Source organism: Erithacus rubecula, assembly GCF_903797595.1.
Source record: "Erithacus rubecula genome assembly, chromosome: 3".
Lineage (NCBI taxonomy): Eukaryota > Metazoa > Chordata > Aves > Passeriformes > Muscicapidae > Erithacus > Erithacus rubecula.
The window spans coordinates 7,185,408-7,257,283 of NC_136689.1; the positions used below are offsets into that span (position 1 = coordinate 7,185,408).

The following is a 71,876-nucleotide window of genomic DNA, read 5'->3' on the forward strand; positions in this document are numbered from 1 at the left end:
TCATTGCAATGCAAAACTGTTGACTTAATAATTCCTTTTACTGTTACCTTTCTTCCCAAGAAGCAGGTTTGAATTATGGGTTGGAGCCATTGTTAAACCCAGCTCCATTTGCTTCATCAGTTGATTTTGGAATGGATCCTTTCCTCCTGTGAGGAATCAGGAAATCACCTCCAGCAGCCTCTGTGCACTTCCTGACTTATCAGAGTGACCTGTACCAAATCCAGCCTATCCTTTGAGTACTAAACTACTACTTCAGTTAATAAAAAACAATTCTGGATGACTGAAAACAGAAGAGTCTCTCTTCTCTACCAATAAGATAACTGATAAGGGACAAGATACTTGCAGACAATATTTAAAATTTTCTTTTTCTAGGCTGAATGTGTACAATAAGCTTTTTAATTTATTTTCATATTGAGAAGTCAGATGAGCCTGGATTCAGATAGCCAGAAGTTTTATGGAACCCAGACTGTCTCTGAATCCTAAAAGCAGACCATTGTAGTGACCCAGATTCTGATGTTCCTCAGAAGTGCTGGGATCACTTAGAGATTCCAGATGTGAAGTGATGCTCTGCAAAGATGCTTTTTATCCCAAGCAGGATGAATCCACGGCTTTCTTAAGTCACAAGTGCCACCTATTTCCACCAGTCCTGGAATGATTCCTTCATTGTGATGTTTGTGAAAGTTGATCTTGTTGCTTGACTAAGCCTAATTTATGGCATTAGCTGTAAATTGCAACTCCCTTTATTTTCATTTTCTTCTCCCCCATTTTCATTCCATGGATACATTTTTTTAGGAGACACTGCTCTTGTTCCCAGCATCCTCACAGCTACAAAGCTGATTCTTGAATAATCAACTCCTTAAAGTTATGAAAACATAGTTTAAGGAAACCATGATGTGACCTGCAGCATCTTCATAAAAGACTAAGAGCAACATGTGAAGCCCATGAGCAACACATTTGTATGGATAAAATTACATATGAATATGTTTTTAATGTTTTATTCATAGCTGCATCACACTGATAGATTATAGGGTACAAACTGTGTGACAAGACATGATTAGGAGCACTATTTATTTTAATTAAGGTGCATTATTAGATATAGTATTCCAGCTCCCCAGAGGTGCAGCAATAGCTCTCTGAAGGGATGTATGCAAAACATCCTCTCATCATACAAGAAATCTGCTTCATGTGCTGCAATTCCTGTGCAAAGCAGGGGAAAGAAACTGCCTCTGTAAGAGCTCAGGAAACCCTGCTTTGCTGGTGAACATGAGAAACAGACTTTCAAGGGGAAAGTAGTGCTGCAACTCAGGGATTGAACAAGTGGCAAAGAGGCTCTCAGCTTCTGACAAGATCCACAGGGATGGTGAAAAATTTTGCTGCTTATTGTTGTGGGGACGTCCCATTCTGGCTGCAAATGTTTGGTCTGGGCTGGCATCAGGCTCCCTTTGACTGGACATTCCCTCTAGATGAACAGGGGAGTTCTCCAGTGTTTCTTTTGCATGTTTAGAGGACAAAGTTGTGTCTGTTCATCTTTTACAGGTGTCAGACAGAACTGCTGCCCAACACAGGCTGAGCTCACCTGGGGAGGGCAGACACTCTGAGTGGTGCTTTTGTTTCCTGTTGTTGAACAGCTAAAGAAGCAGGTAAAGGAATAATTTCACGCTCAAAAGGCTTTCCAGACACACATGTCTGGCTGTCTGCCTGCCCTGGGTGCTGCTCCCTGCATCCTTGTCTGGATGGCAGCAGCATCCCTGGGGTTGGCAGCAGCATCCCTGGGGTTGGCAGCTGCAGCCCTGCCTTCACACCAGCCCCAAGCTGCCTCCCCATGCCCAGCTGCTCCTGGGACAAGGAGCCACCCAGCACTGGGCATTCCCTCAGGCAGCACCCCTTTCATATGAAATGATACCAGGCCAGCTTAGGTAAAACATTTGTCATTTAAAAAATGTCATTTACAGGGAGAGGGAATAGCTAAAAACAGAGCAGTGACACCAAATGCTGAACTGGGACAACCTCTCTCCCCTCAACACAGATTGCTAAATCCATATCTAGAAATCCTAAAGCCACAAAATGGGTCTTGGAAGCAAGGATTGAGAGGAGCTTGGCACTGGCAAACAGGCTGAATCAGGACCCTGACAGGCAGCACCCTCCTGCTGTTTCTGCAGAAGAGCTGGATCTCATCCTGGTTTCTGCCCATCATCATTTGACTTTGAGATGTCACACTGGGATGATGAGACTTCTCCTGGAGTGAGTGGCCAAGGACTTAGGGGACAATATTTCAAACAGCTTGTCATTTTAAGCCACTTTGGGGAAGTTGCAGGAGTTAATCACCATTTCCATGAGTGGAAAAAAGATGACAAGAACTATCTCTAGAGAAAGCTTCCATCCCTGAAGGCCAGAAACACTGATTCCTCTCTCTTTGCAAGAAACATCAGAAGGAAGGTGGTCTCTGAATTTCAATGCATGTGTCTGTATGTGATTAAGCCCATGTGAGAAGATGGCAGCAGTGCCTGTATGGACCATTGAAAATTCGTGTTGGCAGGGGAAGGAGAGGGCAGACAAAGGTCACAGCAACATCCAGGATGTCCTTTATCAAATCTGCTTTGCTCTCAGCACACACAGAAGCAGAACTGCCTGAGCCCCATTCTGGGTTATTGCAGCAACACAGCCAGTGCAATCCCACCCCAGCAGTGCTCCAGCCTCTTTGCCATGATTTTTGGGGTTGATTTATGAGTGGGGGAGTGGGAGTGCCAAGAGTAGTTCTCATCTTTGTTCCACTTTCATGTCTGTAGTTACTGTTCTCTTACAAGTGTGGGTACTGAGGGGCCAGGCTGACCCTGTGTGTGAAGGCTCCCCACACCAGACACATGATCTCATATTATCTCTGCTCCTCACCTTTAAAACTGCTCTGAGCCATTAGGCTCAAAAACACAGATATCTGCCAGGTAAGTGCTGGTACCTGGGAGGGAGCCTTGGCTGGATGGAGGTTGAGGCAGGGTGATCTGTGGAGTTCTTCTTGAGTGAAATAAACAGCAAAAAAGGGGTGGGGGTGGCTGAGTTGTACTCCAGGTGTGCAGCCACAGCACAGCCTGGGCAGTGTCTGACTGTGTGACAGCTGCAAAGGGTCAGCACCAAACAGAACCAGGGCACAGGCAGGTGGGAGCAGGGATTCATCCCTTGGACCATCTGAAGGTAGCAATCAGGCCTAAAGAAAAGTGCTCTGGTAAACAGGAATAATTTTCTGTGCTCTGCTGACACCACATCTACTCCAACTTTCAGCTCATTCCAGTTCTAATAACACTAAACCAGGGGTAAATGTGTGCAAATGGCTTCCACAAGGTGCCTCCAAGAATATTAAGGTCAGAGCTCTACAGTGTGAGAATCTGTCCCTGTTTTTACCCTGAGGGTTCCTCCAGGGCAAGGGGAATCCCACAGATCCATGAGAGGATGCTCAGCTCCCACAGCTCTGGTGGGAGCACTGGCCTTCCCTGGCTCCATCATCTCCTTTAACAAAGGGACTGGAATCGATGGCATTGGAAAAGGGAAGCCAAATGAAGGCAGTCCATGTTAATGTGCTGCTTATTAAATGGAGAGGAAAGGCTTTTCACAGCCACCTACGCAGATGCACACATCCACAATTATCTTTATAAATTCTAAATCAAAGCAAATTAGCAGCCTGGCGCCGGGAAATAAACATGATTTGATTAGGTATTCCATACCCAGGGCACAAGAGGATTTCTTTTTTTTTTATAAGTACTCAATTACCATCATGATCCTATGTTGTCTGTGTTATAAAGAGCTCACTGCTCTGTGACAGCTCAGGGGCAGTTTTCAAAGCTCTGCTTTTGCCCTGGAACACTGAGTAGATCACAGGAGCTGGCAGCTCTGCAGCTCACTGTGCTTTGGGTGGCACTGTCACTGTGCTTTGGGTGGCACTGCCATTGTGGCACTGCCATTGTCAGCTCTGCAGCTCCTGGAGTCACCAAGGGCCAGGTCCTGCTCCTGAGGCTTGGAAACCCCCAGAACCAGCACAAAACCAATGAAGGGATTTGGAGCAGTTCTGCCAAGAAAAGGACCTGGGGACAAGGGGAGATGAAAAATTGGGCATGACCTGGCAATGTGCACTGGCAGCCCAGAAAAATCAACATATCCTGGGCTACATCACAAGCAGCATGGCCAGCACATTGAGGGAGGGATTCTCCCTCTCTGCTCTGTCCTCATAAGATCCCACCTGCTGCATCCTGCTCTGGGGCTCCCAGCACAACACCTGGACCTGTTGGGACTCTCCTACCCATCCTTGGGAGTGTTCAACATCAGGTTGGATGCAGTTTGGAGCAACCTGGTCCCTTCCAACTCAAACCATTCTATGATTTACAAAATGCTTAGTTCTCCATTCCTTATATGAAAACATGTTTTTATACCTGTGGCTGATGAGAAAAGCTTGAAAATATGATTAAAGCTTAAGCCCTTCAAAATTAGATGGCAAAAATATGTTTTAAATGTCCTAAATTTCAATCACACTGGACCCCAAGCTTTCTGGGGTGGCAACAGCAAGTGCTGGGGCTCACATTGCTCAAATGATTCATGTAATTTCAGAGGTCTTTGTACAGACAATCTGTCCTCTGTGATGCTGCCAGATCAACAGAGAGGACAAAGGGTCCAGAGGAACTTTTGCTGTTATTTTCTCTGTTACTAAGAACTTGGCTTTGTGCTCAAAAGCTGTATAACTAATGAAATCAAATATGAGAGACAAGGATGTCTATTTGGGAGACTCAGTACACAAATGCCTCAACAGTTAAACATGCAGCATTAGATAACTGCTTAATGACCATCAGTATTAAATAAAATATTCTTACAGGAGGGACATTGTATCAAGAAAACATCACACACCTAAAGCTGTTGTGATGGTGGATTTTTAAACAATACATCTGTTTAATCTCACCAGCTTTCAATTCACTGCAAAAATGATGCAGGAGGTGAACAGCAAGAACCCAGGGTTCTGCCAGGCTGCAGAGCCCAAGAAAATCAACAACCAAAACAAACCAGCATTAGCAGACTCATTACAGCCATGCCAGAGCAATTCCATGACACAATCCAGTCCCCCCAAGCACTTTTTAACACGATGTCCTAAAGAAAACCTTCTTGTCTCAGTGCTGCCTTTAACAGTGTTTGGTCACACTTGTGCATGAGGAGCACCAACCCAAACACATGAGCACAGCTGGGAGGAGAGGTGGGCTGCAGACACAACAGATGTGCTGCAATTCCCACCCTCATTCCAGAAGGTCCTTGCCAGGACCACAAAGCACAAATTATCCTGTTCTCCCTGTTAGGAGCCACAGGACCCTGAGACTGGAACCCATTTTGCTGAGAAAGCAGCACTCTGGTGTGCCTGTGACAGGTACCTAGCGACACTTTCTTGCCTCTGCTTATTGTCATCTGTTTTTAAAAGGGTCCATCAGTGCCTATTTATCTAAGAGGAGCTGCAAGTAATGATTATATGGAAATCTCTGCCACATGTGTGCTGACTGGTACTTTATCCCTCCCAGAAGCAGCAGCTGCAGGTGATGGAGGTGCCCTTTTCAAATCCCAGGAATGTGTTTTGGAAGGAACAGGTGGCACTCATTCAGGACTTGCAGAGCAGCAACAGGCCACACTGATAAGGCTGTATTTCCTTCTTCCTTTCTTCAGTATTTGTTTCTATGCAGACAGTAAGTGGCACTGTCACACAGATTCTCTGTCACGCTAAAACAGTTGCATGACCTGTGCATTTTAGAGGCAGATGTTGTTAAGTTACTAGGACAAGTTTTCATCTTTGCTGAAACCAGGACTCACTGCAAACTGGCAGAGCATGGAATTGCAAGAGAAGCCAGCAATGAAAACAGAGACCTGGCTCTGTGCACTTGCAGCACAAAACACACATTTTGGAAGAAAATTGCCATGATGGGTAAAAATTAACTGTGAGTGGAGTTAATGCAGGAGACTGGAGCAGGTGGCTGTGACCCTGCCTGGGTTGTTCGTTTCCAGGCTGTGTCTGGTCCGGGTAACCCCAGCCCTGGTGCTTTAGGGCTGGGTGTAAATTTGGTGATAATCACCAGAGGTCGGTACAGCTACTCCCATGCTTCACATTAAACACGTGTTTTCATTCCCCAGGCAAAATCTGTTACCTGGACTTTCTTCACTGGATTCAGCAGCTAAAGGGCAGAAACCAGAGAGAGCAACTCAGTTTTCCTGATGTAATAAATTCTCCCCATAGGGCACAAACATGTTATTGTTTTCCAAAAAATCCAGGGAGCTGTACTCACCACAGCAAAGGAAACCAGACTTTCTACAGAAAAAAGTAAAGCAAAGTGGCACTGGCTGCAACAGCTCCTTCAACCTTGTCATTTTCCAATTTGAAAAGCAGAGAAGCCCAGGAATCATGTTTTTCCCCTGTGAAATATAACCCTGTGCCAGCTGGTGTTTGGTACAGTTCCTTCTCAAAGGAGAAGAAATTTATTTAAATTTTTATAGGTAAAAAAGAGATGTTTCTGCCCTTATATTTCCTGTGCTGAGCTTAAAAAATTTATGGGATGGTGCTATCAAATCTGTAATTTTCCTGACAGTCCTCTGAAGGACATACTTCTCCTTCCACTTCTGCCCCTCTTTTTTCTTACCCCTTAGAGGATGCTTAGGACAGAAACTTCACCTGTGCTCAGAAAGGGCTCCATGGCTGTGTGCAGCTTGTTTGTGGAGGGAGGGTGATGAATTCTGAAGGTCTGTGCAACTGCAGGTTAAACAATTAATAACAGGTCAGCTAAATAAATGACTGAACCACCCTGAAGTGCTGCATGATGTGCTGCTGTTGTCAAGAGGTGCCACAAGGAGGAGGTGGTAAGTTAGCATTTATGCCTAGTGTGGTGCTTGAGGAAAAGATAAACTCCAAAAGTTTCTTTCATTGTTTTGTTCAGAGTTTGGATAAACTGCACGACTTAGTGTTTCAGCAGTTACAAGTGTTGCTGCTGCAAAACTGGAAAGGAGAATTCCCAGTTTTCAGTTTCCCCACACTGAGCATGTTTGATTATAGTGGTTTTGTTTCTGCTTAATTTTCTCAATTAGTTTCATATGAGTTACTTTATTATTTGATACTTTAATAATTCATTTTGCCTTCTTAGTAAAAAACCCCCAAACTAGTTTCATTAAAACTGAGTTTCTTGCAATGTACTTCAATTCAAATGGAATAATTTACTAATTTTTCAGTTCCCAGAGGCTCCTATCCTTACAAAATTACACACAACCCCATTTTTGGGCAGGGTACATTTTCTGTCATTGTTCAGAGGCACTAACATGAAGTTTCCACTCTTGCTTGTTATTATCCCTGCATCTTTCAAAGCAAGACCATGCCCACATGGGATGCTCAGCTCCCATCACATCTCCTGCCTTCCCTTGCCATTGAGTCCAGCATTTCATTTAGCTCTTATAACTTTCTAGGTTCTCAGAAAGCCCCATCCATGTGAGAATGGGCTCTGTGAATAGTTCATCATTCAAAATGATCTGCAGAGAGGCACAGCTCAGCCCCCAGGCTGGTTTGTTCTCTTGCTGTATTGCTGATGGGTGGCTGCTGCTCTCAGGGCTTCACACAGCCCCCAGCTCACCCTGTGCTGAGAGGGATAGTGTCACTTAATCAGATGATGTCACCAGATAAAACTGACCAGCTTCCAATCACAAAACCTTTCCTCCAGGTGCACACATCACTAAGAGCTTGAAGGCCACTCTGATCAACTCTTCTAGGAATATATTCTCTCTTCTTGTAAAGCATTTTGCAAACATTCTTCTACCAAGATGAAGAGAGGGACTTCTTTAATAACTGTTCTTTATTATATTGTCTGCTCCTTGGAAGTAGAAATGCAATTCACAATACAGAACTTCTTGTGATGGTAAGAGAGGAAATTAAGCTGTATCAGTCACTGTGGACCAAGAGGAAAAGGCTCTATAAAACCAACATGTTGAGATATTAATTGCAAAGAAACTGGAGAATCTGTGAGCAAACTGCTCCCTTTCCCCTCCAGAGCCCTGCTGTGACCCCATGTTCACGTGAGGAACAGCCAAGTTGAAGAGCACAGATGGAAATGAGAGCTGCTGCTCATGCTGCAGACAGCAGCCTGGGGGGGGTTAGGCTGTTCAGAGGCTAAGGACACAAAATACTTTTACAAAATTGCTTTTAATGCCCTAAGTAGCACTTCCAATATGCTGGATAGCTTTTATACTGTGCTGGGTGCTCTGTCACAAAGCTGGCACTGGGGAGGCCAGGTGAAGAAGTCTAGAGCCCAGCAGCAGCTAGAGAGTCTGGAAAGTTAAATTTATGGGTACTGCAGACTTCTCTAGGCAAAGAGGAAATAGGAGCAAGGAGCAAAAGCAGTGTGAAATGTGGGAGTAGGAAGAACAGATTGACCCACACACTCAGTGCATGAGAAGCAAGGCACTGATTTTGGTAGGGATGTGGGAGTCTCACTCTGTCCAGGTAGAGCTGCATGGGTTTGTTGTGTTTGAAACATTGCTGGAGAGGTGATTTAAATACACCTGGGACCACAGCTCCTCTGAGCTCTCCCCTTAGGTGGTGTGAGCTGCAACTGTGCAGCCCCCCAGCCAAAGGATGCTGGAAGAGGAAGAACGTGCCTGTGTTTTGGTCCTTCCCTTTTCTTCCAGTGCATGTCAGGCACATCTCCACAAACCTGCAGCTGTCTGCAGGATCAGTGTAGCTACAGCAGCATCCAGGTTTGAGTGCTGGTGAGTCACCACGGAAGGGCTCTGGAAGCACTTTCCCAGGTGAGCAGCAGAACGTCACTGCAGACTGAAGCTGCTCTATGTCACATCTGTCACCGCCCTGCAGCTCCCAGCCCAGACACAGCTCGGTAACTTTTTAACCCCTCCTGACTCATCTGCAATTCAGATTTCTCAGGCTGGCCTGGTGGCTCATCTGCCTCTCTCCATGCTGGGCTGGAAGCCACAACTGTCACATGAAAAATCACACTTTTCTCTCCCTTCTTCCTTTGAAAATATTTGATTGCTTTAACAGAACATAGAAAATTCTGAGCTGCTTTGAGGTATCTACTTTTTTTCAGAGGGCCCCTCTAGGGAAGATTGACTTTGCCTGCTCTTATCACTGAGCTCCTCTTCCTTCCCTCTGCTCCAGCCTGGCCTCTGGAAAGCTGGTGGGCTCCATTCTTTTGGGTTCCAGGGGTTGATCCAGCCTTCACAAATACAGTTCAAATACTTTTTTTTTTCAGGAAGTGACTGTATGGCATAGTTATTGTCAATAAAATGCTGTGAGTTTATCAAGTTTAAGTTTCAAATCCCAAAAGCCATGAAAATAGTGAGGATGTCTATTTGCTTATTAAGATGCTTGCAGTATCTGCAGCAGAAAATTCCTGTCACCAGAAAGGGCTGTGTAATTGCCCACACACTCCAAGTTAATGGAATTAAATGAGGATTTGTCCTATAAAGACACAAAAAGCAGGGAGGGAAACTTTAGTTCCATCTCTTTGATAGAGCTGCCTCATTTAAAAGTCCTTTGGTTGACATACTAATAAAATTTGGCCTCTTGAGCTTAAAATACTGTTTTTCTTTTTGGTGTAGCTTGCTACAAGGACAAACCACTCAAAGCTGTGTCTGATCTGGAGTGCTCCCTGTTACTGATGCTTCCTCTGTGCCAGACACAGCCTGGTCTCTTTGTGACAAAACACTGCACAAGGATTTACCCAAATCAAGAAAAATTTACCCTCTTAGTGAAGGTGGGAGTATTTTCCCTCAGTCTTCACACTTGTCTGGATACAGATTATGCAGGTAACAATTCCCTCTGAAGAGCTCATCTCCTGAGGGCTCAGTTCTCCAGGGAAAGCTCCTCTATCCCACTGAGGAAGCTTCTCAACCATACCTGTCCCTTGGGAGGAGCCTCTTGTGGCTCACAAAAAGAGCCAGACTCTGCTGGAAGTGTATGGGATGAAATGAACATCACCAACCCCTTGTGGAAAAATGGATTTTCTGACTAAATACAAAGATGATTTCTTTATTTTCTTGAGGGCAGCAAAATGCAGGAACAAAATGCCCACATAGGCTGCCTTTGAGATACTGAGCACTTAACCTCCAGAGTCTTCCAGATGTATTTCTGCAAATCTGTTCCACAGTTCTACTTGATGACTCCCAGTGAAGAAAGCTGCACAGGAACAGGTGGGGACCATGTGTGCTTGACTTCCAACACATCCCTAACTGATGGAATGCTTCTGCTGTTAGACATATTCTACATTTACCTTTAAATAATTTCTTTATCAGAACAGGTTTTCTACAAAACACAAGTTTTGTACTTTGTATTATGGATCTTTTGTGACAATACGAAAAGGTACTTTTTTCCCCCTGATACAGAGCACAGGATCAAATGGACATAAGTATTACAACCTTCTACTAAGGCAAGAGCATGTTCATAACAGCAATGCTGTACCAGAATACTCCATCAAACCCCTTCTCTATCACTAATCACACACACAGGAACATCTGTGCAAGCCAGTTGGCTCTGGACAGCTCCTGTGGCTCTTGAAAGACTATTTCTTGGCAGGTTGTGTTTTTCACTCTAATTGAAAGGTTAATCAAATCAGTCATTCTTGTATGTTAGCTAAATAAACACACTGTCTTTACTGATGATGAAACAGATGCATTATCACTCATGTTTCCCACGGGGTTCATTTGTTCCATGATCACATTTGATTTTCTTTGAGCTTCTCTATGCAGTATCTGACAACATTTTGGATAGTTTTTGTAAGGAAATTTACCTTGCAGATGCTACTGCATTCACATGTCTTAACTCTTAACAGTTTTTGGCAAAGGTATTACAAATCCTCAACATTGCTCCATTGTGGAAAATGTGGAGGAAGCCAATCTAACAAAAGGCAGAGAACTCCTTGTGAGTATAAATGATTATGGAGTGGAGCAGTCTACGCTGCTGAGGGTGAAACTGCCAACACATCCAAACCTGTTTGCCCTCTGCCTCTCCCTCAGCGAGGCTCTCACCTTTACCAAGCTGCTGTACCAGGTCTCTTCAGCTTCTAGGACCCAGTGGGGGCAATGCCATGTGTCTTGAGTCTGATTTTGTGCACAGCTGAGCTGACTCCTTATGTGTGTGTCTCTCTGAAAGCAGAATTTACACTTGGTAGGACAACACATCATTGGGAAGGCAGGCAGAAGACTTGAAGGCACAACAGGTACAAAATATGCATTCAAGCTAAGTTCTGTGTAACACAAAAGCATTCACAAGCTGCAACAGCTGATAATTGTTTTAAAGAGAAAGGCACTCAAAAACCTTCCTGCCACTTGGTAACAAGTACAATGAAGGAAGTCTCAAGCCATACAAAGGTTAACACAGTTTTAGATCATTTCAGTATTACATTCTTAAGTGGGGAAAAAGGTGCATTTATTTCTTCAGTAAAAAATAATATTCATGCAAGGTATTACAACATTCTTTAGGGTGGGATTAACTTTATTAATTTTCTACATTCTGAAAGATTTAAATAACTAAATTACTTTGTTGAACTGTTGAGAGTTGTGTCTCTGCAAGGCTCTTGAAGTCAGATTTCAGAGATGTTCTCTCCCTCTTAATAGGGAGACCAGACTTGCCAGGTCCACGTTTGAACAATTTAAGTCATTGGTACCACACTCATTGACCAAAATTAACTCCCACTGCAGTGTCTCCTCCTTTTTTTACTATTTTTAAAAGTTAAAGTATAAAATCATATCATTAATTTCCAGCCTTAGGTCTACATATCACAGACTTTTCCTTCATCTGTCTCATAATGAAAAGCAAGCTGCACCTCAGAAAGCTGAACATCACACTAAGAATAAACACAGAACCCTGACACTAGTAAATGGCATTTGTGAAAAATACCATTTCCTCCCATCCTTGCCACACCTTTCCAACCTTTCATTCACTTAAAAATTCGTGACCAAAGTACAACATTCTCATTTATCCCACTTTGCCACCTTACCAAAAGCCACACTGGCAGAAATGTTCCCATTCCTGTGCTCCTCACATGGCCCCCTATTGCTCCCAAAAGAAAAGCCAAGCAGAGCAGCAAGTCAGGACATGGATACAGCTGAGGAACCAGAGCCAGAAATAAAAGGCAACAGGCACACCATGACCTCTGTGGGACCCCACTCATCTCAACATTTACTACCACTGTGTCCTCACAGCAGCAATTTGTCATTCACTTAAGTACTTTGTTCAACTAAGGTATTGGGAAAAAGGCAACAGAATCAGTAAATCCAAGCACCAGCTGGATTTACACTTTAAGCCACAGCACAAGAGAGATTTGAAATCAGTAATTTCCTTGATGGGGGAGAGTGCAGATACTCACTTGTCTGTACAGCATCTGAGCTGAATTGTCTTGCTGATCAGAAAGAAAATAAATGCTTTTAGGATCCCTTTTTCATCTACTGCAATCTAAACTGATAAAAATGTTCAAATCAGATTATTAGAACTGTGTGTGTTTTAGGAAATACAACTAAATATAGATTCAGGAGACTGGTTTTTTAACATTTATTTAGTAAAACTCACTATACAAACAAAAAGTTATCACAACAGTGGAATATGCAGGGTTATAATTTCTCCTTCAAGCTGCTTCTCTGCTTCAGTAAAAACACATATATACATTTACAACAATTTCCCTTTAAAGCACTGGGATTCATATATTAAAACATACCTGGTAAAATAAGCTTAAAATAATTTCACATTGCTTGGAAAAAGATTTGAGTAATTTACTCTTACCAGAGTGCCATTGTTGCACAGTATTCAAAAAAATGAACGACCACTAAAATATAGAGTAAAACATTTAAAAGTACATTTATTTCAAATATGGGCAAAGTATCAATATAAAAGAAAATAGAGTATAAGAAATAAAAATAAAGTACAAAACATTTTCATCTTCAACATCCATAATTTAATAGATAGCAAGCCCTTTTATTTTTACATCCAAATTACACTTTTGGCTGAAGTACCATAATTTATTTTAAAATGCTTAAAAATGGGCTCATCATGATACCTAAAGTGGGCTCTTTTAAAATGGTAGTATAATACAAAACATAGTAAATTATGTTTCAGCATAATAAAATTACACATCCTAAAAAAGATGCAGTTTATTTTCGCTTTCCTGCTTTAAACTGCTCATCATCTCTAGGAAAACAGCTGGAAAACAGCATCCACAGGAAGTTCTAGTTGCTTTGTACAATGGCTGAACAGCTAGATATAATGCTCCAAGGATTCTGGAGCAGTAAGGCATTTTACTATCCATCAAGTAAATTTATATGTGAGCTTGTTAAGAAAGAACAACTGTAAGAAATGACAGAAAATACAAGTTCTATAAAAAACATGCATACAGACACAGAGCTCTTACTGCATTTATCAAACAGGGTCTGTAATCTTAATTAAAAAGCTGCTTTTCTCATCTGAAATCAACTTGTGCCAAATACTTCCCTTAGTGCAAGTTCTTTTTCCATTGCTTAATTTACTAATTTATTCTAGTATTTACTAATATTTACTAGTCCTTGTGACCACCCTGCCTTCTTCCTCCCTTGAAGTATTCCCCATTAAAAAGTAGTTCCATGTTGAGTTTAAGCTACCTTCTTGGGTGTTAAACTACCCTCCTACCAAGCACACATTACATACACTAAAAAATTACAAATAATTAGTTTCTAATTAAGAAAAACTTTTAGTAAACCATACTTCCCTAAGCAGCAGAATGTCTTTTCACAAAAAGGATATGATTCATAATCCAGTGTTTGAGTCAGCACTCCGGTCAGGACAAACTCAGCATTGTGGACATCTGGAAATATCAAAATTCATACAGTTCACTCCCTCCACAGAAATTCTGCCTCATGCTGCAGCTCTCAGGAGGGGCTGTTCTGGACCTTGGTGGTCCCACTACCACAGCCCTACCATCAGCCCTCACACCTGACACTGTTACTAAATACAGCACTGCCTGGGGCTCCACACTAAAGGAAAAACAACTAAATTGAAAACCCAATTGATGAATACTTCAATAGTACCCTAGTTCCAGTTAATTTTCTTCTTAGGAGCTGGTACAGGGCTGTGCTTTGAACTTAGGATGAGAATAATGTTGGGAACACACTGATGTTTCAGTTGTTGCTAAATTCAAAAATTTATGGTGATCTGCCTATAAAATAACTACGAGATATATCCAGCAAACAGCTGGCTGGGATTTCTCCATGGTTTGCAGGACAGTCCATGTACTCCTCTATTAGTATCTGAAAGCTTCAAAAGATCTCTCTTTTGAATAATAATAATAATAATAATAATAATAATAATAATGATAATAAGGAAATAGAAAAAAGAAATCAAGGTAACAGTTACACTGTTCAATCACAACAAAAGCTTATACATACCTATGCCTCGTGCGAAATACTCTCGACATAAATGAAGGTCATTTTCACAGGAAATCAAGATTATTTCTGGCAAACTCTAAAGGAAAGAAAGTAATGGTAAGCTCAGAAAAACATGATAAGGTATTGTAATTAAATTTTAGAAAACAACACTCAACACACTTTATTCTGCTTATGCTCCATGAGTTTTCGAAAAGAAGGTTGTTTAGATAATACTTTTCCTCCTGCACACTCCACAATAGCTTTCATGGTGGAAAGACTGGGGCAAATTCCAGGTGTAATGTAAAAATACTTTCCCTAAAAAGAGAAAAGGAAGAACAAGAAAAAGCATTATTATATTAACTGATTTCTGCAACACATGAAGTTTTAATGTCATGTGACACTTCTTTTATACAACAGGGCAGAGATTAATGAGTTGATGAGTTGTCCTTAATTACTGCTGATGTTTCCCATCGAGGGGCAAATGTTCAATTTTGATAAATTTGAACAGTTCAGGTGTGCCTACTTCCACACCTGTAAAGTAACAACTGCAGCTTGGTAAAATACATAAGAACAATGCTGCTCACTTCTTTGAGCACAGGGACATCTCAAATGTTACAAAAGAATTGTTACCTTGTAATGAACAGCAAATTTATTATTTCCTGACAAAAATTATGCTACTACTTGACTGAGATAGGTGATCAGATCACAAAGTATATTATCTCTGTTTATCATCTAGGAATAAAAATATCCAGAAAACACTTTGCTATTTAATCTGCAAAACTGAGAGAAAAAGTAGCATTTAGATGTAACAGAAGACACAGATTCTTATTCATTACAGGTCAAAAAACACCCGTTCTAGATGGTTTACCTCCATCAACAGTCTGTAATTCAGTTAGGCTGAAGAATCTTTAGCAACTCAGATCTCCAGATACCTCTCTGGACTGTAATGTCATTTTAACCAGAGGCATGAAAACATTTTGCACCATCCTAGCAAACAGCCTGGTGGAAAGTGCAGTCTCCAAAGAGACTCACACTAGAACTCCTTCAGCCTGAAGGGCAAACTCACTCTCAGACTCCCATTTTTATGGGCAAGTGCTCTGACTATGAGGCTGACATAAAAAAGAGAAAAGAAATAAAATAAAGTCCCTTCCATTAGTTCTTTTCTTTTTACAAGTAACAGAGCAATGTTCTAGATTTTCGAAGGGAACAAATCACTGGACTGTCTGGTTAACATCTACAGGATCCAGTCATTCAGAGGGTTTAGAGTCACCCCAATGATGCTTAGGCAGAAAACAGGCATAAAAACAAAACAAAAATTTGTAACAAATGTCTCATGTTATATGCCAGCCTGCTCTATTGCTTTCAGCTATAAAATCTGTGATCCCAATGCTGATAAAATTAAGCTGAAAACCTCCCAAGTATTTAAAGTAAAGTATTTATGTGGCAAACTGCATACCTTGAACAGTGGAGCTACTTGTGCTCTCTTTAGAGACTCCTCTAAACTAAAGCAGAAAAGCACCTCAGCTTCAGCATCTCTGAGCACAAAGTTCTGCTCATCTGTAAAAGAAACACTGATGATGTGGCACACAAAACACAAACATCACCATGGCCCAGGATGGAATCTGAGCAGAACATCTTGGTGGCAGAGTGGCTCTGAACAGCAGACACCTACTAGAATTAAACATGATTCAAATGTCCTCCTTCATTAGGCTTCTTACAAAGATGACAACCAAATCCTTGGAGAATTAAACTGTTTCACATTTGTATACCTAACAAAAGTCACAGTCCTATCAAGTCCCTTTTTCTAACTTATTGGAGGTACTTGCAAATTTTTATTTTTTTGCTTCTCTGCAAAAGAGAATGATCAAGCAGAAGGATTAAGTTTAAATTCAAATTACTGTGACCACCTATAAGAGCCCAGAAACTGTCTTAACAGAAAGAACTGTTTCACTTGTCCTCCTATTCACCCAATTTTTTATTATGAATGGAATTTCAGTCTTTATCTTTCCACAAAAGCCATGTCAAACACATTTCTAAATCCAATTTAATCCAAAACCCTAAGTCTAAAAACAAAACAAAAAAAATTATACAGATAACCAATGGGTATTTCCAAGGACAATCCTGACAACTTGGAAGAGACAGTGTTAATACTCTTCCAAAAGACAAAATAAACAATTCAGACAATTTTTGTAAACAATTGCCATATTTTCCATCATTATAGCAGGTACAAAACTGGAACCAGCCCATTAGCTACAAATCAACCTAATTTCAGTAAATAACTACAGTACTTCAAATATTAGATCACAACAGTCATCCTAAATCCCCTGACTTTCTTCATATTCTAAGTTTTCAAATTATTCAGTTTCTCAGTTCACTGATGCTGAAGTGAGCAAATTGTCCCCTTGAGATTTATAGAAATGTTTGCTGGTTTATCAGCTAATTATCCATAGATACAAGTAGTTACAGTGGTTAGCCAGCAATGTTATACATTTTCTTCTTACAAATCAATTATATAAAAAGCACAAAACAATCATAAACCAAATAATTACCCTTTCAGAAAGGGTGAATTAAAAAATAATGAAGCTACAGATAAAAATCTACAAAATGGCTACACAAGAAAGAAATACAATACTTAACAATATCCAATCATTTAATCACCCTAAAGCAAACTTTTCAAGTGTGTTTTTCTTTCATTTAAGGGGAAGAAACTGTATTAGAACAAATGAAAACTAAATGAAACAAAATGTTCTGCTGAAAGAGAACTTGATTTTTAAAAAAATAAACACATAATTCTTGTGACAGCTTAGCTTAACCATACTAAGACAATCTAACTCAAGTGGAATACAAACTAGCTGCTAATATCATTATTTAAGAACTTTGCAAATAATTCTTCAAGAGGTGTGAACAATTACAATCAGACTTGCTACAGAATTAAAATTTCTGCTTTCAAAAGCTGAACTCTTTAGAAAACTGGTGAGAAACACTGAAGTCAGAAGACAAAACAATTAATTGTATTTAAACATGCTTGTCAATGAAACTTTCTTTTCCTATAGGAATTAATACTAATTTAACTTACCAACAAATTTCTGGCATTTGAAACACTCTTCTAACCACTCTGGAGTTACTATGTGCTTAACTACAGAAATTGCTGTCAGGAACTTGACAGTTCGGGTCACTTTACTGGCAATTAGATGGGTACACTTCTGGGCAGAGTCTGCTACTTCACCTCCAAGGATATACAGTTTCTGAAAGTTGTATAAAACACAAATCAGAATGGAAGAGTTGGTAAAAAACCAGAGGAAAAGAAGAAATTAAATATCCCCACATCAAATAAAACTAAGCTCCTAATGAAACAGTAAATGTAGATTTCTGTGTTACAGTGATTCCTTTACTCAAGCTGATTAATTTTGACAGAATTTACAGCCTCTGAAAATCCACGCATTTCCAGACATAAATATCACCTGGCAAGATTGAAAACCATTTCCCACTTCTGCAGTTTTTTTCATTTTGGGTTGTGATTTTTTTAAGCAAGGAACTAACTACAAAATACATATTAAAATATTTTTCAGTGAAACAGGATATTAAATTTTAAGTAAGCAATAGTAAGAATATATAATATCTTTTCTCTTTTCTAGGGAAGGTGCAGTACATACTGTAGCTACAAACTTAATTTTGCCAGGCTTTCCTTTAAAGAGAAAAGCACCTCATGAAAAACACATATGCCACATGCATTTTTGATGATACTGAGCAACTATTCCCTTTTCCTTGGTTTAAGCCACCAAACTCAAGCTCCTTACAGTTGCTATCTTATCAATTAAGCCAGTCTGAATGAATGAATGAATGATTAACACAATGAATGAGCTGGTGAGGCACATCAGATTACCACAGATGTTAAAGAGTGCTCCCCTCATAAAAATGTCAAGGATGAAAAAAGATTTGGACATCTTCAGTAACTATGCACCCTGAATTTTTAATTAAGACAAACATTTTGCACAAATAAATAAACCCCACACCAATATCTCTAAGCATAAATATTTAACAGACTAGGGTTTTTATTACATGAATTCTTGGAGTCCCAAAGCAGGAAAGCCTGAGGGTTAGGTTAGAAGGCCTAGGAGGTTTCTGGCAGCCCTGTGCACTCTGCTGCTCTGATAATGGTGAGCACATGGGACAGAACAGTGCCTTTAGCTCTTCTATACCATGCTCTGATTGCATAAAGATGACTCACATTATTCAATGGCACTGAACCTCTCCACTATTTACCTCCTTCCTGGTAATAAACACCCTGTGAACAGTACATTGCACCCCTCTGAAAGGCAAAGGCTGCTTTTCTATGTTCACCTCAAGCATTTCTACCTGTGTGTGCAGACCTTGCAAAATCTCCACTCTGATATGGAAGGGACCCTTTGGCCATACAGGTACAAAGATTACCCCTCCATCTCAAGAAGATGAGGAGCATCCAGCCCCAGTTAGGTATCCAAACTCTGCAGAATTTTGTTAGCATCAGTGCTGCAAGATTTACATTCAACTTCACAAGCTTTGAGACTGAAGTTAATTTTTTAAATTTGTGAGCCATAGCTGTTACCAAAACAGATTCTCTATATAATTAACCTGGTATCAACATGACAAAAAATGAGAAGTTCATACTGGAACTTTATAGGATGCCCTGAAAAACATTTTATGTCCCAAAATATTTAATATCAAGCTTCAAATGCATACACTGCAAGGAAAAAACAAAAAACTTCACAAACAAGTATAAAATATTTTCTTTATTGAACCTATATTTTTGAGGATACCAAAGCGCCTATTTCTAAAAAAAGCAGTAGACTCAAACTAGGCCTCATTTACTTCTCATTATCTGAATGTTATAAATTATTTACAGTTAAGCTTTAGTACAGCTTTCCTAGGGAACAGAACAAAACCACAGGAACTTCTCACACCTGCCATAAGCTTTGTCATCAGCTGTCTTTGAAGCATTTGGCACTACAGACAGCAACCCCACTAAAATAATCTTGGGTCTAATCCAGTACAACCATCACTATTTTTCTCACCTAAATTTGATGAAATTTGCTGATTTAAAAACAAATGCCTTTTAAAGCAGTCCTACAGAAAGAAAAACCAAGTGGAATAGTAGTGTAAAGTAGTTAACTAAAGGAGAACAGCTACTAAATAAAACTCATTTCACATAAACATACTCCAACCTCAGGGCCAGTAAGTACTGGTTTTATCCACCAGATATAATGCTAATCAAGTCTTAGCAAAAATCCAACATCCATAAAAAAGTTGCTAGATGTTTCAATGTAGGTCACAAGAGATAAGCCTGAAAGTCACCTTAATGTACTGTTGCACTTGCATAGGTTCAAATCCTGTGAAGAGCACCATTGGTGTCAGCTCAGGGGTGAGTTTTTTAGTAGGTGGCGGCAGGTCTTCAATCCTACAAGAATATGGGAAAAACAGCAGAATGTGACTTTGGGCCTAAGGCTGTAGAACTGCAATTTTGAAATTAGACATGCACACTTCTGCAAGTTTCACCAATGGAATGATCCAAATAAATGAGAATTAGGCACAACTTTTTCTGAAGAAAAAAATCATCATGTAGAGAACATGACATATTCTCCCTTTTCTGCACTCTCCCAACTCTCTTACTACTTCCCTCTCTTAAGTTTTTGTTTTATTCCTGCCAACTGAGTTACTGGCAACATCCAAACCAGTGACAGTTATTTCAGTGAGCAGGGCACAGGATGGTGCAGGCTGCTGGGCAGCTGGCACTTCTGAGAAACACAACTCAATTAAGGACCACAGGCATTGACTGCTCGCTGTTCTTACCTTGCTCTTTTGGAAGACGGCTGAAGACTGGATTCATTTTGCTTTGGTTTCAAAGGCAACCTCACACCCTGAAATAGACCAGTTATATGTTTAGATCTGCATTAAGCAGGGAAACAAATTTCTATCCTGAATTAATCACAAATGAAAATTACACACTGCTGAATATATGAGGCACCTACTACTTACACAATAAACCCAAGAGCAAAGCTGATTATTAGCCAAAGCTTCTCCACAACATTATGCAATCCTGATAGTGCACAACAAATAAAATAATTTGGGACTTTTTTCCTTTAAATAACACTGCTAATTATCAATGGAAAAGCAAATTAATTAAATGAGAAAGAGACTGAAAAGCCTGTCCATTTGCTAAGTACAAAAATACTACAATATTCTTACTGGTACTAAATTTCATGGAATGATAACATCCCAGAAAATACCATTTTAAATCAAGTTCCCTAACTACATAAAAAGAAGCTGGATAGCCACCTCCCCAGTAGGAATGTGCCCAGAGGTGATTAGAAGTAGCTTTTAGGCTCCCCTTGGTCTGAGTAGCACAAAACCACAGCTCCCAGGCTCAGGAGCATGTGACATTTATTTCTTTTTAACCTTCAACTCAATATCTGAAACTTAATGAAGAATACTAGAGGCACATGACCAGAAAGACAGGCAGCATTGTCCCAGCCTTGCTGTGAGACTGCTCCTTTGGGAGGAACAAGCCACAGGGGTTTGTTCCCTGCTCTCAGACCAGACATTTTTATGCTAGACAGCCCATAGTATGAGCAGCTGGAAAGAAAAGTGCACATATTCACATTTTGATAGACATTTCAGCTATGAAAATGCAAGAGGTAGATGGCATCAACAGCATCTGACAAGACAGCTGTCCTCAGAAGAGGACCCCAAACCCCAAGACAAATAGAAATGCCTACTGTGAAGGCAGTGAAGTACCTTGTCTTCCCTGACACTTCCACATGCCCAGCATTTTCTATTACCAAACCATATTCCTGTGTGGGCACCCAGAGGGCAGCTGGGCTAGACTGTCTGTCTCCAGAAGCCCCTTTCAATCTAAGTCACAAAATTCCCACTTCACATGGCAAGAAGGGTCCCCATGTAAATACAGAAGAGAAGGTATTAAATTACCCATCTGGCCCCTGAGGTCTCCATTTGCTACACAAGATAAAACAAGGACAAAAACCTGGAGTGACTGACCCATACCAAGGACATATCCAGTTTTAAGATGAGCTCAATTGCAGTGTGGATGCAAAGGGTGGTGGTAACAAAACCAAAACTGAGTTAGTTAAAAGCTATTTTAAATACTGCATACTGAATCATCTCAAGGATTTTTTATTCTGTAACAGCAGAATATTTTCCTTCTTCAGGAAAATATTATGACCACAAATTTTTAAAAGCATTTAGCTTTTAAAATGCAAGTTTCCTACAGGCCTATGAAACAAATCCACAAGGGTCTATGAAAAGAATGCTCCAAATTTATGGTCAGGAAAACAGTAGTGCCTATTTCTAGAGTTGAAAGGTATTCAAGTGACAGGGCCCTGAATCCCCATTTAAAACATTAAACACCTCATTTCTGAAGAGTTTACAAAGTGACTGAGATATAAGTGATCCAAACACAAGAGATGTGGCACAACTATTTGTGCAATATAAAAAATTATCTGAAAGTCACCTGTAGTACAGATTTACTTCCATCAAGACATACTGTGAAAAATTATCAAGTATAAATCTGAAATGGGACGAAAATTTACAACATTAGATAAGTGTAAGAGCTGACATGGAAACTGTAGCTTAATCTGAATATGCAGAAAACTTATTTTGCATGGTTTGCAGAATACCCTTCATGACAAAAATTTACTTTTCTTGTATGTTTTTCAAGGTACAATTTTTCACTGTTCATTTCTGCTGATATTTCAGGGTTATCAACTACACTTTTTAATGCATGGCATATTTTTACATTCTAAAATACATGGTATATATGCTGTGGTTTTAGCTCTCAGTATATATCAGAGAGATGATATGAAGTAATTCCACCCTTAACTTACATTATGTTAATATAAGTTAAAATTCAGTACTGAAAATTCAGTCAATATTCTAACAAAATTCTCACTGACTTTGGGTGTTCTGTCTTAAAAACCCTTATGTGGTCTAATTTACAGAGTGTTAGGTACTTTAGAAAGTGTTACAGAGTGTGAGGTGATTTTAAAAGTACTAAGCCCTTTCTAAAGGTCTGATGTAGAAATCAAAGAGTGAAACATTTAGCCCAAGGTGCATCAACGGCAACTTCATTCTCTATATCCCACTACAATTCCTTAATTCTTCAAAATATTATTTCTCAGATTCCTCAAAATAAAATAAAACATTAGCCAAAAGTACAACCAGGAGCTTCAGCACAGGCAAGGAGTGGTCTTATTAAAACAGCTGTATATATTGAATAATTCAACATACCATTAGAAGTTCTGGTGACACCTTTAATGGGACTCTCCAAGCATCTAGAGAACAGAACAAAAATGACACCATTGCCGAGTTATTTACAGCAGAGGAAACACCCTCCTGCTGCTGAAACAGCAGACAAAAGGCTTGTGGCTCCTACCCAGCAGGTTGAGCACGAGGTGCTGGCTGGGAGAGAGCGGGTCCTGGAGGTTGAAGGCGGTGTAGCGGCCGTGCTGGATCTGCCGCAGCGCCTCGAAGTTGCCCAGCAGGATGTCGCAGAGCCACTGCGCGTTCACGCACGGGATCCGCCACTCCTTGGCCTTCTCGTACTTCAGCCCGCTGGCCCTGCATGGGCACAGGAGAACAAAGACTGTATTGCAAAGAAATCGGTAAAAATGGCAATTTCTAACAATAAATCTAAAGTATCAGTATATATTTACTGGTCTCTTGTTTGTTTTAACTGTGACAGAGGAGATGCTTCAAAAAATACTTCTGTTATACATGTCGGAACAAGCCAGTCAAGGCAGAATTTCTGCTGTAAATGCATTCTTTAGACCTGGACTTAAATTTTCTCTCCTCCAACAATTAAAAAAAGGTGTTTTATTTATGATTATCTGAGTCAGCATCACTTAAGAATATTATAAAATAGGAACGTTAGAAATTACTTTTGTTTTGCTTGTCTTCAGAAGGCCACATTTATCACTTAATATGTGCTGTAATTTAGTTAAGAAACATCACTAAGTTTATTGTTATCAAACTGCAGAACTGATTGCAATTAACACTCTTATAATGAGCTATAGTTAGCACCTCACATTCAGAGAGGCTTGTGGAGTGCAGCACTTACTCTTTGCAGATGAGAACTGTATTGCTGCGGCACAGGTAGCCCGTGTATTTGGCACCTGCTAGGTAGGCCATGAGCTTGAGGTCATCTCTGTCACTATCAACAAATCCTGTCACAGAGATTATCTGCAGACAGAAAGACACAGTTATAAACAACTGAATATTGATGGCACTTACAAAACACTCCCATGAAAACTGTTTTTCCATGGCTAACTTTTTACATCACAATGAAATGTACAGCATGGTGTATAAGCACTTAATTGAAGTGTGGCTTGTAGGATACAAACAGTACAATTTTAAAGTGATTTGTTTATACATTAAAATTTCAGGTTTCTAGCAGTAGCTCTGACTCAGGAAGAACAATTTTCATTCTTCTGGTCAGCGTTTTTTTTTTTCACAGAGACCACAGCATTTTTATGAAAGAGCTCAGAGCTAATTTGCTTCTCACAGGTCTGCCATCTTCCTTCTGCTGCTATTTACATGGAGGCACACACAGAAAAATGCTTACACCTAATTCCTCTACTCTAAAAATCTGAAAATTGTACTCTACTCTGCCATGAAGCCAAATAAACTGTGACAGCTGATCATAAGTGAACTGTAATTCCATGTCTTCCATTATTCCCTTCAATCCTGACAAGTTTTTGGTTTTGCCATTCTAACCTTTTCTTTATGGAAAGGAAATAGTACTTTTGTTTAAAAGTGTTTATTCCATTGCATATTGCATTTACTACTAACCATTGAGTATGCATGCATGTTGTTATACTCTGGTTTTTCTCAAATCTATATTCCTTTTTCTGTTTGTCAGGACAGGCTATTAGCAAGGCCATCTCCCATATGTCTGCATCCAGCACAAAGAAATCCAGTGCCAAGACAGACTTTGGCATCTTGGTTTATACAGAACAGTACAAACCAAGATACCTCTGAATGAAAATTCCACTTCCATAGCTCCTCATTGCACAGGCAATGCAACTGTGACCTCCTACCCTCTGATCAGCAGCATAGGCTTCCTTTTTAGGTATTTGCTAAGCACTGACTAAGAAAACCCCTCAAAAATCCTCTCAAAATCCTGGGCTATGGTAAGGAAGCACATGCTATTAGATGGGCTGTTGCTCTGCTGCTATAAACTGTGCAACCTGGATTGCTGCTATTTGCTATTTGTGTGTAAGCCAGGAATCTTTGCCCCGCAGTGTCAGAGAGTAACTCACAAAGGCAGGTGTTACTCCCCAGCACTCTGAACTCAGAAAGACTTGCAAAGCATTGAGAAACACCTGGCAGCAGCACCACATCAGCACAGCACCTTAAGATTAAAAAAGCTTTTCTTCCAAGGCAAAAGAAATGTGTATTTTGCTCCAAGCAAGCACTTTCCAGCTCTGTTTTAATACTGCTCATGGAATGAAGCAAGCATTCTTTTCAAGTAAGTTTTTCCTTCTTACATGTTGAGAGCATGGCTTTCCTCCTGGTGGAAATGCCACTGGAAAATGAAGGGCTCGATGAGGTGGGACCATCTTCTTCTTTTTCAATATTGCATTCAGCCAGTGTGCTGTAATACATCTCTTCCTTTCTCTTAAAGCCTATGAATACAGAAACAAACTGCTTTTAAAACCCAAAACACACATTTATTTTATTTTACACTTTTTCTACAAATCAAACCTTTGATTTTAATTGTTTTCCTCTACTTTTTAGACTTCTCTTTCTCATAGTATCTTCCTTAGTGCTCTCTGGAACAAGTCTACTACATACACTACTACAGTTTGTACCCCAAAAAACCACAAATCATAAAAAAACATGTAATGAGAAACTTTGCATTTGCTACCTGAGCATGAAGCCCAGGGTGCAAAGCTCTGCCTTTGCAGTGATAAAATGCAAGTGCAGGTTCCCAGCTGGCTTACCTGAGCATACATGTTACTGACTTGGCTTTCACAGAGAAGGTGAGTGCATCTGCTCGTGAGGGTAGGGTCCACTGTCCCACCATGTGCTTGGATGATCTGGTAAGAGAGCAAACCCAGAACTTCTAGGATATAACAATTTTGACATCACATGAAGAAACAAAAAAGTCTGAAATGAAAGTCCACCCTTTAGGACGCTGCCACCATTAGCACCACTTCTCTGAAGAGTTACCCCCCAAAATCAGGTTTGTTATCTAGCTTTAGAACAATTTTGTAAACAAAAAATAAAATTAAATATGCAGCTTTCCACTAAACAAAATGTGTACTTTTTAGAAGAAATGGAAAATCAAAATAAAGATAGATAAACAAAAATAACCCTTCTCATGTTTTTTATTTTTCGCAGTATTACTATTAAATAATTTTTCATGAACTATTCAATTCTATCTCAGCAATAAACACAAGTGCTGTTAAAAATGTCAACAGCTTACTTGATTATGCAAAATTGTAGGGAAAATTCAACTATAAAATCCATCAGAAGTTTCTGAAGAACATCAAAGTCCTCTTATTTAGGAAAGGATACAGATTTTTCTGAAAAATAGAAGTTGGCAAAAAAATAGAAACACTCTATTCTTCCATCTTATTCACTCAGGTGGATACCTCACAGGCTACTAAATGCCAAAATTATATGCAAAAAAGAATGCTTTTATACAATCATGTTAAAGATAGACAGTGATGTTATATTACATTTGCTGTACTACATCTGCCTGATTAAAAGCATACATAACTGGGAAATAGTTAAGGCTGCAACTTAGTTAGTTCATGTCATGTTCTGACTGAACACTTAATTCAACCATGCTGCACACCTAAAATATTTCTATTACTTTTTCTGGTCAGCAGCAGTTGAATAATTTTTTTTTAGGTTGTAACAGAAGAATTACACAAAAAGATTCCTAAAGAAAAGTGAACAGTGCTAAAGTACTTCCAAAATTTTCTTTTGGAATTTAGGGACTATGACATTATATTATAGTTTTTTTAGAAATACTGCAGTATCTTACCCGTTTCCAGGTTGCTAACAGCTGCTTGTCAGACATCTGCTCTGGGTAATCAGCAATTGCAAAGACACAGCCCAGTAGGAAATACTCTTCTGGAACTGAAATAGTTTGGCACATAAAGAACAAACAATTAAATACTTAAAAGTCTGAAGAGTTAATTTCAGAACACATTTGCTACAGTAACCTCTTCCTATCACCAGGTTATAAATTTCCTAAGTGTACTTCCTTTGAAAAAGTAGGATCCAAAATTTCAAAGCTGAAAGCCTTTGAGGCACAGGTCAGCCTAGAGTGCGACTTTGTAAAGGCTGGCTTTTTTTCCTGGATGAAGAGGGGCTAAAGGGGCAAAAGGAAGGGCCACCAAAATGAAAACATAAGACAAATTCCTCTTTTACAAAGATCAACTATCAACAGCCAAATCAATCAAAAAGCTTTCAGTTTTACTGGAATTCAAAGCAAGGTGTGACAACTTTCCAATACTGAATCTTTAATAATTTACTGCTATTTCCAAAATTGTAGCTGTCTTTCCAGTTCTTATACTGTTTGAAAGCTTTCCCCTTCCCCTCTTCCAAAGGAAAAAAAAAATTAAAGCAATTATGCTATGCATTTACTAACACTTCTGAAAGTATGGGTTGTGTGCTTGTGGTATCAAGTGTGTATTTGAAAAGAGAACCTTCTCAGCACTCTCATGCTTTTCAGATTGCTGGATCATCATTAGCTATTATTTAAGTATTTGCCTAAAAATCAATAAAACCAGTTCTGAACCATGAGTGGCGTTTCTTACAATCCCATCCCACAAGCACAGCATTATTTTTTGATATTCTACCCCACTCCATGTCAATAGCTACTCTTTTTCAGGATCAGAAGACAATAACTACTAACTCTCCACTGCTGGATCATGCCCAAAGAGCGGCTGCTGCTGCAGTTGCTGCTGTTGCTGCTGGTGATGCTGTGGCTGCTGGGCTGCAACTGGAAGCTGTAGTGCTTGAGGTGTCTGAGCAATGTGCTGCGCTGCCTGATTCTGCATTTGCTGCTGCTGATGCTGCTGGTGCAGGCGCTGTAAGTGCTGCTGCTGCAGTTGCTGCTGCTGATGTTGCAGCTGTTGCTGTTGCAGCTGTTGCTGTTGCAGGTTCTGCTGCTGCAGCTGTTGCAGCTGTTGCTGCTGCTGCTGCAGCTGTTGCAGCTGCTGTTGCAGCACATGCTGCTGCTGGAACTGGAGCGGTTGCGGAGGGCGGTGCAGCTGCTGCTGCGCGTGGAGCGGCTGCTGCGGGAACTGGAGCTGCTGCTGGGAGAACTGGTGCTGCTGATGGACTTGCTGCTGCTGCTGCTGCTGCTGGGGAAACTGGTGAGGCTGCTGCTGTTGGAAAGACTGCTGGGAGATCTGGGGTTGCTGCTGCTGCTGCTGGAGCTGCATAAGTTGCTGAGGTTGAAGGTGCAAGAGAGGATGGTGCTGTTGCTGCTGTGCTTGATGTGACTGCTGCAATAAATGTGTCTCTGGTGTTAGTTTCACTTGACTAAACAGCACCACATTTGGATGTCCCTGTTGGCTATGATTTACTTGTTGTTCTAAACTTTTTGTAGGTGCTGAAAGTGATTGTAATATCTAGAAAACAAAGATTATTTTTGTGACCTTTTGGTTGTCATTAGGTTTTAAAAATATTTAAAGAACTACTGGGAAAATACAATTCCAAAAAGAAAAGAACCCTACACCTAAATACTTTGTGAGCTAAACAAAAATCTTTAACTGCCTAATAGCAAAATCAAAAGACAGGACTTACACAAAGGGAAGTGTGGAGCTGCATGTGACTCCTAATAAACAGCAATGCACATTTTAGTTAAATCTAAGATTAAAGCCCGTTCCTATAATATTAGTAACTTTTCCAACAGCATTATGACTATTAACACTATATTAATAATTACATTAACCAACTGCAATATTAATTTTAAAATCCCATTGGCCCATTAAATTAACCTTAGTTCCATAGTCCTGTTTTCACTTAAAATTGCTAATGATGCCTTCATTAATTAGTGCTGTTTGAAACATGGGAATCTTGTTCTCTTTCGAACCAGTTCGGATCTATATAGCCTGTTTTTTAATTTCAATACCAAAAAACAAAGTAAAACATTGATTTGCTGAGCACTAAGTGTTTCTTGGGGAAAACCCAAAACAACCTAGGCTCCCTACCTAAGAACACTAGAGCTTAGGTTTATAGAGAATGCTGAAGTAATCTGGATTTTCATTTTATTTTTAGATATGCAACTCACTGTTAAGAGAAAAATCATTTCACACTAAGGAGACACAAGTTAGGAAGTGAATTTTTATGCATCATAAAATGGAGAATTAGGCAAAGATCTTGTAGATTAGGATGAGTTCTACATATTTATTAAAATATTTTAATATAAACTACCTATTAGAAATGAGAAGGAGCAATAGGAAATTCTAGACTTGTCATTCATAAAGTCTTAAGCATGAAATCAGCTTTGATGAATCCTGCAAAGCTTGTTTCCCTCACCCTCACTACTTCAACACACAGTGTCACTTCAGCAATGTGTGTGTGAGAGAGGACTCAAAGAGAGAGGACTCAAAGCCCATCACTAGAGCACAAAGCCAATTACTGTATCCTCTCAACCAGACATCCATCAACTCTGCATCAGAGGTGGCACAAGTGTCTTCACAATACACATCAAAACATCTCAGGTGTCATCTAAATAATTCTGATGTGGTTGGTATCACACACATGTGCAGCCATGATTATCAACGCATCACCCATCACTCATGTCTTGGAAGCATCACAGTAGAAACATTCAATAATTAAAATTAACACACACAAAAAATGTTTCCATGGCTCAAAGTCAGGAGCTACTCTCCACAACAAGTACCACAAGCTAAAATTACAGAAGCCTCAAGACATATATTTCAAAATAAAGGGATAAAACTTCCAAAAGCATTCTACTGCCACATTCAGAAAGTAACTGTGTATCTGCAAACACCTGAGGATAACAGATCTCGTTACTTGGCAGAAATATGAGGTTCAAACTAAACACTAACTTTCCAACAATGCTCACCAAGACTTGCACTCATCATTCAGACACAAAGAAAAGTTACAGGGAGAAAAGGTAGAACTTGTATCCTTCCTCACTCTAAGAAGCAGCTTCACAATTCTAAGATGCAAAGCCTTTCTGCACAGGCTGGAGCTGGCCCAGCAGCCTGAGAAGGCTTTTGGTGAGGCCCTTGCACATCACAACACAGCCCCTGCTCCAGCAGACTTTGGGTGAACAGAGACAAGCCAAAGCACACAACCACCAGTGCCTGTAGCTCTGCAAATATTGCTGACAGAGAAATACTTCCAGAGGGACACCCTGATGTGGATTTGACAGTACAGTGACTGGGCTGGAGAGGATGTGGTGGCCAACTTACCCATGCTGGCCAACTGAGCCAAAGGTTGGCAGTTCTGCTGGGGCCTTGCCCAGAAGCCTCAGCCCTTAAACAATTCAAGGCACTGAGAAGAGGCACCTAAGACTCAGATTTAAAATAAAACCTCTATTTCTATTTCATATTCAGATGTCATATAAACAGAACAGGACCAACATTTCTGAGTGGCTCCACATTCTGTGCTTAAGTACTGACTGGAAGCCTCTATACTTCTCAGGCACCTTTCTAAGTTTAACCATCAAATGAACATCTGAAGAAAGGCAGCAATGCAATTATTTAAATAAAAGATATGTCTAACATTTACCAGCACCTACTTTACTCATGCTCCCTTCCCACAAATATCTAAGAATTTCAATGCTGCAGTGCAGCATGCTCCCTTGCTTTTTATTTTCTTATAGAAATACATTAAACACAAGAGCTGCAATTGTTTCAGCTACACAAGTGGCATAAGAAAGTGAAAGTTAGGACTCCTCCATCATAATATGTATACTATACAACAACCTAACAATGCCCAGCAGGACAATGCAGCATAGAACTGAACCTACTATGGGAACAATCAATTTCACAGTTTAATGTGTTTATGGCATAAATAATTCCTTGCACTGACTGAGAAGCTAGGACAGGAAACCAGGTTTCCTGAACTAGCAAACTAATTCTAAATTAATGTTTTTCCCTTTCTTACCAAGAAGTCCTTACTGAAAATCTAAATAATGCTGTAGTTATACATAGCTTTACTCTTCCAAATGTTTTTTTTTTCCAAATGCATTCTGTGAACCTGCTAGAAATTAAGTTACTTATCATGGGGAAAATTATTAATTTGGCTAACTTTGGGTATTTTAAGAACAGCAAAAGGAAACCGAAGCTCCTGGACACTATAGTTCCTAAGAAAAAGTCCAATAGCTTATAAATTAAAAATCCAACACTTACATGTGCTACATTTGATGGTCTATTAATCTGCTGAATATCAGCACTATTAGTAATATTCCTTAACGTCCGCACGGCTGGGTTCCACGTGGCCATCATTTCCTGGCGGTCAGAACTTTGGGCACCTTGCACTGAAGCCATGAGGTTGCCTCTCATATCAGGAGGCAAAATGTTACCTGGCACTGGTGGGACATTGGCACACAAATTAATCAACCCGGAGTCCTTCCCTTGAGGCAACCTACGCTTTGCTGCAGATGCCTGAGGGACTTCAGCTGGTGTCCAATTCAAATTCCTTTCTTGCTTTTCTGGAGAGGAATCGGAAGAATCATCAAACATCAGTTCCCCTTTTGCCTTATCAGCAGTAGTAGTAGATTTTGGTGAAAAAGCTTGATCACCCAAAGGTGATCCTTCTCGAGAAGATGCCGGGCTTGATAATTTTTCATCAGTACTAGCTTCATTCTGTGAATCTTGTTCTTCATTTTCTGCTTCTTCCTCCTCTTCCTCCTCCTCCTCTTCTTCCTCCTCGTATATAATTAAACGAGGATGATATGGAGTCTCTTCTTTTTTACTTTTATCAGCTATAGAATCCAGTACCCAGTCTGGGGTCACAATTTTAATGCTGTCCCGTTTATAAGCACATTCATATTTTTCCTGGGGGAGGAAATAAAATTATTTAAAGACAAAACAATCACAAATAATCTCTTTGAGATGAGGGCTAGAGCATGGAGAGGGGGACTACAAGGAGATTGTCAAATATCAGAGTGATCTCACCCAGATCTAACAGGACTTAATGCTGTGTAGAACCACAAATTCCAAGAGATCAAAACAAAAAAACCCAAATTCTCCAAATTTACTCTATAAAGAACTGAGAAGGCACAATTAAGAAGATGAATGTCTTCACTTGCAAAATTCTTCTCTAACTCAATCACCAAAATATTCCCACCCAGCAGTGTGGAACATTATGGTCAATACTAAAATGCACGTGATGTTAGGAGGACATTATAGCAAGTCTAAATACAGCTTATATTTTCTCAACCACAAAAAAAAAAAAAAAAAAAAAAAAAAAAAGTAAAAAACCCCAGCTCCACTATGAAAAAGCATTTGGGGGAAAAAGTAAGAATTTAAAAATAGAGACAAATATTTAAAAGTTGATCACTGAAAGAAAGCATTTCTGCAGGAATACAGCTTAAATCTTAAAGCCTCACCATTTCCTTTCCTAATAAAAAAAGCAGACACAGAATCAGTGTCCTATTTATTCAAATATCCTCTTTAATGGAAATCCCTCACATACATCAAAACAGTACAGGAAAAAAACTCTTTCAAAAATTTGAAACCTATTTCAGGATCTAATATTTAGAAATGATTGAGCTGGTATTTTCTTTTGTGTCAAACAACATAAATTAACAAGCACATTCAGAGGAAATTAATTTAGTGATTCTCTGGAGTTATTTCCTACAATGAAACTGTCATTCTTACACAATAAAGAGATTGGAAATGAAATCAAGTGTATTTGCCAACACAAAATTGTATTCTTTCATTCTGGTGAGAATTATTAACAATCTTGTTTTATCAGTCAGAGCAATCACGTAAGTTTTCCTAGTGACAGAATCATTCTCATTACAGACTGCTGCAGTTTCCCTTGTAGTGTTCAGAGCACCAGGACTGGAAGCAAAAAGTAATAATCCCACAAAATTGTTCCCATTCAATGATTGTGTGCATTAAAATATTTGTACCCTTCAGAAAGTGAATGCTAATACCTCTAAGTTTCTTGACTGGCAAGCTAAAGACATCATCCTTTGTTGCAAAAAGCATACTATTTAAGCTTTTGAGTGAGATATTAAAGTATGACTCTTAATGTATTTCCTTGCCTCCTACAAACAGAATTTTTGGTAACAAAGCTTTGTCTAAGCATTATATTTTATTGTGATGAAAGGGACAACTAGAATGGTGTTCAAAACACCCTTCTAAACAGTCCACAGAAGAAATACCAAGCACTTCATAAAAAAGAAAAAAACAAAACCAACACACACACATTTTCACCAGAAAGAACTCAGGCCTGCAAAGATCCCTATATTTTAAAGAAGGAAAAGCATTCATTCCATAGCCACACTTTCACTTCTCCCAGTGCCAGCCCATGTTTTATTCTTCAATATTTCAAATTTGTCCTTTGTTTGTCTTCACTGATTCTGTAACTGTGATTTATAAATCACAATCACTAATGACTGTGACATATCAAACTTCAGCTACAATAAACAAGATAAACAATAAAATTCTTTATTCAAACAGGAATTCAAATACCAGTGTGAAATTGGACATCATTTGAATTAATCAGGCTTAAAGCCATGCAGAAAATAAGTACAAACTGAATAGCTGCAATGTCTAATTTTGCTGAATTCAGTTGTTAATGAACAGTCTTAAGAATTCTAACTTCAGGCAGATGGAAAATTTTTGACTATTTGAAAGTAAATGAGAGCTACAACAAGAAGAATTGTACATGTAATAAACTCTTACCCCCTTTGGCTCAGGCACAATCAAATGAGTACATTTCTTATTGAGGCTCAGCTGGCAATTCCCTCCATAAAAAGTAATCAAAGCCCACAGCGTACTTCGGTCTTCAGAAGAAACCTAAAAGGAAGGTAGAAAAGTCTTTTAGTTCTGTGCATTCAGTTGTCTTCAGCAGGAAGAATCTTAGTAACCCACAACATTTACAAGGTTGGCTGATGTATTACCTATCACTTTTAAACACCAAATTAGCAAGAAAGTGAGAGAGAAAAAAGGGTGACAAAGGCACACAACAAGAAAAAACACTGAAGAGTAAATTTTAACCTGCACAGAGACAGAGAAAACAAAGAGGAAAAAAAAGTACAACAGAAAAGCTGGTATCTCTCCTCAGAAAAGGAAATATCCCACATATAATGGACATTGGAGTAGATTGAAATATGTTTCACTTCTTACCTGAGAGAGACAAGCAGTGACTCCAAAAAAGATCTGACATGATTCTGGAGAAAAGCCATTTACACTGGAAAGCAGGTGTTAAGGATGCAAAATAATTACATGAGTTTCTTGAGGGACATTAGAAGAAAATTAAACAGTCTATGCAGTACTTCTCAGATAATACCAAGAATGTGACCATTCAAAAACTTTCACCTTTGAAAGCACATTGTCTGTTTGCAATTAAACTTTATGCATCAAGAAACAACCTGATGTACCAACTGAATCAGCACACCTGCAATATTACAATCAATTTTGGTAACACTAAACCAGAACTGACCTGGGAAAGACAGATGAATCATCAGACTTCTGCAACTTCCCCCCCCATTCCCCACACTTTCATATGATCTTGTGTTTGAGATCACTTTTGTCAGAAAAAAACGACTACAGAAACAGGTGTACATTGTGTCACATGCAGACACTGAGAATTTTTAAATTAAACAAAATTATTTTCCCTGTGATGCTGACAGATGCACCAGCAACACTAAATTGGTTTTGAGGCCCAGAAGAGACAGCACAGAGCAAGTTGATGACAAAGCTGAGAGCACTTTAAAAGTTAAGAATAAATTACTGCCATAACCCAGAACACCTCAAGAAGTTCAAGCCTGATGAACATCCTGAATTGTTCTCCACTTCATCCAAGGTAGAAATTCAGTACTGGATCTTTCAAAACTGTACACGTGTCTACCCCCTGCTTGACTACCTACTGCTAGCACATAAAGCAGAAACAGCATTTCACTTTCAAGAGGTCCTCAGTTTGTCTGGAGCTTGCACTCTCTAAAGAACATGAGTGAAAGAGACTCTTTTAAAAAACTTACAAGCAGCATAACAATAAAACAAAACAGAGGAAATACAGCAAAACTCACTTTTCTTCCTGCCATCAACAAAGGCTCAGAAGTACTCAGACTCCCTTTTATCTATACAAGACCAATGAAAAATACACCCTCCTCATTCTTGCTTTTACTGCAAAAGAAATTGCCAGCCCTCTTCAGAGCATTATAACCAAGGTTTTCACATATGAAACTCTTTTTCCTTCTTCACCACATCTGCTTTCAGCTTCATTTTTCTGCTACTTCCCTTCCACTGCAGGTTAGTCAGACCTGGCAAACGTCAGTGAGCAGGGCATGGGAGAACACTCTGCTGTCTTAAGCTCCCTCTGGTGAAAACAACTTCCACTAAAAAACAGACAAAATTGCTGTGCTTTTACATTATATTAAATCTTTCTATATTAAACTTTTACCTTTAGCAACTGACAGGCAAATGCCCATCAAATAAACACCAGAACTGGAAAGGCAACATAAAATCCTTAAGGCTCTTATTAGATCCATATGTCTAACTGACACAAGATGTTTCTACAACTTGCTTCAAAAATTCAATGACCACTTTGAGCATTACCAAATTAAAACATAAACTAAACACTAAAGCACAGAATCTCTCAGTTTCTGCCTAAACTAGATCCAAAAGCAATCAGATGGAAAAACTATTCCTATTATCTTAAGCTATTCCTATTAACGACTGTATTTTTTTTCATTATGGCAGTACCTAAATCCCTAATGAAAGGCCAGATGTCACTGCACTAGAAGCCATAAAGAGACTGAAACAGGATAAAATGAAGTAAAGAATTAACAACCCATTTGAGTGAGCACAATGAGGCTCAGAATAAAACCTAAACCCACTATGTTCTTAAGTCAAAGGTCCAAGGACTCATTTATTGCTGACAGGTGTACGAAACTTCCTTCTTCCAGGCAACGAAAGAACAAGACACTACTGAGACCTGGTCTTTTCATTTGGCCATTCCAGTGTTCCCACAATAAAGACTTCCTGAGCAACAGCCATTGAGAGCTACATTCCCACATTTATAGCTACAATTTAGTTATGGACTGCATCATTCTGTTGTTTCATCTCTTTATTTCTCTTCTGGGTATCCAATAACGTCAGCTCTTAGACTACTCTTTTAAAAAACACTGATTGCAGATGGAAGACAAATTTTTTAATAGTGCAACTTCTTCATCTGAAAGAACATCAATAATGAAATGTGAGGCTACTTAAGCCTGAAAATGCAGCTAATTCCAAGCTTTTTTTTTTTTTGTGAACACTCCTCATGCACTGGGAGAAAGTTTAGTGTGTAACATAAGCAACTAAACACTCATCCTGACGATGAAAGCACAATAAACACATTTATTATGTCCAGATACAAATCACCAAGATCACTAGCCTAGACTACAGCACAGAAAGACAGCAAGTTGCTAAGGCACACACCTTAAACTATTTGGTATAAAACAGGAATTCTGAATCTCTGAAGCACATTGAGGCCTGAATTCCTAACACTCCACTCTTGTACCTACCAGCTCTTGTTTTCCATTTTGATAACAGCTGTTCTCTAAGTGCCTATGAAGTACAAAAAGAGGTAAAATGACAGGAAAACTGAAGACAAAGAAGCTCCAAGTACACTGTAACCTTGGCAGGCAAAACACAAGAGATCATTTCAGAAGTTTAAGCAGTACCTATTTGAAACAATCTTGATCCTTCAATGGTATCCATTTTTGTTTTCTAGAGAATTTTCAACTGAAAAGGATACGGCAGAAGAGCTCCACAGCGAACAGACAAGATCACCCAGGAAGGCTGAAAAAAACAAAGCCCATTAGACATGAAAATCTTTGGTCTACATGCACAAAATATGAACTACCTTCCAAGTTCATGCTAGTTTCAATATGTTTCCCAGCTTTGGAAGGCTAAGTGTTTCACAGACATTGCACTTAGTCCACAAAAAAGACTTTTCATTTATTCGCAAAGGTTCACGTAAAGACAGCTCAAAGGCTGTGCAGACACCCCCTTCCCACATACCACTTACAGTATTTATTCATCATCTCCCTTTTTGCAGTTCTTGCTTGTAGGAAAAAAAATTCAGACAATCCCACCCTATACTCATCACCAAGGAGTAAAGAACCACAGAAACAGAACGAGTTTTTCTAAAGACAGAACAAGGCTGGCTGCTGAGCAGTGATGGCCCCCACTCCACAGCATTCTGGGACAGAAGGGACACAGGGAGAAAGCAGCAAATGGAGATGTAGGACACTGGTCCCAGTGCAGCATGTAAGGAAGACTGGGCAAAGAGTGACATCACATTCAGTATTGAATTACTTTTGCTCAAAAAACAAATGAAAGAATATATTGTGGCAACTATGTTTATGGTGTCCCAGTTCTTGTTATTCTCCTTCCCTTATAGGGCATAATACAAAAAAAATAGCTAAAAACACTTCTTACTCTTCAACCCTCAGGGAAAAAAAAAAAAAAAAAAAAAAAAATAAAAAAAAAAAAAATATATATATATATATATATATATATATATTCCTCCCTTAATTTTTTATCTTCCTTTTTCCTTACAACCAGCTACCTTTGCCTCTGACCTCCAGTCCTTTTAATACTTAGTCTGATCTTCTTGATTACAGATCATGCTGTGATGTTTTCAGGTCAAGCCAAGTGACATTAGTGAAAGATTTGTTCTTATCTGGCAAATGAGCTGGCAGCTATGAAGCAAATTAAATTATTTAAGTGAGTGGCAACAGAAAGCAGGAAGTATTCTCTACAATGTTGATGTCATTCTTTCTCCTGAAAATGGCAGCAGTTTCTTTGTTTATAAAGTTAAAATGACACCAAAAACCACTTCAGAAAAAGGAACTAAATATTAACCAGCAAACCCACTATAACCATAAGGGTCCCAAGCCAAGTACCTTTCATTTTTTAGAGTTAATTCACAGTTCTACACTGTCAGGTGAACTCTCTTGATAAAACTGATCAAAATTCTCTACTGCTGCGTGTACCTGTACAGAAAAAATAACCCAAAATCATGTACCCAAAGGTATCAGCAGTGAAATTCTAGTGTTACTTCTTCCAATCTCTCTCATAACTTCTAGACTGACATTGAAAAATACCTTGCTATTGGAAGATAATAATGAAATACTGGTAATTCCAGTGTAAAAAAACCCCATAAAAAACTAAAATATTTTTTTACAAGTTCTTACAGTCCATAATTTGCATAGTACGTATATGCAGAATCAACAAAATAATTTTGCACTTTGCCAATTATATCTCTTTAAAAAAACCTTCAGGAATCTAATATCTATTCTAAATTGAAGTTTCCCACTGCCAGAAGCTGGTAAGAATCTTTCCTTCAGAAATATTTCTAAAGTAGAACTAACAGGACATCATCTCACAGATGACTGAAAGAAAAATTTGAAAAAAATCAGAGAAGAGCACTAAAAAATACTCACACCACTGACAGATTCAGAGCAACAAGAGGAAGGAGAGACCAGAACTGTAATGTAAGTCTGCAAGCCAGGATAAAAGTTTGTGTAACAAGAATGTAAGATTTTTAATTACATGTTTCATTTGGTCATCATCCTAAGATTAATATTTTGCAGTAACAATGAAGCATCTATGTCAGTACTTTGACAGTATCATGGATGAGTCACTCACCTTTACCACAGGAAGATCAAAAACTTCTCGAGATTCTCCAACTTCTGGATTGTCCCCATCTTCTGAAATAATATGTGAGGCCAGTGCATTGTAAGAAACTTCCTTTGCTTTCCCAGCTTTCAGAAGTTGGATAACCTAAACCCAAAAGAGAACAGGGAGAAGTCAACAATTTTAGCAACTTCTATTTAAGAAAAACATTATTGCAAGAAGACACTCACATTAGATGGATGAATCAATGACCTTCCCTCTTGGCAGTTCTCCTGTAGGTGGCCTAAACTTTTCCTGAAGTTGCCAAACACGTTTAAAACCTGACTGCCAAAGGTTTACACATCTTCTATGTTTTCATCATTGCATCCGAAGAGCTATTTCTCAAAATAATTGATGATGGGGTAGGAATTGGGGAAATGTCAAGGTATTTCCAAAATATGTATTCCTCCAAAAACATATTAAAACAATTTTCCCTCAGGCAGCAAAAGAAAGTTGTTCTAAGTGTTTGTTTTTGCATAGGGTAGTTCTGGAAGTGTTTGAATATACTTTAAAATAAGAAGTTGAATTCTAAGAACTAACTGATTTCACCAAATACAGAAGGAAAAAAAAAAAAACAAAGCAAGCAGGACTCATGCTCCCTAAATTAGTACCTTCAGGAGCTGGAACTGAAGTGCCTCACTCCACTGCTCTGTTCTGAGAATCTAAAACACCCCCCAACTACCAAAGTACACCCCACTCCCAGATTTGCAAGGCCCAAACAGCAGATGCTGTTTCATGAGTTCATTGTTCTCTCAGCTCTGCTGTAGAGATCTGTGTGATGAATCCAGCCCTGTGCCCCAAAAACCGTGACTTTCATTTGATTTGAGAAGGTAACAGAGAAGGTGCTGGGGTGTAGAGGGGAAGAAGAGAAAAATGGTTTAAAACATTATGGTCTAAAAGAGTTCAAAAGCTTAAAATGCCATTTAAGATCATTATTTCATTTCCCTTTTATTATTCAGAAATAATGATTTAGAACAAAACTGGTGTGATGTTCATCTTCCAAAACCTGCCACAGACAGATGCCTATCCCTGCAAACCTGCTGGGGACATTCCCTTCAAAACAGGATGCTCTGCCCACAACAGTGAACAGCAGAGAGCAAGGCAATACATTAATCAAACAGAATATTAATTAATTAATTAGTCCTTAAGCAATTACTCCCTACCGTGTACACCCACCAAGACAAAGAAGCACTGAGAGAGACTGTCAAAGCACAGCATCAAGCTATTTTATAAAGCATTTCCACCAAGCAGGAAAACAGGGATAGAAAAATCACCACTCACTGAGGAGGCAATTTTGGCACTTCCTGATTTTAAAACTCCATTTAAGAAAACAAAAGTCAACTTTTTTTTCAGCAATTGATGAATATTACCAAAAGAATTACTCTCAAATAGCCAAGAAAATTGATCATGAGCTTGCTGCTCTTGCCACCACTGCCAGAAACAGGAGTGAATGTTTCCATTTTGCACACCAATCTCCTAAATCATGATACACTGTCCAGCATGAAATCCAGTTAACTGTAGAGAAACACAGGATGCTATCATTTCCAACGGGAGAAGCTAAATCCAAATCAAGCCTTCTGAAACCAGAAGATATTTAAGAACAGTCTCAGCATACGAGCTCCTTGTCTCACACAGCTCTCCCTGAGTTACAATCCCATTCAACTGCTCATTTAGGGGAGGCTAAAAAAAGGAGTGAACGTCATGAAAACTGAGAACCAAATCTGACAGCATCAGAAAGAAGCTATAAATAATGTGCTAGAAGTATGATTTTTTTATATCAAAACAATGTTGCATTACAGAACTTGTGTAAAGTGTCTGCTTATACAAAAAGTTTCACTGGTTTCATGTAGTAGTTTAAACACCATGACATATAATAATGCATTTAATTATTTTATTTGTCATGAAAAAGACTCTTCCTAATTTAGCTCATGTCAACTTCAAACTCCTCTCAGAAAACACAACTTCTTCGGATTAAGTAGTGCCTGGACTGAAAAGTTGTATTGGCACAATTAAAGAACTCACACTGATATCAATCATACACCTGTAACTAGAAAATAGAATGCTGAAAAGTCTTAATATGAACACTATAAAAACCCTGCATTTTAAGTATAGGTTTATGCCCATAAAATGAAATTTCGTTTTGGGAAGAGAAATAAAAATTTTATCTTGGTCTCTCCCACTAAAATCTGTGTTGGAAGAAACAAGAGGAATAGTTCAAAATTAAGAAGTAAGACAATGGGCATAAAAAAAATTAAGCAAGATAACCAAAACCCAAATATCCTGTTCAAAGACCTTGTGCTGCACTGCATTACTTTTTATCTCTTACTGAAGGAAATACTGATTTTAACTTGTGTTTCCAAAACACAACGATTTGGGTTTTTGTTTGAGGAAAGCAGGAAGAGCATTTATTAAAAGAAAAAGAGTAGCTGACATCTGCTCATCACCCTCAGTAAGGTGTGAGGAGCAAAATGCACCCAATGGAATGGAATGGCTGTGAAGCTGAGAGCCAGCCTAATTCTCCCTCATTTGCCAAAGAACACCTCGGCACAATTCCAGACTTTTGTTCCCCTTCCAGTTTATGCTGCGCATGCTTTAATAGGCAGTGGGTATGCAGTTATTCACCTGAATAAATTACTTTTCTTCCCCTTACTCTTGGATTTATTTGATTGGTGTACTCTCTTGTGCCAGGCCTGTTTTAATATTTATTAGGTAACTGGTTTTCTGTGAAACCGTTTAGAAATTTAAGCTGATCAAAGTGTGCTCCTCCCCAGAAGATGAAGGAGGAAATTCTTTACAAAATCAAGCTGCCATCCACATGTACACAAAGCAGCAAAAAGCGCCCAATATATCTGCAATTTTTGTATCAATAATGGGACAAATTTCACTCCTGAATTTACAATTCCTGTATTCTATCTTGGCTCAAAACACACCTGATAAATGCTCCTCACACTCAGGTGCCCCAGGCTACCACAGAAAACACCCACAGGAGAATGGCCTGGTCTCAGCAAGGGTAAGAGTTAATTTATTCACAGTAGCTGCTACTACTTGTTCCATGTTTTGGATTCAGAATGGGAAAAATGTTGATAACACACTGATGTGTTGTTTTTTTGCTAAATTGCATTCATCTTAAGTCAAGGACCATTTTTTCATGTCTCATGCTTTGCCAGTGAGCAGGTACAAAAATGGCTGGGAGGGAGCACAGGCTGGACAGGTGACCCAAACTGGCCAAAGGGATATTCCACACCAAAGCATGTCATGCCCAGTATATAAACTGGGAGAGTTACCCATGAGAAGGACTATCTGGGGTCAAGAATGAAGTCTGGCATCAGTCAGTGGACGGTGAGCAATTGTATTGCACATCACTTGCTTGGGGTTTTCTTTCTTCCCTTATTTCTTACCATTATTATTTACTATTACCATTGTACCTTACCTGGTTTTCAACTATTAAACTGTTTTTACATCTCAACCTACAAGTTTAATTTTTGAATCCCCTCCCCATTACACTGTGTAGGGATGGGGGTGAGAGCTGCTGTGTTGCCAGCTGGGCTTAAGCCAGTAACTGAGGGTGCTCTCAGGAGCCGGTCCTGAGCTCAGCCCAGCAGCCCAGCCCAGCTCCTCACCCTCAACCAGCTCTGCCTCCCAAGCCAGGAAAATTCAGTGCACCAAATTGGAGACAACCAAAGCGCTATGACTCTGACTGCAAATAAGAACAAAATTCAAAGAATTTCGTGAGAAAGAAAACCAGTTTAATAGAGTGCTTTTCTACTTGCTCTATGGGAAATCTGCTCCGTGTCCTCCTACATCAACACACAACTAAGAACAGGCCTTTCAGGATACCACTTATATGACAAAAGATGTACAAGAGTACTACAGGATCATCCTCATACACATAATACTAACATTGCTGCTGTAGGGATTTTTGCTAAGTACGGAAATTTCTTCTTTGAAAGCTAAGCCACTATCAATAATTTTATTTCTAAAGACCTAATGCTTAAAGAACTAAATTTGATATCTAGAGACCTGTCTAAAGAAGTTTTCATCCTGATCTTTAACCGTATCCTTCCTATATTGGATTTCTTTCAGCACAATAGGAATGAAAACCATCTGAAAGGCCGGTGCCTGAGTCTCCATGTCACCTGCAGGCATACGAGGCTCAGTGAGTGCCGGAACAGGAGACTGAAGGAACCCAGCGCTGAACTAAGACTATTGCAGCAAATACCAGTGAGGCAGCGACTTTTAACTTCAGCGTGAAGCTTGCAGTAACCTGCTTGTAGGAAGCTGCTGTCCGAAAGCTCAGTATGGGACACTTGCCTAATTGGACAAGCCAGCGAAAGTTTGTTTCAACCACCTTCGCCCACCGCGGGTGTTATTCACTGCCAGCCCACCGGTATTACCGAGGGCTCTGCACGGCTGGAGGGTCGGGGGTTCCGTGGCCTAACCTACACCAGCAGCACACCGGGCGGCCCCGGGGCGGTAGCAGGGCCGCGCTCTGGCCGCGCCAAGGCGGGAAGGTCTGTGTGGGAGGGAAGAGCCAGTCCGGCCCCCCGTGACGAACCTTCCCCATGGCCTGTCCCTGTGTACCCGCACGGAACCGGCCACAGGGAGGGGCCGGGCCTGCGGGGCGCTCCAGTCGGAGGAGCGACGGCCGCTGCCCCCGCTGCCCGCCCGGCCCGGCCCGGCCCGGCACAGGAAGTCCCTCCGCCCGCTCCTCCTCCGCTCAGGCGGCTCCGGCGGGGCCTGCGCGGCGGGGCCGCGGCTCCCATGGCGGCGGCGGCGGCGCTGGCCGCGGGCACGGCCGGGATCGGGGCCGGGATCGGGACCGGGATGTGGACCGGCCGCCTCCCCTCCCCCCCAGCCGTCCCTCACGGTCCCTCAGGCGCGCGCTCCCCCCACTCCCGCCCTTTCCCCGTGAGGCGGCGCGAGCCTCGAGCCCGCGCGTGGCAGCCGGACGATTCCACAGTGCCCCCCCGCCGGGGGGGGTGTGGAGGGGGGACACGAAGGGAAAGGCGGGAATGATCTGATGGGATGACCCGGTACCTTGGGGTCGATGTCTCCCACCACGAAGAACTTGACGTCTTTGAACATCTCCTCCGGGACTTTCAGCTCCTCCTCGTCGTCCGCCAACATGGTCCCGGACGGCAGCAGCGGGCGCTCCGCCGCTGCCCGCTATTTCCCCGCGCTCACTGTAGAAAACCCGCCGGGGCCCGGGTCTCTCCCGTCCCCCTCCCCCCGCGGAGCCGCCGAACCGCGCGAGCAAGGCGCGCGCTGCGGGACGCACCATCCCCCGCCGGGACGTAGGGGGGGTGGAAGCGGGAGGTGAGAGCCGCCCCCACAAAGCGCCTCCCCCCGCTCGATCAGCCACCACGGCTGCTGCAGGGCCGCGTTCGTTCCTAATTCACAGGCCCCATCCCTGCTCCTCCCTCTTTCTCCGAACCGGACCGGCAGCCAGCTCCGGGTCCGGATCTCCCCCTGCGCGGGATGCAATGGACTCGCCCCGAACGACAGAGGCGGGCAGCGGGGATACCCGGCCCCGCCCATTGGCGGGGGGAGGGAGAGGGGAGGGAAGGACCCCGCCCCAGGCCCCGCCCCCTCAGGCCCCGCCCCGGCCCCGCCGTGAGGGGACGCGGGCGATGGCGGCGGGCGCTCCGCCAGCAGCGTGTATTACAGCACCCAGCGCGGCAGTGAACGCGCCGACTGCTCCCGAAATCATGCCATACATCCGCTGAGGTTGTAAAAGACGTATCGGGTCATCGAGTCCCACCGAAATACGGCATTTTCCCTCAGAAACTGCAAAGCATCCATCTACATTGATAGTGAACCGTAACCACCTAGAGGGGGATGCATCTTACCTAACTATTTTAGATAACAGAAAACACAAATTATCGCTTAATGTAAGTTATCGTCAACAGAAAGAAACGAGCACTTTCAGAGCCTGCTTCGTGTCGTGTATTGCTGCATTGATAGCGATGTTTAAAATATAAATAGATAATAATAGATATAATATTAGATAATCTAATTTTATCTATATAATGAGCACTCTGCTTTCCAAAGAAGTTTTGGACCCCCTCATAACACTTTGATGTGGACAATGTTTCTCTCCCATACTCAGAGCAATGTTAAGAGATAGCATTGCAAAACTTACTGAAATAAAAATACAGGGCACCTACTGTTTCCCTCCTGCCTGCAAGGCCTGTTTCACTTTCCCAGGAGGAAACTATTTTTTTTTACCTATGTTATTCTTGATAATATGGTAGAAACTATAAATGGTTTTACAAGTCATTTATATACTTCTACAGGATAAAATCTTGCTGGATAAAGGCTTCACCCAGGTCCCCTGGATCTCCACATGACATCGTCCCCTTTCTACTCCAACCATGTAAGAAATACCAAATCACCTGTTCTTTTTCCACTCCAGAAAGAGCATCTGCTTGAAGGTTTTACTTTTTTGCCCACCCTCCCAATGAAATTTACTTTTTAAAGTGAAAATCAAGTCCTAATGAAGTCTAAAATATCCTTAACTTCTATATAGTACACTTTTGTGAGGCAGGAAAAAAAGCAGAAATAACTCTCTGCTTTTAAATCCAATTATCCCTTTCTTTCAACAATTCATATTCTCATCTCACTTTCTGTCTATTCTAATAATCCTTGTTTAGGGTAATTTTCTTCTGTGCCATGCATTTCCTGGACTGTTTTTGAAAAGACTTCTCTGAGCTCTGCTTTCCTTGTAGCCACTCTCCAGGCTGCCACGTCCAGCCTTTGCTTTCTTGGTTCCATAATTTTCTCTCTTTCCAACTCGATCTTTGATCCATTTTGACTCTTTCACACTAAACTACTTTGACCAAAATCTTCCTTCACCTGCAGCGAAATATTTTTCATATTCTTCTTGATCTATCAGATTTCATTAACACCACTGCTTCCTGAGCTTTCTTTCCTGTTGGATTTCATTGCCTGTGTAATCATCTGCATCTTCCAGCACTGGTGATTTTCACTTCTTTTCCTTTATAAATATAGCTATCTCTCAGCTTTCTATTCCACATTCTTCTCTGAGTTCTTTCCTCTTCCTGATGTCATTTATTACTTAGATTCATCTTTCTCAGTGTGATCACTAAATTGCCCTTTCTCACAGGAATACTTCCATTGTTTGTAAGTCCCTACACTATCACATATTCCCACTCCACACACAAAAAGCCAAAGCTTTGTCCTCCAAGGGTTTGTCCTCTTGACTTCCCTTCTCAGCCTATTTTCTTTGTTACCCTAAGGAGTTCCTCCAGCCTTCCTATCCTTTGCACATATTTTTTGGTTCTCTACAACTCCAAGATTACAAGTATTTCAAAACAGGCATTATGCTAATACTGGAGAAAAGCATAATGCAAACAACCTGTACACATTTTTCCTAACATTGCCCCTTCCCAAACTTTCAGCTGGAGATGCAGCTATTGCAGCATCAGGTGGGACCATCCTGGATCTTTAGTTTGTTCAGCTAGTCAAATCAGAATATGAGATGAATTTGCTATTTTAAATCACAACAATTTTAAAGTTCTCTAGACATAGAAGGTCAGATTACAGTGTCAAATCATTGAAATTCACTGCAAAATCAATTTTCCACAAATGAGAAGTACTCATTCATAAGGGTAATTGTGATTATCCTTAAGAGTAGGTTGTTCTTTTTAACTAATTCTGATAAAAATTCAAGAATAAAGTGTAGTTCCATTCACAGTATGGAAGTGTAATAAAATGGGAAAAAACAAAAAAAAAAAAAAAAAAACAAAAAAAAAAAAAAAGAAAGGTTAAGAATTAATTATAATAGGTTTAACAGAAGAAAACTATTTTATAGATTTGGTGCTGTATAGCAAAGAGAAAGTTGTTGTTGCTCTGACCTGGGATGTGGGGCATTGGCTTTTGTGTCTGTCCTCCTCTTCCTGAATGGAGTAAAAGTATCTTCACTGAGACCCAGGTAGGGATGGCCACTGGATGCCTAAATCCTCTGGATGCTCTTTAACCACAGAGCTTGTGGTAGAAATGGGAACAATGAAACCCTCCCTCCCCCAGGAATAAACACTGGAAGCAGCTCCTGGACAGAGCCCCAGAGCTGTGCTTGGTGAAAGGAGGACTTGGAAAATCCTGCCCAGCTCGAGGCAGGGGACCAGCTGTGCAGCACAGCCAAAACAGGCTGCTTCTATTGTGTGCCATGAAACAATGCACAGCAGCAACTCTACAGAAAACCTGCCTGGAAGCACTTTAAACACCTGCACTTCTCATGGCCCCAATAAGAAATTCTGTAGATCTCAGTACTGGATTGCACAGGGAGGCTGTTGTATTATCAGCAGTGCTACTAAACTTCTCACACAGAAATAACTTTCTTTATTCACAATTTTTTTGTCTTCAAAATGACCATTTCCAGTAGAACAGACTACTCCCATGAGTCACAAATTTTTCCCCTTAAGTACCTTTTAAATAAACAGTAGAATTAAATTAACATATTTTTTACTCCTTTATGTATTTCATGAGTCAAGAAATTACTTTAATTCTAGTAATTAGACTATTTCTAACAAAAATAAATAGTTCCAGTTTGTGTGTGATCTTGTTTCTGGACCATAAGAGTAGAAAACTAGATGGAAAAACTAGGTTTTTGAACAAGAAAAATATGCTATTGAACAAGAAAAATATCCCCTGAATTTGCCAGAAATAAATTCTGGCTTCTGCTCATAGGTCAGCACACAGAACAAAGTCAAATGAGTGGGCTGGTCTCACTGCTCAGGTGCAGAGCAAAGTGCTTGCCTGTATTTAGCCTCAATATGGATTTGCCAGGTTATGAGGTAAAGCTCATCTGAGTGACAATGGGAGAAGGGAGAGCCCAGCTGATCCTCTGCAGGCTGCTTCCAGCCCCATCCCAGGGACCACCAGCCCATCCAAGGCCCAAATCTGCAAGCCAGAGGAGCACAGGGGCAGAAGAACTGTGAACTAATCTAAATTTTGTGCTGGGTGTTGCTTGCACGAGGTGAAAGCTCACCAAGTTAACAAGATTTGTGCAGACAATTAGTCTTTGCTTATATAAATGCCTTATTTGTGTGCACAAATGATTATATGAAAAATTCATATGCACCTACAATATCATATTTAGGCATAATTGCTTGTGAAAAAACAACAGCTTGATTTTTTTTATCTTGTAGTTAATTAAATTCGGAGCTTAGATTAAATTGTATATTTGTTTTACTCCAGTGAGCAGAAGGCTTTCTGAGTCCTTTGTTAATAATACATACTTGTTTGGTAGCAGCTGGCTCTCTAGATGTTACTTTTCCAACAAAATATATCTTCACAAAGTACCCAGTGTTTTACAGAAACTAATGTTAGTTTCAATATGCCTGGAAAGTTGTTGAAAATCCCAAAAGGCATACTGCCTGCATTATCTCCATTCCCATTGCTTAATGTGAATAAGATCTGCTGTTTAATCTGAATCAAAATGTGCAAAACAGGTACACAGAGGGCTCTGTTTTAGCTTGAGCTGTCTATGCATTTTTTCTCTTTCCTACAGTGGGACTGCTTGCAATGGCAAATATGATTTATAATTAAAAACTTTCTTATTATCTGTACAGTGACACTGAATCCTAAAAGGCTCCCTTGGAACTGGTAGTTTCATTTTCGATTCTATTCTAATTCCAGAACTGCACTGACAATCCCTTGTCATTTGCTTGACAGTTTTCTTTTTCAATATAGTAGTTACTTTTTTTTTTTTTTTTGCAAGTGCCAAGTAGCATGTTCTACCTTTACTATAACTTTGCATAAAGGAACAGAGGAAAAAATGTTCTGATTAGCACATCTTAGTGTAAAGATTTTTTTTTGTCAGAAGTGAGACATAGTGGTAATAGAGGGGACATACTCCCTTGTGTTATCTGCTAAGGAATATGAATGGTTCATTCACCTTTACTAATAAATTCTTTCTCTCTTTCCCTCAGACTGCCAATAACTACCTCTATATAAATTGCATATACATACATATTTATATATATACATATATATGAAGACATATATAAAACATTATAGCACTTTCTTAATGAGTTTTGGACCTGATTGTATTGCACCAGGAAAGAAAGATGCAAGTCTTCCCAGTCCTCTGGGAAAGAACAAATAATTTGTCACAAGTAAAATGTGATACTATAATTTATAGACTCCATTCTTTGCACCTCAAGAGAAGTCCTTGCTTCTGCTCCAACTAAGGTACTTACCAATTTCTGTCTATTTTCTGAGTTTCAAAAAAAAAATGTTTGTGAAATATGGTGGGTAATTATCCCTGTAGCCCTTCTTTGTAGCTTGTCAAGATTTGCATAATTTACAGGCTTTCCATTGGGGTAAATTAGTATCAGAAAAACAATAGAGAATGCAAATTTTCCTTTGAGCCTGGGCTTTCATTCATGTAGGTTTGAAAAAAGGTTAATGAAACACTAAGTAACCAAAATTAATTTTTCTAGAAATGAACAAATTTGGCAATATTTGTGCCAAATCCTTTTTATATTGTTCAAATAACATTAACACTGGTATTGATTTTAACATTATTAATGCATACATGCAGAAAAAGGCAACCAAATTTGATGGCATTGCAGAGCATAATATAGAACATTGTGAAGAGTGAGCCTGGGTACTGCTCTGAGATGATCTCCAGTATTCATTTATGGCTTTGTGCTTTTGAGTAGAGTGAAAAACCTAAATTTGTACTGACAAAACATTGACACACACATTGACATCACATTGCTCTCTTTCTGTATGTTGCCCAGGTAGTTAAATACTTCCTTTACTCATCCAGAAAGAGGAGTGGACAGACTTGCCTCAGGATGCATCACTGTGCTCACACAGAAGCTCCAGTGTCTCAGGGTGACCTGTGCTGATCTTTCTGGGAACAGTCTATTAAAAGTGCTGGTTTTACACAGGTTCTCCTCACCCAGTGACCCCAGTGTGGCTTGGGGCAGGCAGTGACTCAGGGTTCCTGTTCTGGAGCAGAGACAGAGGGCAGCAGCTACATGAGCCCACCTGTGCCACCAGGGAAATTCATATGTAACCACGGGGTCTTAGTGCTAAAACCTGTGGAAAAATACTTCATTGCTGATGTATTTTCACAGCAACTGCATCATCTTTAGAGCAGTTCCTCCATCTTACCAGGTGTAAGGCCAGAAGGCCACATGGATAAACCTTCCACATGGAGCACTGGGAGCAGAATTGATCATTCCATCGTTTGTCCCTAAAAGCAGCTCCAGCCTGGGAGCACATTTCTGCTTTGTGGCCTTCCCAAATGCTGCTGCTTAGAGAAGCATTTTCAGGGTGGCTGAAAGACATGTGCCTGAACATCCTAAATGCAGACACAGGTAGACAAAGTTAACTGCCTGAGACAGGGGACAAACAGAGAAGCTGTTTGTGGCTGCAGCTTTGGGAAGCTCTCTGTGCTTACATGGATGTGACTGCACTACGCAGACAACTAGTTATTGCTGTTGATTGAATTTCCACTTTCTTTTTCCGTAGGAGGAATCTGATTTCTATTTCTCACATATTTTCAAATGAAATGAAGAATTTACACTGACATTCTTGAAAAATGTGTTCTGACAGCATTCTTATAACAACCAGAAGAAACCAGTAGGTCTTCCAGTCAGTTTTTCTTATAATTTGCTCTTAAATTTCAGCCCAAATACTCCTTCTCTGAGCTAAGGTAATATTGAGTCCTAATCCAAAGACATCAAGAGATGAATCCACTGCTGCTCTGAACTGAACAATCTTAACAGGACCATGGAACCATCTTAATTAATTACAGATTGAGTATGCCATGCAAGAAATATGAAATGAGATATTTGCTATTTAAGTAGTCTGCCACTCTTGTATGAAAAAAAAAAAAGTTATTGATTTGGTATCTAGAGTATGTCTAGTTGTTTACCGATTTCAACCATTGAATACTAAGCAGGAATTGAGATTCAGACAAACAGGTGTCACTGTCAGGATTTTTTCATTAGAGACTAAGGTGACTAAATGCAGGTAAGCTGTTTTTACTCTTAGGCCAGTTCTGGCCCTAATTCTCTTTTTTTTGGCTTACAGGAAGCTTTCAGGGAAATACTCTGTAAGTCCCCAAATGTTTTGGTCAGTGGAAAGCCATGCTCTGTGATATGCTAGAGCTCCCACAATAGAAGATGGATCTCTGAACCAGGAAAGCCTGCAATCCATTTATGTCTCCTGGTCTGACTCCTCTGTGAACTGGCTGAGGCCAAGGAAGGTTTAAGTTCACAATGAGGCTCCTTACTCAGTGTCAGGTGAGGTCTTTCACTTCTACCATATCCCTGATACGTCTACAGCCCAGTCACATATGGTTTAAAATGCCCAGGAATTGGGAAAACAATACAAGTGCCATACCACATGCAAGAAACTGTGATCATATTGAATCTGGCTAGAAAGAAGTGGTTTCTTTTTGTTTTGGCCTATTACAGCCAAACCTGTTACTTCTCCTGTTTGCTTAAGGACCATGCTCCTCCTTCATCACTGAGGCATCTCCACATTCATGTCAATGTTGGTCATTTTAAATCTTTGACACTGTGGCAGATGCTCACAGATACCTGCTCAATCTTTGAAGAAGCCACCAAAAAGGTCTCTGGGTTTATTTAGAGCTGGCTCTATTCCCTACATAATTTAGAGCAGCCTCAGGATCCCAGGACTTCCCACATCTGAATTCTCAGTGTTGCAATGGAAGAAGAAATCGTGGTGTGAGGCAGCAAGCACCAAAGCTGTAATGATCTTCCTTCAGGGAGTCAATTACATTTGCTGTTTGCCTTATGGCACATGGAGGTGATTACTGTGTGAGGGCCAGGGTGCATTTGTTTAATGTATCCTTGAACTCTTATTACATTTTCCACTCATCTTGCTAGAGCCTTATCTTCAATTACACTCCTTTCCATATGCCCCAAGCTGTTATTTGTTAGAGGACCAACCTGACCCTCTTGTATCCAAAATGTCACTGAATTAAATCAAATTTTTGTACTTTTCAACTTGAACAGTTATCTCTTGATGCACATAACAAACAGATAATGAGATCTGCATTTTATTGGACACAGTGGAGCTCACTGATGTTTAACTATTAGGCAGAACCATTTTGCTGCTCAAATACAATTACATTATTTTTCTCTGTGGCTGGATAGCTGTCAATTGATTTAATTCACTCTAAATGTGTATTATATTATTTTCCTTAGTGTTGTCTACATTCAGAGAACTGGATACATTTCTACACTTTTTTCCTAAAAGAGAAGGGATTTCCCTTTAGTTACATTTCTCTACAATCTAATCTGTTTGTCTTAAAATTTTGTGACAATCTTCCCATGCTTTGCCTCTGAGTCAGGGATACTTCAAAATCCCCATCTTAGCTTTAAGCATATCTTAAACCTGCTCATTTTATGGGACTAAAGCACATACTTGAAATGAAACAGTCATCAATGAAGATGGGTTCCTGAAATAAGTCCAACTTAAAAAGGATCCACTGGCCACATTCCAAAGGCTGACATGCCCACTATCAAGCTGTAGTGCCCTGCACATCCTGTGCTTGATAGTACATGCTCATAATTTATGATTCACACAGTGCTCATAATGATGAAAAGATAACAGCCTCAAAGTGGGATCTAATCAATGCAAATATTTAGGTCCATCACAGGCCATGAGAAGATCTGCTCTCCCCAGAAGGGCTCAGCTACCACGTGATTCTCCTGTGTGCTAGGAGCCAACACACACAGTCATAAATAATCCAGTAGGTAAATATCAGAAGGTTACATACCCTCTCTGGTGCTGTGTGCAGACCCCTGCTCTGACTCAGTGCAAAGAAAGGAAAAGAGAGATGCAGAGAGATGGGTCTAACTCCCTTTGCATTCTAAGCCAACAAGATTGGAAGGATATATGTCATCATTTACTGTATCTAAATTTGTGGAGGGTAATTTCTCATAGTAGGCTGCCTTGATTGCTTACTGAACATACCTAGGAGAGTGGTCTTGCTTTTGTACAGCAAAAGCATGTCACTCTTCACTTGAAATGATAAAGGATATAAAAGATGGTAGGGGAGTATTATTATTCAGATAAAGAAAAGAAAGCTTGTTTCAGATAGGGATGTCTTTCTGAGATTTACTAAGCAGTCCACAGGATTTAGATATCTACATTTTAGACATCTCAGTTTAATACAGAAAAAAAAATCTTATTGCATTTCAGAATAATAATTCTCCATGGAATGAATGGGAGAGATTCATCTAGAGCCATAGATTGCTTCAGAAAATCTATCTCCTCACCTATTTCACTGACATTCAGAGAAAGCAGCTGCCATAAATTTGTACAATAAATGCTAGGCATATGGATGGCTAACTCTGTTTGCACAGCCTCAGTCTGTACAGTAAACCTCACCTCTGCAGCACAGTCCAGCTGGTTTTTTATTGGTAACTGTTAGCAAGATGCACCCTTAGGAAGCTGCTGTGATTCTCCTTGGCCTGTGGTGCTCTTTTGGAACACTTGTCATCAATGTGAAGCTGTAATGTGGTGTTTAATTGGGCAGGCCTCTCACAGGGCAGGAAGGATTACCTGGGACAAGGATGTCAGGATTTATGGTTCCTTACAGTCACAGATGTCATGAAATCAGAAAACCTCCTTGAAATGAAGAACAGGCAATGTGGAGAAACCATTTGTCTTTGTGCAACTTCCTCATAACGTGTCAAGCCCAGGTCTCCACTTACTGCCTCCCACCAAGATGTGGCTGTACTGCAGAAAGGATGATGGCAGGAGAAGGACTGAGCACTCACAGCCAGACTGGCTGGAGTGATCCCAAAACTGAAGGGATGGGAAGCACATGTCTGTGTGGGCAGCTCTGCAAGACTCAGACTACTGCTGGGAGTCAGACAAGGGACAGGAGATGTTGTATGTGTGAGTGTTGGATGGGAGGCTTTAAAACATGAAAATCTTGGTGGGGCTTGATTCTAGTGAATTCTTGGTTGTGGTTATGCAGTTTGCATTTATAACCCTAGCCAAGTCAGTTGCTAGTGGAGATGTAGTAAAAACTACCTATATTAACTGCTTTAGTGCTCAGGAAAACAGAGAAGAGTGGAGAGACAGGAGCATACAGTGAAGATGCTGAAATGTGGAGAGGAGGAAGGACACTGAGAGACTGCCCAGAAAGTTCTGAAGTTGTATCAGGTCAGATGAGGAGTCCTTTTAAAAGCCAGTGATTTCTTTATTTCCAAAATGAGATTCAGATTTTAATTATGTAAGCCACCTTCTGTGCAGATTACTTTAATGAGATACCTCATTAAGTGTGTTCATATCAGACCCTGAATAATTCAATAGTGTCAACATGGAAAATTTTTTACTAAATTTACATTAAAATCCTGATAAATCAGAAAAAAAACTTCGGTCAAAATCTGAAAGCAGAAAAAAAACAGAAAAGAGCTGGAAAAATTAACTTAGATGAGCTTAGAGGAGCCACCAGCTCACACACCACTGGGCCACCACCTCTGAGCTACAAACTGCCAGCTTTGACTCACAGATCAGCAGCCTGGAAAAAAAAATCTGCTGTTTTTAATAAAATGCAGTGCTAGACAATTAAGAAAGGTCTGGCAACATTTTGCTGTTATAGCAGTGAATACTGGTTGTTAAAAATAATGATGCTACTAATAAAAAACCTTGTGAAAAACAGAAAGACATTTAGACACATTTATACAACCACTTCCATCCCATGGGTTCAGAAAATTTTATAGCAGTAGCAAGTAGACTGCTTGATCAGGTGCTTGCTATGTAGAAGGGACCAAAACAAGGTATTTCTGACATGATACTATCAAATTCTATGAGAGAAATTATGTTTGGGGACCATTAAAAATAACTGTCTTTGTTCAAATAGCTGGGAAAATTTGCTGTAATGCCCATGATTCAAGCTCTTTATCAGCCTACAGGAGACTCTCTCTCTTCCAAGTACTTTCTTGCAAAGACATGGGAGCAGACTCATTTTAGCTGCAGACAGAAGGTGTGTGGTCACAACCTACCATTTGACTTTTTCTAACTTGTAAATAGTTCCTCTTATTTGTATGAACCTCTCACTCACACAGTAACACAGATATGGAATATAAATAAGCAAAATTACGCAGTTTTTGTATTTTCTCTAATGACCTGCCATGTTGTATGGCTTAAAAATACTGGGAATTTACCTTACTTAAATTAAGACCCATTCTGCTGACCTGCATGACCTGGGGCAGGGAAACATCCAGCTACACTGAATAATCAGGGGGAAGAAAAGATCCCACAGCTGGAAGGAAGTGCAATGTGAATATGAATCTGAGACACTCAGGTGGTACCCTAGCTGAGAAAGCTGCACAACCATGCCACTGCTTCCTTTGGCAGGTAGGATGTGGCTGTTCAGAGATCTCCAGGGAGGGAGGCAGCAGCCAAAGGCCCATAAGGAAATCAGGCTGTTGGAGTGGAAGAAAAGACATCCCTTGAGGATGGCATGAGTGGTTTAATTTTTGCACCTATTACCAACTAGTTACAATAACACAACTAGTCCTGAATGTTAAAGGGACCAGAGGTTTGGAAATAACTGCTCCAGCCAATGGAAGTGGGTTGCCCAGTGGGCATGGAAGCACATTGACAAGGAGTCAAAGGGAATGTAACAGAGATGGAAGTAGGTATATGAAAAAGTTGAAGAACTTCTGGCTCAGAAAACAGCTGAGATGATTCTGTTCTTAATGTGGTAAACAGATCATAAAACATTTGTCTCTTAGCTCGAAAGAACATTTCCAGACTATGGATGGATTTATGTAAATAAAGGTTCAGAAACCTGCCACCTGCAAGGAAGCAGAAAGGTAAGCTGGAAAACACCACACAACAGAAAAACTCATGTTCAGCCTCACACTATAACAGCCTTCCCTATAGCTTCACACCTATGCAAATTATCTGTCACATTGCATAAAGCTCAAGATAAACAAACCTCTTCCACAACTTGGCATACGGAAAAAGGGTCTGAACTGAAATGGTAATTGAGTTTTAGAGACCCATCCATTTGCTGTCATTGTGCCATCTGTCTCCCTGGCATAGTCCTGACAGCTTGCATTGGCAGCTTTGATTGCCAAAGCTCATATATTAAGTTAGATTTACCTAGTCTGCCCACACACAGTTTCTTATTTTTCTGTGGCCCTGCTATTCTAGATGATTCCCAGAACTGCAGGATACCCTGTACTCCCAGAAGCATAATATATTTTGGTATTTTTAAACTTTTTTTCTTTTTTTATAAATCAGAAATATGGATAATTTTCTAGTTTGTAAGTCACCTGTGATACCAAGTCCACCAGAGTCAAGAGAGACTTACTTCTCAGGGACTGACCACGGGTAACAGAGATCACAGGTGCTGGTGTGTGTACGTGTGAAGTATTTGCTGCCATCAGAGTAATAAATGAAAGCTGCAGATGCCATATGAGGGCAGGGCCCCCCGAGGCAGGCTCCAAGTTATTGCATTACTGTCATAACTGCTCACTGCAAAGCACCTTTGACTAAAAGCCAATAGCATAACTCTGCTGGCTCCCCTAAAATTACACAGATGATTAATGTTGCCCCTTAAGGTATGAAAGAAGAAATAAAATTATTTACATTTAATTTCTTTACCCAGAATGGAACTTTAACTGCAGCAGTGAATGATGTGGGAGTTGCCCTCAGACTTTATTAAGTTACATTCCAGCTGGCCCTCTGACCACAAACATGTTTTTCACTATGCAAGAACAAAGGGTTTAATTCCAGCAGGAGTTAATTCATGTTGGGCAGAAGACAGAGAAGCACTCCTGGCAGTCCATTTACTGAGACATACACAGCAGTGCAAGGTACCAGAGTCCATCCTGCCTTCAGGCCAAAAGAATTGTGGCCAATTGGAAAGACACAAGCACTGACACCACTGACTTTACATAAGAGAGGACCGTGCTCTAGGCAAGGCAAGAGGCTGCTCTGTTGAACAGCTTTTGTTCTTGTTCTGCTTTGCTCCTGTTGCAGAATTAAACACCTTAGTTATGTCACTGAAATCATTGTCCTGCTTTTGACTCGACACAATAATTTTCTTTCTAGTAGCTGCTACAGGGCTGTGTTTTGAATTTTGGATGAGAATAATGTTGGTAACACACTGATGTTTTAGTTGTTGCTAAGCAGTGCTTACCCTAAGTCAAGAACTTCTCAGCTTCCCATGCTCTGCCATCAAACACAAGGAGCTGGGAGGGAGCATGGCCAGGACAGCTGTCCCCAGTGGCCAGAGGGATATTCCCCACCACAGAACCAGTGCATAACCCAGAGGGAGTGGGCTGAGGGCACTGATTGCTGCTCAGGGATGGGCTGGGCATCCATCAGCAGGTGTTGAGCAATTATGTTGTGCATCTCATGTGTCTCTTGGATTTCATTCCCCTCTTCCTCTTTTTTTTCATTAGTAGTATCATTATTACTGATTCAATTATTAAATTGTTCTTATTTCAATCCATGAGGTGCACTTTTTTTGGGAGGGCAGCCAGTGGCTTCATGGGATGGCAGTTGCTGGCTTCCTAAAGGAAAGCTTACATGCTCTACACTGGATTAGACCTGCCTGAGGAATAGTTTTCCAGTCATACAAATAAAAAGCCAACAGGATTGCAACTAATTATTTTAATTTCTTTCCCAAGACAGAAAGACTTTTCAAAGTTCTTTATAAGCATGCAAACCAAGAGAACCCAATTTGGTAAACAGGTCACTCAGTGGGACACTGTGGGGGTGTGGGGCACTCAGGTCCCCCTTGTTCTTGCTCCAAGGTACTCCCACAATCCTACTGAGTCTCCTGGTAACACTCAACAGGATTAATCTCTGCTTCTCAGTCAGAGAATTGTTCCACTTTGAAGTAAGTAATTACAAGTTACTGAGAGAGAAAGGCTGACTCTAACTGTGGCCCTTGGCTGGCATGTAAGAAAACCTCAAGTAAGTAGAAGCTCCAGTAAATATGTGATTATTAACCAGCTGCAACACCAGAAACCAGAGAGAGAAGTACCCAGAGCAGCCAGCTGTGGAAATGCTTACATGAGCTATGAAGCATCATGATCCAAGCTTATAGTCTGAGTTTTGATGCTTTGAACCTTGATCACCTTGGTTGGAACTAAATGACTTTTAACGTCCCTTCCAACCCAAACCATTGTTTGATTCTATGATCTTGGTTTCAGAAGGCTAGAGAGACATCAGAACTGAGGATGGGCTCTGATGGTGTGAGAGCAACTTCACAGTCTGTGCATTTTCACTGTGGTCATGTTTGACCATTTTGCAATAGGAGAGGAGTGGGTGGTCTGCAGGTGTGTTCAAAAAGCATAGGTGGATGGGGTGTGAAGCTGGACTGAGGCTTATTGAAAGTTAAATGAAATTCAAATGATGAATACCTGAGGTTTAGAAATTGTGACAGGATGCACACTTACTGAGCAGTCTGGCTGGCAACTGAGCACAGCTTTCAGTAGTGGTGCATACACATAGCAAAAATATGTGTTCCTTTAATCCTTGTATAACCTAGCAGCTCCACCTACCCTGGAGACTGAAATTCTCACTGATTCATTGAGCATGCCCAGCAAAAACTCCTCCTGAGCTTTCTCCTCTCCCTCTTCTGCCAGTTATAAGGGCAGAGGTTCAAAAGATCTCCATAGAGACTGACAATATAAATCCATTCTCCCTTTTCCCAGGAGTAGATAATGCTTGGATGTGCATCTAGGCAGTGGCACTGATTACATTGAGAATTCTCTCATACCCTCCAACCATCAGATACATATTTTGAATTGGAAGGTACCTCCAGTAAATGGCATTTAGTAGCAAGTTTTATTTAATGTCTTTACTGGAGGGGATGCTGCTAAAGCCAGAGAAGCCCTGTCACTTTTAATTCCTCTGGCTCCATCACCAAAGATGTGAGATAGTCTTGACTTTGTAACATAGATCTTTTCCTCAGAGACTTTCACAGATGTGATCATTCCACAAGCATTGTCCACTCACTAAAGATCCCAGCCTTCTGCTCATTTAATATCAACAGTTCTGAAAATATGAATGAGCTTATTAATGTGTGTAAACAGCATTTTCTCCTTAAAAATAACAGTATTTAGTCACCTCTGTAATCTGGTGCATTCAGCCAATGCACACAAAGAATGCAGAATCAGAATTGTGGAATGGTGCAGGCTGGAAGGGAGCTCTGGAGATCCCTGGGTCTAACTCTCATTGAATAAGGGAAAATTTAAAGTCAGATCAGGTCATTCACAGTGATGTCCAGCTGAATATTGGACATCACTAAGGATGGAGATTTCACAGCCACTTTAACTGATTTCAGACCACTCTCCAGGTGAATATTTATTTCTTAATTTCTAATTGGAATGTATAATCACAGAATGGTTTAGGCAAAAGGAACCTGAGACATCATCTAGTTCCAACCACTCTGCCATGGGCAGGGACACTTTCCACTAGACCAAGCCCCATCCAGCCTGTCCTTGAACACTTTCAGGGATGGGGCATCCACAGCTTCTCTGAACAACCTGTTCCAGCGTCTCATCACCCTCACAGGAAAGAAATTCTTCCAATTTAATGCTAGCCTAACCCAATCTAAACTTACCTTCCATCACCCTAATGCTCTCACCTCTTGTTCTATCATTCCATGCCTTTTAAAACGTTCCTCTCCAGCTCTCTTGTAGCCCCTTTAGGTACTGCAAGGTGCTATGTGGTCTCCCCAGAGATTTCTCTTCTCTAGGCTGAACAACCCTACCTCTCCCAGCCTGTCTTCACAGCAAAGGTGCTCCAGTGCCTGGATCATCTTCATGACCCTCCTGGACTCCTCCAACAGCTCCAAGTCCTTGTTATGCTGGGGCCCCCAGAGCTGGATGCAGCACTGCAGGTGCTCCACACAACTGGAGAGGGGCAGATTCCCTCCCTGCAGCTGCTGGTCATGCTGCTTGTGCTGCAGCCCAGGACAGTGGCTCTCTGGGCTGCCAGTGCACATTGCCAGCTCATGCTGAGCTCCTCACCAAACAACCCCCCAAAGTCAGCAGCTCATGTTGTGATTCTCACTCATTGCATCCCATCCAATCACTCTGCACCTCTAGGGAGAGTTTGCTTTTACCCTTTCTACACCCGCCCCTGAGGTAACTGGGGACAGCAGTAAGATTTTCACCTTAAACTTCTCTTTTTAGGAGTGATAAATTCAGTTCTTCCTGTCTTTATACACCATGCACGGGTCTCTTCATCACCTTGATTACCTCTGGCTGGACTTCCCCCAGTGAGGAGCCCCAAACTGGACAGAAAATTCCAAGGTTTGTTGGACAGAGGGAAATAATTATAACTCCAAACCTTGGACACAATCTTGCTCACAGAGGCCAGGATGCTCCTGCTCCAGGAGCCTGTCCAAGAGACTCATCAGGTTCTCCTCTCAATACGGTTGTCTTCCCAGTCAGTCCCCAGCCTGTACTCTTGTATAGGTCTGTTCCATCCCCGGTGCAGATCTTTGCATTTCCATGTACATACATATAGACACACACATAAACATACATATATTTGTCTACATTCTGTATTTCCCTTTACTTCTCAAGTGACCCGTCCAGCTCCAACATCTGCCAATATATATTTTTTAAAGTTGAGTAAGTTAAGGTAATGAAAGTATCAATGATTTTTCATGAGAATATGATCTAATTTTGCTTCTTTAGATTTAATTAATTTTATTTTCATTTCCCTTTAAATGTAACTTTTGTCTATTTGTTCCTGAAGCAAAAAATAGTAATCTATTTTCAGGAGCACGTTTTATATTTTGTGGTTGATTCTATTAATTCTGGGTCATAGGTTTTTCTGGGAAGAACCCACGCAACAAAAAGCTCTCAGCCTTGAAGCTGCTAAGTGTTTTGATCAATATAATGACAGTCAAGGATGTTTTGCACCTTACAAACCAGGAATTTTAAATCAAGAGGCTTTATGAAAGGCTGCAAACACCATTTGTCCTTTGAGTTATAAGTAAAAAACCTACTCATTCCAAAACTGTCAGTATTCCTGTGTATAAAAGATAAAATAATAATTTCTCCCCCCATAAGATGGCAGTTTATTTCCAAAAGAATGATATAGTCTCTAAGGTTGCCTTTGCTCCAGTACTACAATAGGATCCCTGGTTCTGAGAATGAGTAGCACAGCACTGAATGAATTCATACAAGGAAGATCTTGTCCCACCAAAACAAGGTGCCGGACCTGTTTTGGATATGCTGCTTTGCATTTCCCTTGGTAGCACGGAGGAACAAGCAGCAGCAATGGAAAACATCTTGTTCATTGCCTTTTGTTATTGTTACTTGCTGTTTTCATTAAAAATTCCAGAGAGATTCAGGAGAGGCAGGAGGAAGCAGCAGTTTGGCTTTACTCTCCATATACCATGAGCATGGGGTACTCCCTGAACATCTCTGTGTCTCTCCCCAACTCTCTCAAACTGCAGCTCACCAGCACATGCCATTGTCACCTGATCTTACCACAGATGCCCTTCCTCCCTCCCTTCTCCCCCAGGAGATGCAAACTGTGAGCCCCACGTTCGTGCCTGTCAGCTTCTCCCCTCACAAGTCTGACCCAAGAGCTCTTTGGACCTGTTATCCCTGGAGAAGCAGAGTGCCAGCACCTGTGCAGCCCTGCCTGGATTCATCCAAGGCTTGTGGGCTGGAGCTGGCTGGCATCCCTGCATGGAGCTGGGGCACAGGGAATCCTGCTCGGTGGGGTTAGAGTCCAACTCCTGCTATGAAGCCCAGAATCCCACTGCTTATCACAATTAGTGTGCTAAAACCAGGGAAATGCTCAAGCATTTCATTAATGGCTAATATTATTAAATAGACAATTAATAAGACCAGTCAAGTGAATGATTTTTTTCTACTAAAAGGCCCGACAATTGCTAACAAGTTAGGAAATGCCAGCATAGAACTTCACAACGAAATTACCCCCTGCCACATTGCCCTACACAGAATAACCAGGGTTACTAACAGGTTTCCTGGGTGCAGACTGGAGCCTATCTGGGAGCAAGGAAATTCCCGCGGCGCCTCACTAACACATTTTTAGAGGAGCCCAGGGACAATTTCACAGGGATGCTAACTTTCTGCGGCTGGCACGGAACACGCCCCCGAGACAAAGCCGGGGCTGATTCCCGCAGCGGATGGGCAGCGGACTGGGGACGGGCAGGGGCGGCACGAACCGGGCAGGAACAGCGGCTCTGCCCTCCCGCTCGGCCCGGCGCCGGTTCCGACCCGCGCCCGGACATGACTAAGCAGCACCTCTCCCTCCCTCCCGGCCGCTGCCGCCCCGCACCGCGCTCGGCGGGGACTCACCTGCCCGCGCCGGCCCCGCCAGCCTCCTCCGCAGGGGCTGCCGCTCCTCCGCCCGCTCCCGCCGCTCCGCCGCCCGCTCCCGCCGCTCCGCCGCCGCCAGCGCCGCCCGCTCCGCCGCTCCTCGCCCGCTCCCGCCGCGCACCCCCCGCGCCCGCGGAGCCGCCGCCTCTCGCCGCCGGGGCGGGCCGGGGGCTGCCGTCACCCGCGGCTGACGCACGGCTCTTCCAGCCGGGGATGAAGCCCCCGGCGGCCGCCAGCCGGGACCCCCCGCGCCTGGCGGCGCTCGGGGCGGCCGGGGACCCCCCGTGCCCGCGCTAGGGCGGCGCTTTCCCCGCTCCCGTTCCCGTTCCTGGAGCGGGCAGCGCAGCGCCTCCCGCTGCCGCAGCATCCCGGAGCATCCTGTAGCCGACCGGAGCAGCCCCGAGCATCCCGGAGCATCCCGGAGCAACCCCGATCATCCCGGAGCATCCCGCAGCTCCGGCATGGAGCGCCCGCCCAACCTCAGCTGCCTCGCCGATACGACGCCGGACAGCGGCAACAGGAGCGGGTCCTCCGCCGGCCCCGAGGGCGGCCAGGCCCATCTCTCCGTCTTCAGCGTGCTGGTCCTCACCCTGTTGGCCATGCTGGTGGTGGCCACGTTCCTGTGGAACGGGCTGGTCCTGGCCACCATCCTCCGCGTGCGCAGCTTCCACCGGGTGCCCCACAACCTGGTGGCCTCCATGGCCGTCTCTGACGTGATGGTGGCAGCGCTGGTCATGCCCCTCAGCCTGGTGCACGAGCTGTCGGGGCGGCGCTGGCGGCTGGGCCGCTCGCTGTGCCAGGTGTGGATCTCCTTCGACGTGCTGTGCTGCACGGCCAGCATCTGGAACGTCACGGCCATCGCCCTGGACCGCTACTGGTCCATCACCCGCCACCTGGAGTACACGCTGCGCGCCCGGCGCCGCATCTCCAACGTCATGATCGCTCTCACCTGGGCGCTGTCCGCCTTCATCTCCCTGGCCCCGCAGCTCTTTGGCTGGGGAGAGACTTACTCAGAGGACAGTGAAGAGTGCCAAGTCAGCCGGGAGCCTTTCTACACCATCTTCTCCACCTTTGGCGCCTTCTACCTGCCCCTCTGCGTGGTGCTCTTTGTGTACTGGAAGATCTACAAGGCTGCCAAGTTTCGGATCGGATCTCACAAGAGCAACTCCATCACTCCCATTACACCAGAAGCACTGGAGGTAGGTCAGCTTAGTTGTGTTTTGCTGGGGGCAAGCCCTGGCAGCAGGCGAGCCTTTGTAGAAGTGGGGGAAACTTATAACAAAAGTGTGCAAGTGAACAGTGACCCACCAAAGCCCTGTAGATCCATTCCTGCCGATCCCTAGGAGCTTCCAAGGCTGACTGCAAAGCTTGCAAACCCAGTCTGTTGGCTCCTTCCAAGCCTGCAGCTGTGAGCACTCAAGGTGCAGCTAAAGCAACTTTGGGACATACTGAAGGCCTGAGCTCCACGTGGGTGAGCAGTGACTCACAGATGTCCCCCCATGGAATGCTGAATCTGCTCACTGGCATGAGTAAGGGGTCACTGTCCCTCCCCTGGGGAGGCAAGGGGACAGTGGATGGATGGGCTGCTGTGTCTGCTGGGGACGATACCCTGGCAACCAGCTGTGTCTTTGGGGACACTGTGAGTTTGCTCAGGCAGAGAATGTCCTTGGAAATCTTTCCTAATCATGACTGCATCGTGTCAGTTCATCCCAGGCACGGTGACTCTGCACTGGAAAGATTTCTTGCAGGGAGGAAGCAAATGTGTGCCAATTTTCTTCCCTCTCCTACTGAGGACTCTTAAACTCAATGAGTTTAGAGCAAGTAAGCAGACTTCTGTGCACAGCATGTGTGTGTGTGCCTGTTCTGCTGATCAGATTGTAAGTGGGGGTGTAATCTTATTGTGCTGCTGTGTGAGCAACCCCATGTACCCTCAGTACTCTCTCTAGTTTCTAATCTCACTTAAAATAGTCTCCATCACCCAGAAGAGGTCACACAGCCTCCTTCCCCTCAGTCAGAGTGTGACATGGATGGTCTGTGTTTCCCCTGGGCTCCCACTGCTGGGCTCTGTACCTGCTGGGTGGGATCACCTGGCTGGGTACCTATGGTGCAGCCTGTGCTTGTGTTTGGCAGGTAAAGGAAGCAGCCCAGCAGCCACAGATGGTCTTCACTGTCCGCCACGCCACAGTTACGTTCCAGACAGATGGAGAGACGTGGAGAGAGCAGAAGGAAAGGAAAGCTGCCCTCATGGTGGGCATCCTCATCGGGGTCTTCGTGCTCTGCTGGATCCCCTTCTTCATCACAGAGCTCATCAACCCGCTCTGCTCCTGTGACATCCCACCCATTTGGAAGAGCATTTTTCTATGGCTGGGCTATTCAAATTCCTTTTTTAATCCACTCATCTACACTGCTTTCAACAAAAACTACAACAATGCCTTCAGGAACCTATTCTTTAGACAGCAGTGAGCAGAAAAGGCTTTCCTGCTGCCCCAGAAAGCTGATTTTAAATGTCAACAATTCTGACCAAATTCCTGAGGAAGTTCAAAGCCACAGACACTGAGATGATGCTAAAAATGCATCGCCATGGGTCATATGTCCCAGAAACAGTCCCAGTCCCTAGGCAGGCTCTCCATCCCAGCCTTTTAGCTGCTATTTTTCCTGCAAGTAGCATGTAAGGGCTTCTCCTGCCATCAGCCTGGCATCCTTGCTCCAGTGCCCTGCTGTGTTCCTCCTGCCTCCCCAGTGATGCTCTGCTTGGTGGCACCAAAGGTGCAGAGGAGTCCACTGCAAAGAAACATTGGTTTGGCTGGTACCTCCCAGCATTAATCACTTGTGTCCCATGTGCAAGGCTGGGACCCCACAACATCAGGAGGTTTGGTGATTACAGATTTTATGGCTTGGCTGAAAACATGATTTGTCTTGTAACTGGTAAAGACTGTTCTTGCAAAGTGTGTTTTTTGGGGAATAAAACCCTTGGTAAGGATTAAGTACAGACTACAAGGACCAAGCTTTTTCTCACATACTTTGGGAATAGCAAATTGTGTCTGTTTGCTTTTGGATTCTATGTAGCAGGACTTTATAAAACAAAACAAAAACCCCAACTTTTTGTGAAAGCTTAATGCATGATGTGCCCTGAAATGAGAGAGAATGCATGGGAAACTCACCTCTCATTACCTGACTGCTACATGTAAGCATCTGCCTCAGACCTTTATGTTCAGAAATACCAGCTGTAAATGCTAATCTTTGTGCCTGTTTTTTCCCCACTGTAAAACAGAAATGTATTTTGAGCAGCTGTGGGCAGATTTCCTGTAGTTTCAGGGGATGCAGGGGATGTATTTTGAGTTGCCTTTCAATGAGGAGCTGTGTTTTACTATTTCTGAGTGCAATCCAGAACTTGAAACCCAAGCAAAAACCCCACTTTGTTTCCATGAGCACTGGGTTGCAGGCAAAGGGCAGTTAATGACAGGTGATATTTCTTTCTGAAAGCATAATCAAACCATGGAGCTTTGCTTCTGCAAGGACCAGACTTAAATATTTCTTTTTTTTTAAATTTCTTTTTTATTTTTCTTATTTATTTCCCACCTGTCCTTCTCTTCCCACCCCTCTAAGGCTCCATCCTGCATGGTTGTTACTGCTCTGTTGCCTCCCTTCCTTTCCACATTGCCAACTTAATTACAGTAGTTGGCATTTCACTCCTAGTATTAAGAGTTACACACTTTATACTGTGCTGCTGAAGAACTGACAGGTCTGCAGATAAAGGAAAGCATTACTTTTAACTTGGTTCTGGGGCAGCCACTGAAATCAGACCACAACTACAACGGTGGGAAGGAATACAGGATGGAAATCAGAATGACCTGATTTCATGTCAGATATCTCAAGAAAACATAAAAGGGAAAGATGTCAATTAGTGATGGTAAAGCACCCTGGGGTTGGGTAGTATTAATTTCTATCTGTAGTAGGTTGTGAGACATCAGATGTTAAAATTGTCACTGGTCCTTTAAACCAGTCAAAAATCGTGGCAGAGTTGGCACTAAAAGCCCTTTTTCTTTTGCTGTCTCTGGACAGGTGAAAATGGAAGCAGAGGTCAAGGTGCTATTAAAGTGTTGCAGCCCTTTCACAACCAGTTAGACTAACATCCATCAGCACTGACACAGCTGATCCTGCCTTTTGGCAAGAAAAGAAATAGCCCTTGAGATCTTCCCTAACACCATCTTATAAAAGTCTGTTAGAAATATTGGGTAAAACCCTGCCCTTATTGAAAGCAATGGACAATTTTTCAGTGATTTCAAATGAATCAGATTTTTATGTGGCATGTCTTGTCTCGTGAAAGCATAGTTTTAATGTTTATTAATTCAAGCAGATGATGGGTGAGGTGGGAGTAATCTTCTAACTCCTGTGAAAGAGGCTCTGACCTGCCCCCTAACCGTGGGCCAATCTTTACAACTAGTAAAGAGCATTTTCTTTCTTCGTTTCATATTTTAAAATATTATGAGTGACATCTCTGATGTATCAAAAATTGTAATAAACTCTTGAGCTGCTTTTTTTACTGAGTATACAAAGGCTGTGTTCCTTTATCTCGACAGTCCATCACTGATGCTGAGTTGTTCCACTTGGGAATTGCTGCTTTTTGTTGTGCCAAGGATTGTTTAGCCAAAAAATGGAAGAAATGCTTCCTTGTTCAAGCCAGAGCTTCAGCTAAGTTTGGTGGTACCTGAAAGTAGGAGACTTCTTAGGCTCCCAGAGTGACACTTTAAACACTTTAAAGCATGGGTTACCTGGGAAGTTGGACCTGAGTTCTGCATTTCCACACCCAGCACCATGTCTGTCCCAGCTGTGTCCACCCATTTTTATTTGCTCTTTGATGAGTATTGCAGATTCTCTTATCTCTGTTGTGTGGGGTCCTTGTGCAGGCTGTGGAATCAACTGCAAACTCAAATTAATGTCCACTGTAAGCAGACAAAAACCAGAAATCAGTGGGAAATTCCTTACTTTTGTTTAGTTTGATGCTGGGGTGAAGCTCCCTTTCATTACACTCTCTGTTTCTTAAGCAGTGACAGGGAGACAGGAGATAATTTTAAAGGGACACTAGATAATTCTAATTTGCCTGTAGTCATGACCATTCCACCATCCTGGTGTAAATTATACTCCCATTTATTTGACAGGTCACATCTGATACAATAATTTTCTGAAAAAAAACAAACAAAAAAAAAAAAAGCCAGCTTCCAGTTGGTGGTAAGATTTGCTCTTTCAAATCTTGACAAAATTAACAGCTTTTGTACTGGCCAATTCCTGCAGCTCATACTTGAGACCTAACACAGTGGGATTTTCTTCTGAAGACCATTCCTGCAATGTAATATGACCAGGCAGGGAAAATATCACTATTCTGGAGGTTGCACTGTAGAATCATACTGAAACATGCCACAGTGATCAGCACAGGGAAGTGGCACAAAGAGACCTGGACATCTGATCCAGGCTCTGAGGCTTTTTACAAACCTCTCATTATTCAAACACAGATGCTGAGTGGGCTCCCAGAGATGCAAATCATGTTTGAAGACACAGGCAACCACAGCTTCAAAGGAGGCATCTTGTACCTTCTTGTTCCCATTTATACCCAGAATCAGTGGTGTGAAGAGATCTGCCTCACTGAGGCTTTGTGAGGATTAATTACTAAATGTTTATCATGTACCAGGAAGGTGGAACACTCTGGTTTGAATGCCAAGCAGCATTATAAATTGAACTTCTATTTAATTCCTAGGAAGAACATTATTACCCATTATTATTGAGTTTTGCACGCAATTTAATGGCTATATAATACTTCCAGAATAGATTTAACTAACCTGCTCCCACTTACAATTAATTTAGCTCCCTCTCAGTGCCCTGACAACCCAATGAACATCTGTATGGGAGCTGGGTAACGAGGACAGCATGTGCTGAATTCCAGAATTCCAGCTGCTGCTGAGAGTCTCCTCACCATGCTGAGCAAGGTTCAAGGAGCAGCAGCTCTCTAGGCAGTCTGCTCTGGGTTTCTTTTATTTCAGGAAGAAAGGAAAGGTCATTAAAGAATGGATTACATGACACCTTCCTCCTTCAACCCCTGGTGCTGGTTTCTCTTCTCAGTGCAGACAGGCCAGGCAGGTGACTCCAGGACAGCCCCACACAGCCAGAGGTGAGCCACACATGACTTCATCCCCTGGTGACTTTCCAGGGCTTCTCATAAAAATTACTGCTGGGAGATGTGTCCTTTGGACTGGCAGCAGCAGCTGAACGTGGGAGTTTCCTGGAAGTAAAGTTGCAGCTAATTAAAGAAATTTCACATGACAAAAGTAATTAATGGCTGTTCCTTCCAGTGATTGCAGTGGTGAGGTGTGACTGACAAAGTGTCAAAGTGATTTTTGCAAGGCAGTGGTTTGAGCTGCTTTGTTCACAGTGTTTTACTCTTGGACCCCTTATTTTGCCATCACTGGCTGAGCATCCCCTGGGACTCCAGCAAAGTCCTGGTGAAAATTAAACAGGCACCATGAATGCTCCATGTAAGAGCAGTGGGGTGAAACATCCATGGCAAAATTAGCATCCCCACTATGATACATCCTGGCATGATAATCACGACACTGCCAGCATTTCATCAAATTTAACGTGTGGCCGAAGAGCTCTTTAAAACCTCATTATTTTCAGTTACACCGAGGTGCTGAGGAAGCTGCAGAAGACTGGAAGAGAGCTGGAGCTATGCCAGTATTTTAAAAAGGCAAATTTGGAGAGCCATGTATTTCTAAGACAAATACTCTTACTGATTTACAGCTTGAAATTGATCCTTGGCAAAAAAAAATAAAAAGTGGAAGAGCTGATAAAGGACTCGGTGAATAAAAAAAAAAAAATACAGGAAATGAATATAATTAAAATAAATCACATTGATGTCTTTGATTGCAGCACAAGATGATGTGATATAAAGTATTCACTCAATAATGAACTCTAACTTGACAACATGCAATGCCTCTATTAAAAATTGAAGAAGAAATCAATATGAGGTTCAAACTGCCCAATAATTGCTAACGACTTAGGGACTGGGAAAGGTGTTAGTACAGAAAATAAGGTCACTTCTCCAAAGAAGCAAGGATGAAAGCTGGTTGGGAGCATTTCAGGCAGGTGTGAGGGAAAGGCACGTGTCCAGGAGCAGCAGGATGGGGCCCTGGCTGCAGGAGGGAGACATGGCTGTGATGGGGTGCAGCAGGAGCTGAACATATGGGACTTCTCAGCATTTCAGGGGCTGTGTCCAGCTGTGGGTTTTATTCTGGTCACTGGAGGCTGCAATTTCAGTTTGTTGTCTTTTTGCTCCCCCCTCCCACTTGGCACTGCCAGGCAGTCAGCCTCAGCATTGCCATTCTGTGTCATTTCCCAGGCTAGCCAAGTCAAATACTGTCCCTAATCATCCTGAAAAGCAAGGCAGATGGGCCCTTTCCCTGGATCCCCCAGTGCTCTGTTGTTGTTCTCTGTCTCTCCATTTCAGCAGTGGGAGCAGCAGCTGCTGCAGTGCTGAAGCCTCACTGCTGATGGTGGATGGGACCAGACAGGGCTGGGAGCAGCTCCAGGGGTCATCCCTGGAGCAGGCACTGCCCCAACAATGCTCTCTGATAGGAACTAGGATGGGCAAAATAAAACTGGAGCTATACTCTTTCCTTCGTTTTCTGCTGGAGCTATTCTCAGCAAAACTGTTCCTAAGCCTGCTTCTAGTCCCTGCCTTGCTTCTGGTGGGACCAAACGTGGCCAGGCAGCCACTTCCTTCCATTGCAGCTCTAATTGCAGGAAAAAAGTTCTCTTGCCCTGGCTACCCTCCTGGGACAGTACACAAAGTCCCTGTGGCTGAGATATCCACTCTGCTAAGTTCAGTCCCTTCCCACTGGACACCTCTGTGCCATTCCAAACTGCCTGCTGCTCATCAGGTCCTGAGCCTGTGCAGGTGTTGAACTGAAACATTGCATTTTTCATCAGTTCAGGGCTGCAGCCTGAGGTCAGTGCTTCTTCCTTGTGCCTTTCAATCTCCAAATTGTGGTTGAGGACAGGTCCCACCAGCCCCAGTTGCTGGTACAGAGGAGGGCAGCCTTTCAAAATTAGCATTTCTGTTAGTGAAGAAAACCTCCTTGTCTCTATGCTCAAGATGCCAAACCAATAGCTGAGGTGCCACAAAACTCCAAGATCTGCTTCTTCTTGCCTGATTCAATGTTTGGACCACCTGGCTCTTCACAAGACACCTGGCTGGGCAGTCCCAAAGCTTAAACTATGCCTGGTCAGGTTCACCTTGCTAAGGTCCATCGCATGCCCCACTTTTTTACTGCTCCCCTGTAGTGCTGTTCTGGAGCTCTGGCTATCAGCAAACCATTCACACATTGGTCAGGGTGCTGCCTCTGCAACACCTCCCTGGCATGGCACAGCTGGACCAAACAGGGTTGTTTCCAACCCAAAAGAGCCTGTGTCACATAAACCATGACAAAAATTAACATGATCACCTTCTAGATCTGCTAACAACCTGATATCTTGCCCCACAAGCTACCTATGCTGCTGTCAGGCAGACTTTAGAGGGGAAAAGCAGAGCCCATGGTCACGTATTTTCACAGTTTGAGTGGAGACCTGCCTTTGAGGAGGGGGAGGAATAATTTTGATGGGTTGCCAAATGGCTCTTTATGTGAGCACCAGAGCATATGGAGCCTCTAGCACAGTTGCCCAGGAGCTGCAGTTCTGTGATGTTTTTTCTCTCCTCAGCTGCTCACCTGATGCCAAAGTTTCCAGGTGCATTCAGGCAGGATGCTCCTGCCGTGCATCTTGGACCTTCCACCTGCCCATCGTGGCACTGGGGTGAATATTAAACAGACAGCAGATGCGAAATGCAAGCACAATTTCTGGCCCAAGGGGTTACTCAATACCTGGAATTTGAATGAAAAAAGAAATGGAGAACCCATGGTATTAAGTAATTAAGTTTTTCTGAGACTTTCAGAAAGGAGGTGGGTAGATGATAAGGAGAGGTGATGCAGCATGCAGTCACACTCCTCTGCTTCCTACAGCTTTGCAGCAGAAACCTCAGCCTTACAGGGGACTTCAGAGCACGTTGCTCTGATTAAAGCCCTCAGGCTACTTTTTAAGCTGTTAATAGTTGCCAACCAAAATGAGTGTCAGGGCTATTTCTTATTACAATGAACATTTAGGGCACCTATAGAACACTGTAAGTAGCATAAACCAGATGGATTCTTTTTGAAACTATCAAATTGGCCAGTGCTTGCGTGCAGAACACAGCAAATAACTTGTAAATGAAATGTATTTGACAACAAATCTGCTGCTCTTCATCAGATCTGCTTCTCCACCACTGTCATTCACACATCTCCAAGACATCACGTACCCACCCACTGTGTGTGCACTGCAGAACCTTCCCCTGGTGATTCCACAGGTGCTGTCCTGCAGGGCTTGTGTCCTGGATTCCTCAGCATGAGGTGCAAGGCAGCAGCTCCTGCCCCTCCCTGGTCATCTGGCCTTCAGGGTGCCCTGGATGTGGACATGGCATGCCTGGGTGTGGAGTGGCTGGGCTGTCTTTCAGAGCCCTGTTCCTCATCCTTCTGTCTGGCAGCCCCAGCTGAGCAGCAGCTCCCATTCCACTCAGCTTCTCCTGGATGCCTTCTGTCATTTTAAGGCCAGGGAGCAGCAAAAAACCTACAGCAACACAGGCTTCATCCGCAGCAAAAAACCTACAGCAACACAGGCTTCATCCGGAAAGCAGAAGTGATTTATTGCAGAACTAGGCACATTTTTATAGACTGGTTTGCAGAATCAAGGGTAGAATAAAGGTCATTGGTCCAAGGAAGGCAACACCTCTTGTAAACTTGCTTTTACCGAAACATCACATTCCTCACACACTCCTCCTTGTCCACAGCAGCAGGTGATAAATTTTGTTATTAATTCTTCCCTTCTGTTTTTCTTTGAGTAGTTTGGGAAAACTCAAACTGCTGTTTTCCCTGACTCTCACCAGCATCCACACCCCTCTTGCCCTTGGAGATGCCCTGAGGAGTTCTTCCATGGAGAGGAGTTCCTGGTGAAGCCTGTTTCCCTCTGTAGAGCCCTGGTGGTGCTCCCAGAGCCAGGGCTGCTCCTCAAGGGCCCATGGAGAAGATAATCACCTGATAAACTGAATGAGTCATGAAACCCCAGATCAAATGGGGTGATAACACAGGTGGGCTGCACTGTGGACACTGCTGAA

The 71,876-nt window shown here is 41.8% G+C and overlaps 2 protein-coding genes across 5 annotated transcripts; one reads left to right on the forward strand and one right to left on the reverse strand.

The window, feature by feature from the left end:
- Nucleotides 1–13,134: 13,134 nt before the first annotated feature.
- Nucleotides 13,135–43,798, reverse strand: PAXIP1 (PAX interacting protein 1). 3 transcript variants are annotated; one of them, XM_079300463.1, is made up of 21 exons: nt 43,323–43,798; nt 38,259–38,393; nt 36,361–36,404; nt 33,747–33,810; nt 33,303–33,416; nt 30,795–31,442; nt 27,317–28,037; nt 26,441–26,535; nt 25,389–25,484; nt 24,933–25,070; nt 23,504–23,625; nt 22,820–23,004; nt 22,675–22,718; nt 20,221–20,288; nt 19,726–19,828; nt 17,471–17,639; nt 15,851–15,951; nt 14,575–14,709; nt 14,416–14,491; nt 13,771–13,835; nt 13,135–13,315 (listed from the first exon to the last, which is right to left on the reverse strand). In XM_079300463.1, exons 1-21 carry the CDS (start codon nt 43,410–43,412, stop codon nt 13,304–13,306), a joined length of 3,225 nt encoding a protein of 1,074 aa, XP_079156589.1. In that variant the 5' UTR covers nt 43,413–43,798; the 3' UTR covers nt 13,135–13,303. The 3 variants fall into 3 exon arrangements, with proteins under 3 accessions (XP_079156589.1, XP_079156590.1, XP_079156588.1); XM_079300464.1 differs by having other exon boundaries at nt 27,317–27,911; nt 43,323–43,765; XM_079300462.1 differs by lacking the exon at nt 13,135–13,315 and having other exon boundaries at nt 13,570–13,835.
- Nucleotides 43,799–62,099: 18,301 nt separating this feature from the next.
- On the forward strand, nt 62,100–66,181 carry HTR5A (5-hydroxytryptamine receptor 5A). Of its 2 annotated transcripts, XM_079302873.1 has the most exons (3): nt 62,100–62,844; nt 63,776–63,892; nt 65,708–66,181. In XM_079302873.1, exons 1-3 carry the CDS (start codon nt 62,107–62,109, stop codon nt 65,768–65,770), a joined length of 918 nt encoding a protein of 305 aa, XP_079158999.1. In that variant the 5' UTR covers nt 62,100–62,106; the 3' UTR covers nt 65,771–66,181. The 2 variants fall into 2 exon arrangements, with proteins under 2 accessions (XP_079158999.1, XP_079158998.1); XM_079302872.1 differs by lacking the exon at nt 65,708–66,181 and having other exon boundaries at nt 63,776–64,443.
- Nucleotides 66,182–71,876: the final 5,695 nt, after the last annotated feature.

What these genes read in the sequence shown, in the direction of transcription:
- PAXIP1 (XM_079300462.1), bottom strand. Translation starts at nt 43,412, where the DNA reads ATGTTGGCGGACGACGAGGAGGAGCTGAAAGTCCCGGAGGAGATGTTC. An exon ending in GACCATCAAATGTAGCACAT is followed by an intron (nt 28,038 to 30,794) that starts GTAAGTGTTGGA and finishes TTTGTTTTCTAG; the next exon opens with ATATTACAATCACTTTCAGC. An exon ending in GAAAGCCATGCTCTCAACAT is followed by an intron (nt 23,626 to 24,932) that starts GTAAGAAGGAAA and finishes TTCTGTCTGCAG; the next exon opens with ATAATCTCTGTGACAGGATT.
- HTR5A (XM_079302872.1), top strand. Translation starts at nt 62,107, where the DNA reads ATGGAGCGCCCGCCCAACCTCAGCTGCCTCGCCGATACGACGCCGGAC. An exon ending in TTACACCAGAAGCACTGGAG is followed by an intron (nt 62,845 to 63,775) that starts GTAGGTCAGCTT and finishes TGTGTTTGGCAG; the next exon opens with GTAAAGGAAGCAGCCCAGCA.